We start from the raw sequence: 72,089 nt of genomic DNA on the forward strand, positions 1-72,089 counted from the left end.
CACAGGACCACATTTTGTATTGTAAACTTGGGAAACTGAAAATGTTAACTTACATGTGAGTACATGACCACGTTTGTAAATAAAACACAAGATTTAAATTTGTCTTTGCTTCCTAAACAATGACTGAAATATATAAATGATCACAGTCACTAAATAGTAGATAAAATTGGCCATTTCAATTAACTTGAAACTTTGTGCTTTTTTTTCTGTTGTATCTGAATAAACGTTCTAGACACACCTAGAGTTTTTCTCTAATTATGATATTTTCTTGGGATATATTTTAACAAATATAACTAGTGGATCAAACAATAAGGCATGTGAAGGCATTTAATAAATACTTAATAAATACTAACTTACTAACTTGCTTTCCAAAAGTCTCTGTTAATACCGTATATAGCTACTAGGAAAATATAAGAGTCTCGTGTTGTCTTTCTGGCCATAAAGTGGGTATGGTGTGTGTATGTGTGTGAGTGTGTGTGTGTGTCTGTGTGTATCTGTAAATCTAGTTAATCTGAGGGACAAAAATGGTATGTCATTTAAAATTGCATTCCTTAGACTATTAACGAGTTGAAAATGTTTGCGTTGTTTATGGGATCTTAATATTCTTTAGTTTTGCAATTATTCCTACCATTGCTTGTTTCTCACTTGGGACAAAATGTTTTCCTTTTTCTTTTTTAAAGTTTATTTTGAGAGAGAGAGAACACAAGTGAGGGAAGGGCAGAGAGAGAGGGAGAGAGAATCCCAAGCACACTCTGTGCTCTTAGCACAGAGCCCCACACCTGGAACTCACGAACTCACCGCAATTCATGACCTCACCGAAATCCAGAGTTAGATGCTTAACTGACTGAGCCACCTATGCACCTTGACAAGATGTTTTTTGTATTCATTTGTATGACTTTAAATAGTAAAGTCCTTCCTAATATGCCTGTGGTATAGATGGAAATGTTTTTCTAAATACGGATTGTACCCAAGTTTTATCGCAAACAACAAAGAATTAGATTGTGGTGTACTGTGTTGTAACACAAACATGAAGTTGAGTTGAAGGTACAAGACGTGTTGAGTTTCATTTGTTTCTGTAAATCAAGTGAAGCAAGTCGTGAAAAGTTTTCTCTAAAGTTTAAAATTATGGCACACACGAAGAGATTTTTAATCCTCACATATTTTAATTTTTTTAAGTTAAACTTTATTTTTATATCTTTATTTTTTTTTTTAATTTTTGCTTTTGAGAGAGAGAGAGACAGAGAGACAGAGAGAGAGAGACAGAGACAGAGCCTGAGCAGGGGAGGGGCAGAGAGAGAGGGAGACACAGAATCTGAAGCAGGCCACAGGCTTTGAGCTGTCAGCACAGAACCTGACATGGGGCTCAAACTCATGAACTGTGAGATCATGACCTGAGCCAAAGTTGGAGGCTTAATCAATTGAGCCACCCAGGCGCCCGGATATATCTTTATTTTTTTTAAGTAGGCTGCATGCCCAACATGGGGCTTGAACCCCAAGATCAAGAGTTGCATGCTATATTAATGGAGCCAGCCAGGCTCCCCTCCTCACATATTTTTATTTGTTTATTTATTTTTTACAGTTTGTTTATTTTTGAGAGACAGAGAAACAGAGCACAAGTGGGGAGGGACAGAGAGAGAGGGAGACACAGAATCCGAAGCAGGCTCCAGGCTCCGAGTTGTTAGCACAGAGTCCGATGCGGGACTCGAACCCATGAACCATGAGAGCATGACCTGAGCCGAAGTTGGACCCTCATCCGACTGAGCCACCCAGGCACCCGTGTATTTTTAGATTGTATGTATTGAATCCCTGTTTTTTAAAGATGGGAAAATTAGTACCTACCTCATTTTTGGTGTTTCTTTTCCTCTGTCAATTATGATTTCTGTTACTTGTTTTATATCATGTAGGTTCATAGCACATTTTATTTTGTAACCATAGTTTTCAGTCATCTAGTATTAATTTTGTATTTAAGTGAATTCATTTTTATCAAAATTCTTTTTATTTTATCATAGCTTCTTCATCTTTGATCACCTATTCTTACTGAACGAAGTTTTTGTCTTCAAGGAGCTTTTCAAAAAAAGCCATGAAGCCTATATTTTCTGAACTGCTGCATGTTTGAGATAGTGTGACCTTCTTTTCTAGTTAAAGACAAAGTTAGGTGAGTATAAGATTTTTGTGTTGAATTTTCTTTTCCTGTGACCTTCCTACATATGACTACATAGTTTTATGGCCTTGACTAATGACTTGGATAAGTCTTGCACACAATTTTCTTTTTCGCTTCTTTTTTTAGGGGTGGGGTCATAAACACAATGTGATTTATATATATAAGAGAATATTATTCAGCAATTTAAAAATGAATGAATTACTCATACATGCCATAATACGGTTGAAGTTTCAAAATATCCTAAGTGAAGGAAACCCATCTCAAAATGCCACATATTGTATGAATCCATTAAAAAAAAAAAAAGAATGAATAGAATGAGATATTGCTTGCAAAGGAGTGAGAGGTGGAGACAGGGAGCAGAGACAGGATTTTGCTTTCTTTTTTAAACAAACATCGTCTTCTTCTTCTTCTTCTTCTTCTTCTTCTTCTTCTTCTTCTTCCTTCTTCTTTCTCAGTGGCACCCTTTTTAAATCTTCAGGTAGAAATCTCTCTCTCTCTCTCTCTCTCTTCATCTTTATTGAGGTAATGTTGACAAATAAAGTATACATATTTAAAGCGTACAACGTGTGATTTGGTATAGGTGTACCCTGTGAAATGATTACCACCTTAAATTAATCAACACATCCATCACCTCACATAGGTACATTTTGTGTATGTGTATGGTGAGAATACTTAAGATTTACTCTCTTAGCAAATCAAATATAGAATATAGTTCTCTTAGGTATAGCCACCTTGCTATACAGTAGATGCTCAGAACTTACTTATCTCTCTTTTTTTTGAGAGAGAGAGAGGGGGGGTGGAGAGGAGCAGAGGGAGAGAGAGAGAATCCCAAGCAGGCTCCACACTCAGCGGCTTGACGAATGCAGGGCTCAATCTCCCCCACAAAATCATGACATGAGCCAAAATCAAGAGTCGGACATTTAACTGACTGAGCCACCCAGGTGCCCCTACTACATGAGTATTTTAAGCATCGCTTTTAACAATTTCACCAAATATGTGTTGCTGTTGATTATTCTGTTAATTTTATTATATGACACAGTTACACAGTAAATGCTTTCATCAGATGATTAAATTTTATTTAGTTTTCTGAATTATTTCTTTCCGTTACATATATTTTCACTTCTATTTGCCTTGCTCCTTGCTTTCTTTCTTTCTTTTTTTTTTTTTTTTAGGAAAGCTTTTTTTGTTAAACTTCTCTTTTGTCTTCCTTTTAATCATTTGAAATCTCCTTGATACCTTCCTTTTGTGTGATTTTTCTCAGTTTTGAAATCTAAGATAGATCTTCATTGTCTTTTCTGACTTTTTTTCCTTTCCTTCATGTTGCAATTTCTAATGGGTGTTTCATCTTTAAAATGAGTGGAATTTTCTTTTTTTCGTTTATCTTCTTCAATTTATTTAGCCTTTCTTTATGATCTATTATTTCCTAGATGATAAGTTACCATAAATTTTTTCAGACTCTGGAGACTATCTTAATTGTGTGTTTCTTGGGAGGTGAGTATTTCCACTTCTACTGCATTGCCAACTGCCTTGCCTTTTCTTATTTCTCTCTCTCTCCCTTCCCATCATGCTTCAGTTTCTTTGGTGTGGGAAGAGGCAGTAACATTATCAGTCTATAAGACTAAGCTACACATTATTTTCTGGTCATCACTAATTTTTGATGGGGGAAAGTCTAGTCATGCAAGTTTTTGCTGACATACTGCAGACAAGGATGAGGGCAACTTTCTGCTTTATTTGGGCTTTATTCCCCCTCTAAAAAATATATTATCTTTCTGGAGGTCATGTCTTCTCTTAGTGTTAGACATTTCAAAGGTCTACAGTGGTTCTCAGCGAATCCTCTTAAGTCACAGACGTCACATAGTGATCTCACCTTAGTCACCATCTTCCTCACTTAACCAATGGCCATTTTATTTACCTTGGAGGCCAGGCCATTGAAAAAGGAGGATGTGATCATATCTCTTCTTCACCTCCTCCACTCATTTCTTTTTGTGGTTTAAATCTGGATCTGGATAGTTATATCTCTACTTCTTTGGGCTGCCCCATACCTATTTCTTTCTATTCTTTTTTTTTTTAATGTTTACTTATTTTTGAGAGAGAGAGAGAGAGAGAGCACATGAGAATGAGAATGAGCATGAGTGGGGGAGGCACAGAGAGAGAGGGAGACACAGAATCCGAAACAGGCTCCAGGCTCTGAGCTGTCAGCACAGAGCCCGACATGGGATGCAAACTCGTGAACCAAAGATCATGACCTGAGCTGAAGTTGGACCCTCAACTGACTGAGCCACCCAGGTGCCCCTCCTTTCTATTCTTGAAATCAAAGTTTTGTTAGATAGATTTCAGGACTATAACATTTACTTTCACAAAGATGTTTGTTTTTCTTGAGGCACATGAAAGCTTGTGTCAGTTTTTGGCATTGTACTTCTTTGTGATTCAAACTTCACTCTAATTGGGATGTACTCTATAAATATGATTTGAGTTTATGACAGTTACTTTTTATCATTTAATTAATCCAGAAATTTCTTTTCTACTTTTTTCTGTCCTTTCAGTTTTTAGAGACATAGAATAAAACTATCATTGATCAAAACTCCATCAGCTTTAACTAGAAATTTTCAAGTATTTTCTTAACTAACCTAATATGGCTATCTTATTTTTATAACTTAAAAATGATAAAAATGATTTTAAAATTAAAAAAGTCATATTCTAATCACTACTTATGACTTGAGGCTTATTTATGGGATAAATCATTGTTCCAGTTTATTGAAATTTAGATAAAACTTAATTTATGATTACAGCTTGAAATCTGGGAAATAAACAGAATTAAATTCCCAAGGTTTACTGAACTTTGTGAAAAGTTTCCAAAGCTCATTAGAAATGTTACAGAGAATTATTTTTGAATAAAGACTGGAAAGGCATTCTATAAATGTCTGCGTAAAAGGGTAACAAGGGTAATTAATTAAGATTTTTCTTCATTAAAAATAGAATAAAATCGCAATGGAAAGTTATGACAAGAATAACTAAAATATTTTCACCTAGTAGATCATTGTTTGGGAAATTATTTTCCACTGAAAAGGTGGTTAGAAATAGAATAAAGAACTGCCATAAGAACACTTCTCTTTCACTTGGTTGTAGTGGTATTAAATCATTTCTATTCCAATGCAAATTACGTCTTGCAAAACTTGAATGGATGTATCCTTCCTTCATGCAGTTCTTAACATAGTAGCTATTTTTATTTTATTATTATTTTTTACAATCCCAATCTAGGCAGAGAATAACACAAAGAGCTTCTTTTGCTCTCAATATTTAGGAGTAAATTTGGAAGCCAAATTAGTTATACATTTTTCGGTGATTTTCTCTCCAAAAAGCAGTTTATTCACACACATGCTCTGAAAAACAGTGACCTGTCGAGTAATGCCATTTCTCCATACTCCAGTCCATTGAGATGAGAGTTTTCTCAGGAGAGAACATCGTTGCTAGTAGACTTAATATTGGCAGAAAGAGCATGAGAGACACATGTTTGGGGGTCATCGGAAGAAAGTATTTTCCTGTCTCTGCTGGGAGAACAGAAAGTATGAGCATCAGAAAGTGAGCACGTCTTCTTTTCTTTTGCTGCTGCCTGAACATTTGCGGTTGTGAGATTGTAAAGGTTTGGAGAGGCGGTGTATGCTCTGTCCTTCTTGGGCTCTTTTTCTTTTCTTTTCTTTTTTTAAGGAAACTAGTAAGTCAACTCAGGAAGGAATCTGTCAAGATATGAAAAAAGGATGAAATTGATTGATTCTGAGGAAAACGAATTAGATGCATTATTTGCACTTCAACGTATTCCATGAAATGAGACTACATCTGTTTCTGAACACCCCTTAAGGGGCGCCTGGGTGGCACAGTCGGTTAAGCGTCCGACTTCAGCTCAGGTCACGATCTCGCGGTCCGGGAGTTCGAGCCCCGCGTCAGGCTCTGGGCTGATGGCTCAGAGCCTGGAGCCTGTTTCCGATTCTGTGTCTCCTTCTCTCTCTGCCCCTCCCCCGTTCATGCTCTGTCTCTCTCTGTCCCAAAAATAAATAAACGTTGAAAAAAAAAAAAACAACTAAACACCCCTTAAACTGCAAAGCATTTGAAGGTCGGAAGAATGAAACTAGTAACCGAATAGGTGATAGACACATCTAGAAATTGGCCTTTCAGAGGGCTCTAAACAAAGCCAAAGGGTGGCTACTTAGAAGAATTTCATACTGTTTTTACAAACTTCATTGTGTGCTATTCTGAAATGAAAAACATTTTTTATCAACTAAAAATCACTGAGTATCACATAAGTGACATCATATATGGATGACGGGTTCTCATCAATACAATAAAATATGATCAACACAAGCAGTGAAATACATATACGTTCTTTTATTTTTAATTCTGAACATACTTTAAAACCTTGTATTGCCTCTAAATTATACTGACTAATATTTTACTATAGTGATAAGGTTAAATCAGGATTCCTATCTTCCAGAATGTTAGTTAAATGAAACATTTAATGTGTAAGCATACAGAATTAAATGTTGACTCTAGTCTTAACAAACATTGATTTAATAGCCTTATTTTAGAGATGTGGAAACTGAGACCCAGATATGATACTTTCTCATTCTCCTATCAACCAGACTTCTGTGTTACTCACTATGTTGTATTGTCTTTTGTGACAATCCATCGATGTGGGAATGGTATTGGAGATAATTGGTTAAAAGGATGAAGGAAAACAAGACTTTACTGAATTAGTTAATGGACATGAACACATTTTTTTAAATGTTTATTTATTTATTTTGAAAGAGAGACCAAAAGCTCGAGCAATGGGGAAGGGGGGGTGGGAGGGGCAGAGAGAGAGGGAAAGAAAATCCCAAGCAGACTCCGCACAATCAGCATGGAGCCCAGCTTGGGGCTCAAACTCACAAACTGTGAGAAATTAACCTGAGCCAAAATCAAGAGTCAGACGCTTATCCAACTGAGCCACCCAGGTGCCCCTAAATATTGGGAATCTTAATCTTTATCACCCTATCTGTTGATTAAAGGAAGTTTTCGGGGAGAGGATAGGGAAGAGTTCTGTGTCCTTCAGATCTCACCCCTAAGTGACTACTTATTAAAAAATTAAAATAAAAGTATAATCAATATTTCCCAATCAATATTTCAGGTAGAGTATTTTCTTACTCAGTGACATGTGAGAAAAGGTAATAGATTATTGTACTAATTCAGAAAAACAAACTGAAAAGACAGATTTGAAGACAGGGGAGCAAAGATGAGAAAATGAACTTTTTTTTTTTTTTGGAGCTTTCTAGATGCAAGTAATGTGGGCAAATAAGTTCAAGCTGTATGTCTTTAAGGCACAACGTTTTTGGTACAACATCCTCAGGGTCCAAGGTCCCAAAGATCACTAGGTTATTGAAAACTCCTCTGACTCAGGATCTGTTATCACAAACCCAGTGGAACAAGAAGAGAAACCTATGTGTACTAAGCATGTGCTTCGTGACCAATCACTATAGACTTTCACGTCTATTACCTCTTTTAATGCTGAAATGGCCCTGTGAAGGGGTATTTCCAAGCCCTTTTAGAAGCACACAAATTGTTTTTCAGAGAGGTTAAGTAGCTTGTCCAAGGTCACACAACTAGTAAGTACTGAGGTCAGGGTTTGAACATACATCTGTCTGACTCAGACTCTCTCACATCCTCTGTCTTACTGCACGATCTTTCTGCCTCCTTTGATCTCCTTAGGCTGCTTTCACACATTCAGGCACGTGTACAGGAGAGCAAACCAGGGGTTCCTCTGTCCATTAAGGTTTGGGGTCTGTTTGGGGTCGTGGGACCAGAGGAGAAAGAGTGTCTCAGGGCAATATTTTTCTATCTCAAACCCTCTGGTGTCTAAGGAAGTTGCTTTTCAGAATCATCCCATAGCTTCAAGGAATTCCAAAGAACTTGAGGACAGATGGTGTGAAATAGATAATGGGCTACCAAGTATGTGGTGTTTGGGTTCTCCCCTATCATAAGCTACACCTTATTGAAGACAGATTGTGAATGTATATAAATAATATATTCATAAGAGTATGTAGTTGAATTGTACGCCCCTCACAATTCCTGTGTTTCAGTCCTAACCCCCAATACCTCAGAATGTGCCTTTATTTGAAAAAGGGTCATTGCAGATGTAATGAATTAAATTAAGATGAGGTCATTAGGGTCAACCCTAATCCAGTATAACTGGGGTCCTTATAAAAAGGGGAAACTTGGCCATAGAGACAAGCACACAGAGAGAATGTCATACGAAGGCAAAGGTAAGGATGCTTCACTACGCCAAGGAATGCTAAAGATTGCCAGAAAACCTGTGTGTGTGTGTGTGTGTGTGTGTGTGTGTGGGTGTGTGATTTACATCTTTTTTCTGATCAGTTTTAGTTTCAACTGGAAAGTTTCAGATCGTCTGGGACACCATCTCATCCTACAGCCTGATTACTATAATACTTTTTACAATTCTCATGATAAGTGTTTCTTAACATTTTATCATCTTTCCTGGATCCCAGTGAAATAGTCAGCAAATACAATATGAATTAAGGCACCTTTTATAGTTTGGGCTATCATCAGGGTGTATACTGTATATTATAGTTGAGTGCTAAGAACTACAGCAAGAGTGAAAGTGAGCAAGTGGGCGGGGTGGGGGGGGGTGCTCTATGTGATCCAGAAAGAGGACACATCAGTTTTGTCACTGACCAGGTCAATGCTTCATGAAGAATAATGTGCTCTGTGTGAGCAGACACTTATTGCTTTCATCAGGAGAGAGACTGGCTTCCCTCTGGGTGCTGGAAATGATAAATAATCTTAGGGTAGGCTGTTTATTACACACTGGTACATTCACAAAGCACTTGGTCAACTCTTCTGGAACAACATAATTGGACCAGCTGTCCATTCTGGTCTTCAAAAGTTTTTTGACACAGGAGGGCATTCTGTTGGCAAAGTCATGAGTGATGCAGTTCGTATAACAGCCTAACATTCAGAATCGGACAGGGGGTCTCCTAAAGAATGTGGTCCTTTCGTACCTCAGTTTCTCAGATCCTCAAGTAGGAATTAGCAATCATATCATTGTGGAGTAGAAAGTTCTGACCCCTTTACAGACCCACAGGTGGGCATCAGATGGAAGTCTGGGCTTCCTCATATTATGTCCAAAATATTTTCTTTATGTGTATGTGTACATTTTAATAGTGAGACTCCATAGCTTTCAATGGAATCTCCAAAGGTTCTATGCCCTTTTTGCCCCCACAAAGAAATAACACATAGGCAAGTAAAATTGAATTCTCCAAACATGTGAACCATTGGCCTTATTTTTCTTTTTGCTAATGGGCATCACAGACGAGGTGCAAAAGATACATTTTTGTCAACACCATTTAAAAAAAATATTTATTTATTTATTTTGAGAGAGAGAAAGAGAGAGTAGCATGAGTGGGGTGAGGGGCAGAGAGAGAGGAGAAAGAGAATCTCAAGTAGGCTCCATACTGACAATGGGGCTGGATCTCATGAGCTGTGAGATCATGACCTGAGCTGAAATCAAGGTTGGACGTTTAACTGACTGCGACAGCCAGGCACCCCATTAACACCATTTTGAAAAGCACTAGAGATCCCAGGTGTTGTGTGTACAATGTGCTATCCTAGGAGGGAAAACTGTTCCTTGTTACAGAAATAGGATAGCATCCATAAGTGGCAGGACCATGCAGTGAGTGTGCTACTATTCTGGCCAAACGACGTTAATCACTAAGTTCATCAAGAATCCAAATCTGTTACAAGTTGTCGTGTGTAAATTCAACTTTGTTCATGCCTATATCCCAGAACTTCTGTATCTAACAGAAAGTAGACGTGATTCTCAGCCATTGTCATTAGGTACCTACAAATCAGTGTCTTGTTGGAATCCATCTAGGTTTTACACTGGGAGCTGGATTTGCAATTGTTAATATAACTACCCACAGTTGACTAGAGTCATCAAAACTGTGAGTATTTTTTCTTTTTCTTTCTTATTTGCCCATTCTACATTGACTTGTTTTATTATTGATTGTTGAGGTTCTTTACATATTCTGAATATAAGCCTCTTATCAGATATGAATTTCAAAATATGTGTTGCATTCTGTGCTTTGTCCTTTTTTTAAATTTAATTTATTTTTTTTAATTTACATCCAAGTCAGTTAGCATATAGTGCAACAATGATTTCAGGAGTAGATTCCTTAATGCCCCTTACCCATTTAGCCCATCCCCCCTCCCACACCCCCTCCAGTAACCCTCTGTTTGTTCTCCATATTGAAGAGTCTCTTATGTTCTGTTCCCCTCCCTGTTTTTATATGATTTTTGCTTCACTTCCCATATATTCATCTGTTTTGCATCTTAAAGTCCTCATATGAGTGAAGTTATATGATACTTGCCTTTCTCTGACTGACCGATTTTACTTAGCATAATACCCTCTAGTTCCATCCACATAGTTGCAAATGGCAAGATTTCATTCTTTTTGATTGATGAGTAATATTCCATTGTATATATATACCACATCTTCTTTATCCATTCATCCATCGATGGACATTTGGGCTCTTTCCATACTTTAGCTATTGTTGATAGTGCTGTTAGAAACATTGGGGTGCATGTGTCCCTTCGAAACAGCACACCTGTATCCCTGGATAAATACCTAGTAGTGCAGTTGCCGGGTCGTAGAATAGTTCTATTTTTAATTTTTTGAGGAACCTCCATACTGTTTTCCAGAGTGGCTGCACCAGTTTGCATTCCCACCAGCAGTGCAAAAGAGATCCTCTTTCTCCACATCCTCGCCAACATCTGTTGTTGCCTGAGTTGTTAATGTTAGCCATTCTGACAGGTGTAGGGTGGTATCTCATTGTGGTTTTGATTTGTATTTCCCTGATGATGAGAGTGATGTTGAGCATTTTTTCATGTGTCGGTTGGCCGTCTGGATGTCTTCCTTGGAGAAGTGTCTACTCATGTCTTTTGCCCATTTCTTCACTGGATTATTTGTTTTTTAGGTGTTGAGTTTGATATTATTTGTTTTTTAGGTGTTGAGTTTGATAAGTTCTTTATAGATTTTGGATACTAAACCTTTATCTGGTATGTCACTTGCATGTATCTTCTCCCATTCTGTCAGTTGCCTTTTAGTTTTGCTGATTGTTTCCCTTAAAACTGTGAGTATTCTTTGAAAAAATACGAGACAAAAACATTTTGGGGTAACTATCTTATCTTATTGATAACAGACCCTGAGATACAGGGTCAAAATTGTTTACTAAAGTTTTTGTTTGTTTGTTTTGTTTGTTTGTTTGAAGTTGCTAAGGAAAGGACCAAATATAACTCCTTCAGAGTGGAGTTAGATTTTGTCCAGCTTGGGGGAAAAGGGTCAAGTTAGACTTTGGTATGATCCAGCCTAACACTTCTATGAATATTTTATGTTGACACCTCTTTTGAGTTAGTTCGGGTGTTTTAAGAATTAAAAAAAAGACGTATTTGAAAACATGAATAAAATTCAACACAAATGAAAACTGGAGAAAGTCTTATTTTCAGAAATGGCAAAGAAAGGGATTAATATCCTAAATATATAATTACCTCAAGAGTAAATATGAAAAATTTTACCACACTTAAGTGTGCAATAAGACAGTTCACAAAAGAATAAATACAGTTGAATAATAAATATATGGAAAAATTAATTTTACTAAAAATTAAAGAAATTCAAAATAGTTACTTCAATGCCATGATATTTAAAAGTTAAAGGTAGTAATACTAAGTATTGCAAAAGATTTGGAGAAATGGTGCTCTCATAAGTGGCATCAATGGGTAATCTGTCAATAAATCATAAAAGCTTTAAAATGTATGTACCTTTTGAGGAAGAAATTACATTCACAAAAATGTAACCTAAGGAACTGATTAGGAACTTAGTGAAAAAGATATTCTTTACAATAATATTTATAATAACAAATAGTTACAAATCTCTTCAATCTCCAAACATGAGGATTGTTTAGTTGTGATATTATCAAATAATAGAATATTATTATTTTAGAGATTTTTAAAATAAAGAATATTATTATTTAAAAGACTTTAAAGATTTAAATGTGGGATTACATTTATAGCATACGCAGATGTTTTTGCTATTTCGAGAAATAGAAAACAGATGTAAATATAAAATATGATCATGTTTTTCCACAAATACGTCTCTCTTTGTATCTATCTACAAAATGGGGAAAAATCTCAAAGGGTATATACCAAATGTTAACAGTGGCTATTTCAAAATAGCAGAAATATGAGTTATATCTATATTCAGTTTTTCTTCTGTGTGTTCAATTTTTTCTATAATGAGCATCCATTGTTTGTAAAACAGAAGTAAAAATGAATTTTAGGAATACTGTGTGTATTTTCTTTCATTCTTTTAACATTGACAAACTATTTAGAGAAGTACTGGGTACTACCATTTAAGTATATTTATGTTGAAGAGAAGAAATACTGAGGTGTTTTCTGATCCTCAACACCATGGAAAGAGAGTTTGATCATTTATAATCAAGCAGAATATATAAGTCAAATTGCAGGAATTTTGTTGAGTAATATGAACATTAAATAAAACTTACTCAGCAAATTGGGAATAACAAAGGAGCCAATCTGAGAAAGTCAGATTTTCTGAGTGCTTCTGGAAGGTGATTTAATGTATATCAGGCTAGTTTCATCAAATAGAAAAGTGTTTTATGGCATATTGTTCCCCCTTTCAGATTAGATTTCTCCCTTACTCGTCATCTTATCCATTGTTATGTGACCAGTTGAACCCTTATATGAAGTGACTAGGCACAGAATTACTACTGTAGCCAAGAAGCAGACAGGACAAAAGTTTTACTTAACCATAGCAACAAGATAAAAACCTCTTCTAATTGTCATAAATTTAAAACCTGCTGCAGAATTTGCAAGGTTGGTATTAGCTGACCTTTAAATAGTTCCATGTAGACTTACCTGAAGTCTGTTGGAAATATTTTCTTCATAGCAGCCACGTAGCTTTGAAGGGGAAGAAAGGCTTTGATCAATAAGAAGCTTGACAAGTATGGTTTTAAAGGATCCTGACTACTCCAAGGTGTTCAAAGAAAGGTTATTTAGAGTAATCCCAATCCTGCCAAAATTTCAGAGGGTCTCAGGAAAGAATAGCTGTCCAAAAAAGCTTCTTTTCTTGTTTGCCCCTCACCTGATATATTGAAGCAAGATTCTATATGCAGACTGCCGGAGAGTTCTAGGGTTTCCACATCTTACTCTTGGAAACAAATAATAAATTAAGCCTGTGTGGAAGACAGAAATAAGAAAAGGCCTGATAATACCTTACTCAGCTTTTAATCAGTAAAACTAGGATTTTTTCAATAGACAGATAAAATCCTCCCTTAGAAATTTCTATGAAACACTTACTGGATGTCAGGTGTTTGGTTTTTTTTTTTTTTTTTTTTTCTGTTTATTCTCCATGCCATTAAAATTCAGCAAAAGTTATTTGACAAAACCATAATTATATTAAAGTAAGTTAATATTTTAAACCAACATTTACTATAGTCTTATAACAACTTTGTTTTAGAAAATAGAAAGGCAATAAAGATTATTCATCGTCTTCCTGTCCAGAGGTGATAACTTTCAATTTTGTATATATTCTAATCCGTATGTCCTTATATACATAAAACAGTTTTGAAAATTTGTATACTTCCTTGTAACTATATTTTCTAACTTTTAAATCAAAGCTATGAATATTTAAACATATCCTGAAATATTCTTTGAGAGAAAAAGAAAGCTACATAGTATTTCTTTTTTTTTTTTTTTTCAAACTTGTATTGAAAAACCAAGAGGATATGCTATGTCCTTTTTCAGAAGAGTCTCTTATACAAGTGGAGGCTATGGACACCACCTTGTCCCTAAGCTGAGGACGTTCTGTTCTCAAACTTGAGTTGCCCAGGATACATCATGGCTCAGACTTGGGTCAAACTGTTGGCACCAGTGTCCACTCAGGAGTGCTGGATGCCAATGATAAGGTAGGGGAGAAATTTTGTGGTGGACCCTTTGTCCTGAACAGCCTCAGACACCCCTTGGGCACCTTGATTTTTTCAGCTTCATTGAAATACCACTTATGGCTGCTGAGATGCTCATCCATGGCATCAAGAGAACCCGTACCACAATATTTCTTTAGCCGGAATCCATCGGAGAAGAAGTACTCAGCAGGGGCCTCGGTGGTGGCAGCCAGGAGAGAGCCCATCATGACTGTGGAAGACCCAAGGGCCAAGGCTTTGGCAGTATGGCCCACATTTTAGATTCTTCTATCAGCAATGACAGGAACACCAACACACCATGCATATTCTGACACCTTGTACATCGTCTTTGCTTGGGACCACCCACAGCCCAGAACTTACTGTGTGATGCATACGGAGCCACTGCCCATGCCCATCCACAGAGCATCTATGCCAGCATCAATGAGGTTCTTGGCCTGCATAGCCATGACCACATTGCCTCCAATAACTTGGAGACTGGCGTATTTCATGTACTTGATCATGTTGATCTGGAAGATGGAGTTTTCCTGAGAAGAGTCCAAATCCACTAAGTCCACAGCATCCTGGTTTAGCAAGCTCAGCTTATACTTGTCATCTTCGTGAGTGCCAGTGGCTGCTCCACATAGCTACTTTTTGGCATCTTTGGAGGCCAGTAGGTGATCCCAGTTCTTCTTCAGGTCTGTCTGGGCAATGATAGCTACAAGTTCACCATCTTCATTTACAATAGGTAACTTTCTCTTCTTGCTGTGCTGCAGAATTTTATTTGCTTCCTTCAGTGTGATGCCTGCAGGAGCTACCACCAAGTATTCCTTCTTCATCATGATCTCTTCCCAAAGCCAGTCACGTTCTTCCTCCTTGAGAAGATCACTGCCCACCAACAACTCCCCATCCAGCCCATGTGTTGGTGGTTGGGATACCAGAGAAGCCATGCTGGGCTTTGGCTTCAAACACATCCCACATTCTATCCTCAGGGCTGAGGTCACAGGGTCCATAATGAAACCCTGCTCGTCTTTCTTCACTTTCTGAAGTTTGTTGACTTGGAAATCAGGTGTACAATTGTGGTGGATGAAGCCAATACCACCTGTAAGGCCTATTGTTATGGCCGTGCTAGCCTCTGTGAGTGTGTTCATGGGTAAGGAAACCAGTAGGGTCTTCAGAGTGATTTTTTTTATTTTAAAGATTTTTTTAAATTTAATTTTATTTTTAAGTGAACTTTACACCCAATGTGGGGCTCAAACTCACAACCCCAAGATCAAGAGTTGTACACTCTACTGACAGAGCCAGCCATCCAGGTGCTCCCAGAATGAGGTTTTTGATCAGAGCAGAAGTCCTGCCTACCTGGTCTGCAGTGAAGTCAGTGTACCCAGCAAGAAGGAGAAAGTCCTTGTGGGTGAGGCCATCGCCACAGTTGAACAGCTGCTGTTCCGTGAGCCCACTGTCTGGGACGTAAGATGTGCCCTGCTAATCGGGTAGTGGGCCACGGCCAGTGTGCAGCAAAGCCATGTGTGTCTGAGGACCTGGCTGCAGGGCGGTGTTTCTTAATTTATGCAAATTCTCAATTCTACAAATATGTGAAGGAGAAATCAGTGACGTAGACAGTATGAGATACAGTGGTTAGTAAGACAGAGTCTCTGATCTCAGTCAGCTTGTATTCTAGTAGTGAAAGGGCCACAGAGGAGTAAACAGAAATGAAGATGCCTACCACGAGGCACTGTAAGAAGAGAGAAAATCCATGTTCACGGAGTGTCAAGGGATGAGAAAGCGCCTCTGATTTGGAGGGTCCTGAGGGGGTGATGTAATGGTCAGTATGATGACAGAATGCTTCTTACACATGTTGTTATGGTCAAGTTCAAATGAGTTAACACCTATTAACTGCCTGGAATAGTGCCTATCATGTACCAAGTGCTCCTAAGGCTCCAATATTATTAGTTCTGTTGTTATTGTCAATCCTGTAATTATGTGACAACTGAAAGAAACCACTGGCTACAATGCCATTTCTTTGAACTCTCTTCCAACTTCAACCCCAAATTCAACAGGCCATGCTTTTCTGTAGCAAATGGGCCTCAAGAAACTCAGCTACTGTGTCCATTGACATCAAGAAGTCAAGTTGGCTGTCATCCATTAGGCACCGGTTAACATTTCGCCTCCAATTTTCATTTGCCTAAAATGATCCAAGGAGCCATAAACTTGAAGAGAGTATTTAATTACTTCAATAAAATAGGCCCATGGTCCTCCATGCTGGTTTAATAACTGCATTTTCATGCTTTTAGAATCACATACAATATGCATTTTAAACCAGTGACACTTATTTCCTTTTATTATTGTTCCCACTCTGTTAATATGTGTTTATCTTATTTCAGTCTCTGTAGCCTTGAAACAAGTACTTATTAATCAGAAGCCATTTAAATGCTGATATGCCATGTTCTGTATTAAGGAAACTAAAAGAGCACCAAGCAGGAAAGTACACATAGGTGCTTCCCCTCTTAATTAAAAGCTGCTTTGTACATATAACTCCTTTCCTGGCATTTTATGTGGAGGTATTCAAATTAGTTTCAATGAGGATAGGGTAATTATAAACATAACTAAAGCTTCATAAGGGTCCTATTTTAGGGACTTGACTCAGTGATAGATGACAAGTGAATATATCATGGCTGGGTGACCACTAATGGACTCCTGCAAATTTGTAGAATGAAATCTCTGTGTTTCTCAGGATTTGGAGTGCTAAGGACCCCAAGCACAATCACAACCTTGGAAAACGTCTCCAGGCCATTGTCTTGATTGGCTTTCAGACTTCCTGCAGGCTTTGATGTGCATCTTGGAGATGCACTGTTCATGATCCAACATAAATTCTAAAAACTGCAGTAGATCATGAAGTTAGTGGTAGGGGAAAGGAGCTTCCTGAAGGGGCTGAAACCATCCCCTACCAAGACAAAAATGCAGGAAACAGACCGACAAGAGCTTTTAAATAGTAATGTAAGTTGCCCTGATCTCTAGATAACACATTTGTTTGACAATAAAAATCCTGGCTACAAGAGGAGTCTAGTCATTCTACCATAAGACCCCCTGGGCCAAATACTTCCATTTCCTTAGCTAGTCTCTTTCATAGCGTATCCCAAAAGGTGTGCTTCTAGAGAGCACCCTAGGAGGCAGACCCTGCATAAGTCTTAGAAGTAGCTTCAGGTAGGGACGCTTGGGTGGCTCAGTTGGTTGGGCATCCGACTTCGACTCAGGTCATGATCTCGTGGTTCGTGGGTTCAAGCCCCACATTGGGCTCTGTGCTGACAGCTCAGAGCCTGGAACCTGCTTCAGATTCTGTGTCTCCTCTCTCTCTCTCTGCACCTCCTCTGCTTGTCCTCTGTCTCTCTCTCAAGAATAAATAAACATTAAAAAAAAAGTAGCTTCAGTAAATCCATCCCTTACACACACACACACACACACACACACACACACACACACACACAGAACATGAGCACAAGCTGTGAGCATCTTGCTAGGTTCTTTGCTGGGCTGAAGCAAATTGGGATGGTAGTGGGCAGCTTAGAGGGAGTGTGAGCATGCCAAGAATTCCTACAGCATCCTAATACAAATTGTTAGGATTTGTTAAAACAGTAGGAGAAGGAAGAATAGACATCTTCTGGTAGAGCTTTCTATTTTAAAAAGCAATTCAGACAGGAAAGGTCACCTGTTCTAAGATGCACAATATCAGTGCCTGAAATGGAAGTTGGACTCAGTTTTCCTCATTTTTTGGTCCTGTATATTTCCATCATATTAGGCTGATTAAAAAACAAATATTACTCGAAGTAGATTCCCCTGAAAATAGCTTTCTTCACTTCTCAATAACTGTCCTCACAGTAAAGACCCTCCCTAATGAGAAAGGAACTATAAAAACTTGCAATAAAAATGGACTAGACGGGGCACCTGGGTGGCTCAGTTGGTTAAGCGTCTGACTTTGGCTCAGGTCATGATCTTGCGGTCCGTGAGTTCAAGCCCCGCGTCGGGCTCTGTGCAGACAGAGCCTGGAGCCTGTTTCAGATTCTGTGTCTCCCTCTCTCTCTACCCCTTCCCTGCTCATGCTCTCTCTCTCTCTGTCTCAGAAATAAATAAACGTTAAAAAAATTTTTTAAAAAAACGGACTAGATAAAATGGGAGTACCAGGATCTACTTTAGGAAAATCAGATGCCCATTCTTTATGAGGTCTATGAAGAAGGTACATTTCACTGAACGGAGATGGTGTTCACGGTCAGACCCTTAATGGGGGACCAATAAACAATGCACAACAATGCTGCCTTTGCCTCTTTCTTACTGTAAAAATTTCCTTTGTGCCCATACTAATAGAAATTAAATGTTATATTACCAAATCCAAAAGTAAACAAGGGCTTAGAAAGAATTTTCTTCTATCAGTAAGGGGTCAATGATTGTACTCCATTTCTGGCTGATATACTCAGCAAATACTCCAACCATCATACCTTTGGTATGGTTTAAACATTGATTGTTTTTAAATTTTTTTTCAACGTTTATTTATTTTTGGGACAGAGAGAGACAGAGCATGAACGGGGGAGGGGCAGAGAGAGAGGGAGACACAGAATCGGAAACAGGCTCCAGGCTCTGAGCCATCAGCCCAGAGCCTGACGCGGGGCTCGAACTCACGGACCGCGAGATCGTGACCTGGCTGAAGTCGGACGCCTAACCAACTGCGCCACCCAGGCGCCCCCATTGATTGTTTTTAAAGATAGTTCAAGAGGGGCACCTGGGTGGCTGAATTGGTTAAGTATCCGACTTCAGCTCAGGTCATGATCTCACGGTCTATGAGCTTAAGCCCCGCGTCAGGCTCTGAGCTGTCAGCACAGCTTCGATTCTGCTTCGATTTCTGTGTCTGCTTTGGATTCTGTGTCTCCCTCTCTGCCTGCCCCTCCCCTGCCCGCACTTTCTCTCAAAATAAATAAGCCTTAAAAAAAAGATAATTCAAGAAATTCAACAAAATTCAATGCCAAGACATCAAGTAAATCAGTTGCTAGTGAGCCCCATAAATAAGGAATACTCAAAAGAGTCTGGTTTGTTTTCTAGACCTTACACCTGTTTAAATATCATGTTTGTTCCCCAGATTTAGAGAGTGTATTATGGTGCTAGGCCCACCAAGATAGCTTAACTACCTAAAAAAATTCAGCAGCATGGATTTGAGGTCATGAACATTAAAATAGCAGGAAGTAGCTTTCTATAAAGTTCAGAATCATAGCAACAAATTTTTCTTTCACATCTTATCAAGTCCCAGGCACCTGCCCATGAAATTGGCAGCAGAAAGATTTTCTGTGCTGCAAATTACAGGTTTCTCGTCATCTTGCCAACTTGCTTTGTCTCCACAACCTGGCAAAATGTGGCTATTGGCAGGAAAATGAATATTTGAAAATGATTACAGCATATAGAGATTTTTTGTTCTATAATGTCTAATTGAGTAATATAAATACTGTTTTAGCACTAGGGGTATATTTGCTTTCTACTTTAGAATAGATGACATGCTCTGTAATTTGAGCCCTTGGGCACTAGTCCCTCAAAGAAAGCATTAGAACAAGGTCCTCAATGAACATTATCTGTAACAAGGATAATTTATCAAAATATTAATGACATCTGTACTTTGGAATTCCATGGTCATAGCCTTCCCTCCAGCTAACCTGAGACATCCCACTGCCTGCTGCTGTAGAGGAATTGGACAGAAAACCAGAATTTTCTAAATATCTTGACCATTTATAAAACCAGATTTTCCATCAAGTGTAAAGAAAGTACCCCGCCATCTATGGCAGCTGTGCCATTGGCTTGTTGCCTACGGTAAGAGAATACAGCAAATAGGAAATCAGAAAGCCAAATCCAGTTATTCTGGTTTGAAAGGTTTATTAAAGAATGAAAGGCTGTAGGGGAGTAAGATGGGGAGTGGGAAATATAAGCAGCCCAAAGAGACACCAGGGTGTTAGATGAAGGAAACATCCGAAACAGGGGGCTGTTTTTTAAAACTCATGTTAGGGATTCCAGAAGATAACAGTCTCATAAGTGGTCATCAAGCCACATCCAGATGAAGTTAAAAGCAGTGAAACTGAAGCTTTCCTGAGCTTGGCTTAGCTCTCCTGTGGCCAGTGCTTCTCAAAGGATGACAGCAGCAGCAGCATCACCTGGGAACGTGTTAGAGATGCAAATTCTTGGACCTCACCCTAGACCTGCTGCGTCAGGAACTCTGAGGGTGGGGCCCAGAAGCCTCTGTTCTGACAAGTCCTCCAGAAATTTCTTGAGGACCACCATCCTATGGCCTGATTGGAGGGTCAGGATTTCCACAGGTCCCCCAAGGCAGACAGTGAAGCTGAAGTCAAGTGTCTCTGCCTTAGGGCCTACCCAGCTGAGAGTCAAGGGACCTGTAGTGTAGAGCACGTAGGCCAAGGGCTGGATGGAGAATGCGCAGGTGTTCAGAGACCTTTGTGACACCAATTAGAACAGAACCTAGACCCAGCTGAGAGAGATCAACGCACCTACTTTAGGTGCAAATAGCAATAGGTCGGACATCACACAAGCTACCAGACAAAGGGCATCTCCTCAGAAAGATACCTGAACTACAATGCAAGAGCTGCTCCACTCTCCCAACTGTAAAGTCCCACTGGGGACACCTCTGTGACACACCCATGTCACTCCCCAGATACACAAAGACCATCTTGGAAAAAGGCAATGGAATGGTGAGGAAAGGCAAAAGTATATGGCCATCTTGTCTGAAAAGACAGTCTTTCCAAAAAGACCGTTTAGAATGTTCAGAGACCTGATTAAGTGTCCAACTTAGAAGGACCGGATGTTTATACTGCAAGGAAACTGTTGAATCGTAAAAATCTGTGACTTCATTAATTGGCAGGTCTGAGTTGTTCCCATTTCTCTGGGGAATAGGGCTTATAAGGAAGCTTGGGCCAGTGTTAGAGAATAAGTAAACTGTATGCCTGAAAGCAAGATGCATAAATTTGTAACTATGCTATGCACCTTTGCAGCCTTGTAGTACAATGCTTGGTTTTTGGTACTCAGAATGTTTTCTGGAAATCAAAATATTTCAGTATAGAAAGGACAGAATGAAATAATTTTAAAAAGGGATCTTACAATTGTGAGGACTGCTCGTGACATTTTTATAGTTTGCCCTTGGCAAATTCTCCTCCATCCTCCCTCTCTTCTAGATAAACCATCAAGCAGCTTTGCCAACAGAAGCCTGACTCAGAGCCCTCAGGTGGAGGGAGTTTGGCAACATTAGAATGGTGGGCAGATTGGGAAGGGTCAGGTAGGAATTCCCTATTTGGAGACTCAATTAAGCAGAATGAATACGATGGGCCTAAAATAAATGAATATACAATAAAACAATGGGCAAGAAAACAATAGATTTCTTTGTTACTGGGATTAGTTAGAATGCACTGGGTTTTTCAGTTACTTCAATGTCAAGAGCGTGATCTTGGAAAATCACACCAATGTACCTTAACTGAAAAGTATTAAAAGCTCTTTAGAAATGTTTCCAGGCAGTATGTTTAAATATTTATGAACAATTTCTATAAATGACTGCTGGCCAGTTATAATAATTAGGTGTATTCAGATGATACAATAATCTTCCCTCCTCTTGAAAATGTGCTGACTTTGTAATACTTACCCTGAAATGGCCTCTGCTCAGTGTGCTGACCTGTTTTTTTTTTTTTTTTTTTTTTTTTTTTTTTTTCTTCTTCTTCTTCTTTCTGGAAAGATTGGGTTTTGTTTTTAAATTAAAAAAAATTTTTTAGTTGAAGTATAACTCGTACATATATTAAATTCACAAATTTAAATGCGTAGCTCAGTAAACATATGTGCACGCCCATCTGAACTCCACCCAGGTTGAGATATTTCTAGGCCTCCAGGAGGTCCTTTGTCCTCTTCTAAGGGAATAACTCCACCCTATGCCACCTATTGTTCTGATTTCTATTACAGTTGATGACTTTTTTCTTTTTCTGAACTGAGGTAAATGGAATCAAATAGTAGTGATGTTTTCATGACTGGGTTCCTTCACACTCAAAATTATGTCTTTATGATTCATCTACATTGTTTCATTTGACACCAGCCTATCTTTTTTCCTTGCCGTGTGGTATCCCACTGTAGAAGTATACCATCATTTTCTTTTGATGGACATTGGGTCATTCCTAGTTAACTCTTATTAATGAAACTTCCATGAGCATTCTTGTATAGTTCTTTCAATGAACCTAAGCATCTGTTTCTCTTGGGAATAGACCCAGGAGTGAAGCTACTGGGTCAAAGGATATAGGTTTATTTAGCTTTAGTGGCCATTGCCAGATATTAAAAATGATCATACCAATTTATGTTCTTATACAAAAGGCTGGCTTTAAAAAAATTTTTTTTAACATTTATTTGTTTTTGAGAGGCACAGAGAGATAGAACACAGCAGGGGAGGAGCAGAGAGAGGGAGACACAGGCTCCAGGCTCTGAGTCTCCAAAGCAGGCTCCAGGCTCTGAGCTGTCAGCACAGAACCTGACACAGGGCTCGAACTCACGGACCGTGAGATCATGACCTGAGCTGAAGTCAGCCACTCAGCCGACTGAGCCACCCAGGCACCCCTAAAAGGCTGGCATTTTAAATGAGAGAACATACATTGTATTTCAAGAGGCCTTTCTTAACACTGGCTTCCATGGGATGGTCTGTCTGTAGTTACTTACGCAGGGCATAAGTGCTCTAGAGAGGAAAGAGCACTTCTCACTTGTCTGATTCATTTTCAAATTCAATTTTATACACACACACACACACACACACACACACACACACACACACATCAAGGAAAGGTGGTGGCTCATACAGGAAGCAATTTAGTATATAAGGCAAACTTACTTCTCAGAGCTCCCTTAACCCTATATAATACTTTTCTCTTTGAACCTTTATTTTTTTTCATATTGAAAAGTATATATGGAAAATGGGGGAGGCTATGCATGTGTTGGGGTGAGAGGTATATGGAAAATCCCTATACCTTCCCCTCAATTTAGCTGTGAACCTAAAAAAAAACAAAAAAAAAAAACAAAACAAAAAAAACCCATATGGACTCACTGCAGAAAATTCAGAAAACACGGGAAAATGCACACGAGAGGATAAAGACCCATACTCTGACGGACTTTTCTCATTATATGCTTCCAGAACCTATTTACACATGGGAGAGTTCTAGCTGTATGAAAATCATTTCTTTGCAAAGGTTTTGCAACTTGTGTTTCTGTTTTTTGTTTGCTTATTTTGGATTATTTAACTGTATTCATAGACATCTTCATGCATCAATAATTATAAATATGCATCATGTTTAATGGCAGCAGGGAATTTTATTGTACATAAATGCCCTAGTTGATTTAACCATTCCCCTATTGGTGGGTGTTTATATTCATGCTTTCTCTTTTAAAAACAATGATGCAGTAAGCATCTTTATGTACATATCTTGTGCACATGTTAAATTATTTTCCTTAGGATAAATTCCCAGAGTTTAATTTATAAGTTAAAAGTGATTCATATCTTCAATTTTGATATAGATTAACAAAATGCCTTCCCAAATGCTGTGTCAAGATACATCTCTAGCAGCATATGAGTGCAATTCCCAAACTCCCAAATAGCAGGCTGCAGCATTCTTTTTTTTTTTTTTAAGTTTATTTATTTTTGAAAGAGAGAGGAGGGAGGGGCAGAGAGGCAGAGGAAGAGAGAGAATCCCAAGTAGGCTCTGTGCTGTCAGCACAGAGCCCCATATGGCCTCGAACCCACAAACGATGAGATCATGACCTGATCCAAAATCAAGAATCCTATGCTTAACCAACTGAGCCACTTAGGTGCCCCTGCAGCATTCTTTTTAATCACAATTTTATTGGCCTTAAATAATGCCCATTTTTATTAATATTTACTTAACTACAAACAAAACTTAACATAGTTCCATAATTCTTTTTTTAAAGAATTTTTTTAAGTTTATTTATTTATTTTGAGAGAGAGAGACAGAGAGCGTGAGCAGGACATGGGGATAGAGAGAGGGAGAGAGAGAGAATTCCAAGCAGGTTCTGTGCTGTCAGCATGGAGTCTAATGCGGGTCTCAAACCCACCAACTGTGAGATCATGACCTGAGCCAAAACCAAGAGTCGGATGCTTAATGGACTGAGCCACCCAGGTGCCCTACAATAGTTCCATAATTCTGTTCACCACTTGAAGCTGTCCCTTTGTAAATTATTTGTTTGTTTCATTAGTCCATATTAATTTTGCTATGTAAAAATTCAATTAACATGTCTGCCACATTTGTTTTAAATACTTTCCTTTTTATTTTTAGCAAGTTGGTATTTTCATTATTCAGGTCTTTATATTCTTTCATCAAATGTTGGATTTTTTTCACATATTCTTCACAATTCTTATTATACTCAATCCTAATATATTTTGCATCATTGCTGCTAATTTGAATTGAATTATTTTGTTGATTGTTATTACTTTATTCATTATGGTATACATTAATTATTTATTAAAATATTGATTATTAATATATATGAAAGCTATTGGTATTAATATTTCTGTTGTTAGCACTCTCCCTAATAGTTATTTTTAATTCACATACATATTCCAGTTGATTCTCTTGGTTTTTTCAGCCAGGTAATCAAGTTGTATGCAAATTACGATAATTTTCTTAGTTTTGATATTTATAGCTTTTGTTTCTTCTAATGGAACAATGGGACACCTCTACAGTGTTAGAAAATCACAGTGAAAAAGGAAATCTCTGCCTTTTTAACTTAACTTATTTCACTAATCTTAATGCTGGCATTAGATTTATGATGCTTTTCTAAAAAAATCATATTAGGAGTATCTTATTTCTTCTGATTTTATAAAAAAACCTTTTTGTCAGAAATAGGCAATAACTTTTATCAAAAACGTATAAACATGTCTTGAGATGGTCATATGAGTCTTCAAGTAAGTGGTAAGGTGATTTGTATTAATAAGACTGAATTGCCCTTGCATTCAAAGTGTAAACTCTACTTTGTCATGGAGCATTTTTCTTTTTATATACACTGGGATTGATTTGCTACTGTTTGGTTGAATATTTTAGACTTTATAAGTAAGATTATAGGTCTATATAGTTTGTTTTGTTTTGTTTTTTTTGCTTGGTAATCCTCTTAGGTTTTTCAATTGGAGTTATGCTAGCTTGGTAAATTAAATATGGTAGCATCCATTCTTTTCTTTATTCTGTGAAGTATTTTCAATGGCAAATGCCATTTCGATTTTCTCCCAAAATACCTATATTATAGATTTTTATATGCCAGGTACTGTGCTGGATATTGGAGATATATGCATAAGTAATAAAAATATGATGGCTTTTTGAGAACACATTATAGTGGAATATGTTCCTTGAAAGTTTGAAAGAATTAGCCTGACTGCATTTTGGGGGAGTGGAGGAGAGCACATGCAGCTTTTGGCCAATTTTCTTATTTCTTCCATTTTGTTGGATATATTCCAGTTTTCCTTTGGCATCCATATTTTCTTGGAAAATTATTCCTCTCAAGGAGAGTTTGGCATTTTCCTTTACTAGATTAGTCTTCTCCATCTATGGTTATATCTCAGCTCCTAATTTGTATGTTTTCAGCTTTGTCTCTTTTTCTTACCTTTGAATTCAAGTGATGTTAGTGTATGTGTGGGTGTATAATATAATATAAAGCAAGGAACAAATTATCCTCCTATCACCACATAGTCTGTTTTGTCACATTATCAAGAATTTGCCAACTCTGCAAGGGAATACATTGAAGATAATGTGTTTTCTAAAGATCTCTGTGCTGAGGGACCTTGGGCAAAGAACTCAGTTCTTGAGAAGAATGTGAATTTCTTAAGACCAAGAGCCACATTTCTGGAATCTGCCCCAGGACCTGGGACAGTGACTCTTATGTGGCAGGCTTTCAATAACAATTTGTTGAATTGAGTTCTCTGCCGAAGGACAAAGAGCTTGTTGAGATGATTTCTTGAGGTACATTACAGGTTTAGAAGCTATAATATTAGAACAATTACAGTGATGAGAAAGAAAGTACTGTTAAAGAGTTAAAGACATCATGGAAATATATAGACCAGGTGGGTTTTCCTTCTTATGAATCATCCAGCAACATTATCACTCACTCTTAAATTGATCACTTACTAACTACATTGTTGGAAAAATATTGAATTCTTTTATTCTGAATGTTATAAAGCCAATTCTTTTAGCCCTCACTTTATAAGGGAAAAATGAAAGAGTTTAACCATGTGACCACAAAAAAATAAGTTGTTTCATGCTCACTTTTAAATTAATGAATTTTGTGGTGTACTTTTTTGTTAGCTGGTTTTTCTAAAACCCGGCCTACAGTGGGTATACAGGAGGTAATTCACATGATTTTGAAAAAGAGATAAAGGAAAAAAGATCTTACACTTCAATACATTCACAGTTCCCTATTAAGTATTAACTTGAGAGTGAACTTGACAAGTTATGAAAGTAAAACATATCTCTGTATTATTTTCTCTTACCAACACACTGATCCGTGGCTGTCTTAGTGTTTTTGTTTTCCCTTGTGGAACATTTTCTTCCACAAGAAGGTTTTATTTCCAAGAGGAATGCTTAGTGGCTTTATTTTAGAATTTTCATTTACTTTAGCCACAAATGGTAAATATTTTCTTCCACAATCACCCACAGTGATAACTGTGTATCATCAACACTAGATTTGGGGCAAGCTGGGCCACATCTAATTCTCAGGTAAACAGTCTCTCACTGAAAATTCTGTGGAGATATAATTATATTGAAAAACTAAGTACTATTATATTCTTGTAAGGAGTACTGGTCATATTAGATAATATTTCTTTTTTTAATGTTTATTTCTTTTTTTAGTGTTTATTTACTTTTGAAGGAGAGAGAGAGAGACAGAGTGTGAGTGGGGGAGGTGCAGAGAGAGAGGGAGACACAGAATCCGAAGCAGGCTCCAGGCTCCGAGTTGTCAGCACAGAGCCCAATGCGGGGCTCGAACCCACAAACCACAAGATCATGACCTGAGCTGAAGTCAGACGCTCAACCGACTGAGCCACCCAGGCGTCCGTTAATGTTTATTTTTGACAGAGAGAGAGAGAGAGAGAGAGAGAGAGAGAGAGAGCAGGGGAAGGGCAGAGAGAGAGAGGGAGACAAATAATCTGAAGCAGGCTCCAGGCTATGAGCTGTCAGCACAGAGCCCGATGCAGGGCTTGAACCCACGAGTTAGGTAATATTCCCTAAGCCTATAGATTTTTGAAGGATCTTACTGATTTGCTATATAGGCAAGTTTGAAAAACAATATCATCCAATTTAAACTTACTGTACTCTCATTTAATTTTTAAAATTATTGTTCTTTTGATGAATTCTGTTAATAGAGACTGTCACAGTGAAAGGACTTCTGCTTTAGACCCAAGCCCACTTTACCTTTTAAGATGGCAGGGTGATTGGTGAGCAACCTACTATTGTTTTCATCTAGATATTTCTCTCTCTGAAACTAAGTCAGTTTTCCCTTTGAAATAAAATAAATGCCTATGATTATCTACATGTCTTAGTTTGATTAAACACAATAAAGTCATTCCGCAGAACCTTTTCTAAAGTCCCTTCTGGCAAACGGGGATAAAGAAGAGCATACACTGACTGAGCTCCAGGCAAAAGTGATCATAATGTTACAGGGGAAAGGAGATCATGACTTGAGGTAAGGAACTCATTTGTGATAGCCAACCCATTACCTCACGTCTAATAGGATGGATTCCCAAATGGATTTTTTTTTTTTACAGTGAAAACCCACTTCAGTTCTCAGTATCCCATCCTGAAAAGAAAGGGAGAGGAATGTAATACCTAAGGTTTCTTCCAATTCAGACAGACAGTCGGTGATGCATTAATTTGTTGTTGTTGTTGTTGTTGTTTGAATGCTCATAACTGGTGTTCTTAGTTGGAGTTATTGGGGAAAGAAAGGTAAACTGTAGCCTGAATGACAAGGATATTTGAGGCAAAGAGTACGAGGTTGATGGTGCAGTAGATATGTATCATCCTTCAGCGAGGTTTTGGGCTCTTGATGGGAAGAAATATTTATGGATGGCAGTAAACTGAAGAAGCATAAATCAGAAAGAGCTAGTGGACTCCTGATTGTCATTATGTGGAGAAGCACGAAAGGCACTTTAAGTCTGAGGTCTTCCACTCGCTTTCTTTAAATGACAATGCTCTCTGATAGACTTCAGTGATTTTCCTGAATACTGGGGCAAGCAGAATTGTTCATGTGGAATATTATCGCAGAAACCTTCGTCTGAAGCCCCGAGGCTTCCCCCTTTTCCAACTAATCCCCGTTATGACAGCACTTTGGCATGAAAGTGAGTTTTCCATTTCGCTGCTTGCTAAATTGAAGCTATTTGATAAATGGCATGCGTGCCACACAATGGTGTATACCAACGCTGTGATGTTTGACAGAGAGCAGTTTCAAAGCTTTTGCTTTTGCATTTCATACACTTACAATCCAAGTTACCTTGGGAAGTGGCTGGGGTGTCACAGCATATGCACACCAACACAAGCTTGAGTGTACATGTCAGATGGGAAAGACGCCTAAGTTCGTATTCTAGTTGCAGACAAAACGAGACAAAGAGGACCCCAATTGTGGATTCATCCGCCACGTGATATCAAACTTCACCATGCACTTCGAATTTGGAAATTTTATCAGAAATTAATCTTGCATGCTTTTCAAAAATAGGACGGGTTTTAAGCATCACCCTGACACCTTTTGTAAAATAACGACGGTGTGTATGATAGACAGTTTATACTTTGATCTTGCTTGACTGTTATCTTTCAAAAAATGTAGCTGTTGAAGATCATCAGCTTTGAAAAACGCTGTCAAATTATGTGAGTTTCCACGTTGTGCAATCACATCGTTTTCTTACATTTTTGGTGTATCACTTGTCAAATTTAACCTTCCCTAGTACCTTAGTAAGAGAAAAATACCTAGTTAACTCTTGAAAAAAATTATATTAGATAAAAGATGATGGAAACCCATAAGTAACGGCTAATTGTCAGTCTTGGTCGCCAAGTCCGTAACATTGTGTTCATGGGATTTTGCTCGCAAATTGAAAGCGACTGTATCATGTTTTCTTTTCTGTGACTCTTTCCCGATTCAAACAATAAAGAGAACACCAAAAAAGAAAAAAAATGTTGTGAGGTTAACAGGAAATGCACACACACACACACACACACACACACACACACACCCCAATTCAGGAATTTGTGGGAACTCCATGTTAAAGTAAAGAATCATTCTTTGTGTTCCAGACACAAAATAAGGTAATTTCTTCTGCTGTGTGAATTCTGAGAACACTATTGAATTGGTGGGAAACAGGAAAGCTACTGACCATGATGGAGAACATTAGGAAGGCCTCTACACCTCTGACATTTTTCTCATCCAATGTGGAAGAGATCTCATGTTGTGAAAAGGAAAGTGCGTGGACCCTGAGGCAAAATGCATCTGGGCCCAAAACTACCTCTGCCACTCGAGGGCTGTGTCCTCCCGACTAAACTGCTTTGAGTTTCCTGAACTTCCATTTCCTCCTGTGTAAAATTGCCAAGCATCTACCCAGTAGATGGAGTTGCTAAGATTAAAACTGATAAGATGTAAATGTTGTGCCAGATTTACCGAGTCCTCAGTAAATATGATTCCTTTTCTGTATTTTCCAACTACTACTTATAGAAATTCTGCCGACAGAAGTTTTGAAGCCCTGAAAGGTACCTGAAGTCTTCCATTATCAAAAGCTCCTGAAAGGGACAAGGAGTTAACCATGAAGAAACTTATTCTTCCTTTTTGGCAGCATGATAGCTGATACTTAAATGGGTGGTTTCATGGCAGGAATGAAACCAAGATAACCCTAGCAGCATCTATGGGCCATTTGTTAATAATTTTTCATTATTAAAAAGATACATGTTGGGGTACCTGGGTGGCTCTGTTGGTTAAGCGTCTGACTCCGGCCTAGGCCATGATCTTGCTGTTCCTGAGTTTGAGCCCCGCATCGGGCTCTGTGCTGACAGCTCACAGCCTGGAGCCTGCTTTGGATTCTGTGTCTCCCCCTCTGTCCGCCCCTCCCCCACTCACCCTCTGTCCCTCTCTCTCCAAAATAAATAAACACTAAAAAAAGATACGTGTTAATTTTAGGAAAAGATATCAAAGTAGAAAGAATTTTGTTTTTCACTTCAGTTTCATGGTCCACAGACCCACTCCGGCACTTTCTTTATCATGCCATTGGTTTGGTATCTCTTCATTTACATTTTTTTCCTGGGAATTATTTATCATTTTTGGAAGTGAGCTCCAAATAAAAATAAGATTATTCCCCCTTGGCATACAAGACTTGGGCTCGAATATAAATGTTGTGTGAATAATAGAATGTTAAACCATTGCTCTCCTGAGCTTTGTTTATACTTTGGTTTTCTGCTTATAAAAGATATGAAACTATTGAACAGTTAGACATATTTATCATTAACCTAAGTGTTGGTCCTGCCAGTCACCGAGTATTATCAATAATCAGACTGCAGTGTTGCAGAAAGCCAGCACTGCTACCATAAAAGGACCTGTAACTCTTTACAAAGTGGCCTTTAAGGGGCACCTGGGTGGCTCAGTTGGTTAAGCATCCATCTTCGACTGAGGTCATGATCTCGCAGCTCGTGAGTTCAAGCCCCTCGTCGGGCTCTGTGCTGACAGCTCAGAGCCTGGAGCCTGCTTCAGATTCTGTGTCTTCGTCTCTCTCTCTCTGTCCCTCCCCAGCTTGGGCTCTGTCTCTCTCTCTCTCTCAAAAATAAATAAACATTAAATTTTTTTTTAAGTGGCCTTTAAGTACAGTTTATAGAGAGTTTACAAGGTGGTTATAGTGTTCCATCAAACCTCAAGTTAAATTTTGGAAAGAAGTTCTAAAATTGTTAATGTCATCCAGGATTGAGTAATTTTCAGTTTGAATCTTGTTGACTTAGCCTAACCAGCATAAACAATACCATAATTAAACAATAACTCTTTGCATAGTGATTTTGGGGAAATCTATGGATTGCAGATAAATTCCTTCCTGGTCCCTCCCTATGGAACCAAAACGAAAGAGGGAGCAATATGAGTTATATCTTCAGTGGGTTTTTGTTCCTTTTACAGAACAGCTGCACCTGTGTGATTTTGAAAAACTGTCCATTCTCATATGGACCATAGCATTTCTTACTCGTCTCTTCACATTTTTATTAATAACATTTGGTTTTTACGTATACGTGCAATTTTTATAGCTCGTTTACTTTCTCTGATGGAAAAGCAGTGTGTGCTCATTGTAGATTATGTGGAAAATACAGATTATGCAGATTTTAAGGAGGTAATCTCAGCACCAGATGTAACAGCTATCATTATGTTAAAATGTTTCCGTTCCTGGGGCGCCTGGGTGGCGCAGTCGGTTAAGCGTCCGACTTCAGCCAGGTCACGATCTCGCGGTCCGTGAGTTCCAGCCCCGCGTCAGGCTCTGGGCTGATGGCTCGGAGCCTGGAGCCTGTTTCCGATTCTGTGTCTCCCTCTCTCTCTGCCCCTCCCCCGTTCATGCTCTGTCTCTCTCTGTCCCAAAAATAAATAAAAACGTTGAAAAAAAAATTTTAAATGTTTCCGTTCCTACATTTTCTGCTTTTAGCTTTTGTTCCCATTTGTTTTTACATAGTTGAGTTTATATTAATATACAGCCATATAATAAGCTATTGTCACTTTGTCCTTGAACACCGATATTTCTCCATCTATTGAAAATGCCTTGAAAACATTATTTTCATTGATGCATATCATAGTATATACATGTATTTAAACATGCTTTTTAAAAAATATTAGACTATTTATTCCATTCCTTATCGTCCTATTTTTTTTTAACATTGTAAGTAGTATGGCAATAAGCATATGTGCATAAACCTTTTTCCTGAGTTTCAGATTTCTCCCATTTTAATATATTTCTCACAATTACTCAGCTAATGAGCATAGGTATTTTAAGATACATTGGATTATACTTGGTCACTCTCCTGTGAGCATTTTGCAGCCACCTTTTTTTTTTTTTATTGCCTGGCTGTTTTTGAGACCGGTGGTGTTCCTCTACCCCTTCCTCCAGTAAAGCATCTTTGAATGGATTCAGTGACTTCACCGTCAGTTTTCTTGGTTTTTCAATAAAGGGCTAGTGAAGTTCGGAAAGAGCAGGAGGCACATTTGGACATGATATACCCAGAATAGAGAGAGAAAAATTAAACATTAAAAAAAAAAAGGTAAATGAAGTTTTTGATTTCTCACTTAAAAACAGCACCTCATTTGAATCATAAGATAGAATTTTCTAATACTCCAAGGGAATTTTGGTAGTAGGAAAAAACACATTTAGCTTTTTTTTTTAAAGTTTATGTATTTATTTTGAAAGAAAGCAGGGGAGGGCAGAGAGAGAGGGAGAAAGAATCTCAAACAGGTTCCTCACTGTCAATGCAGAGCCTGATGTGGGGCCAGAACTCACAAACCATGAGATGATGGTTTCGACCTGAGCCGAAGTCAACACTTAACCAACTGAGCCACCCAGGCACCCCACCCCGCCACACACAAAAAAACCACCATGCTTCAAAGGTCCTTTTAGAGCTCTTTTTCATTCCCTCCCCCAGAATCAGATGTGTTTTTGCTTTCATGTTTCTACTTGTGGCCCGAGTTTGTTCATTTTCGTTGCTGTATAGTATTCTATTCTATGAATATACCACAGCTTATTTATCCATTCTATTATTGGTGGACTTTGGAGTTATTAGGAATTGTGCTGCTACGAACATTTTTGTGTATGTCTTTTGGTGAACATATATATATATGTATATGTATATATGTATGTATATGGGGGGAAGCATATACATTGAAGTCTAACTATTGGATCTTAAGAGATGCATAAATTTGGCTTGAGTAGCTACTTCCAAACACTTGGCAAAGAAGTTGTACCAGTTGTATACATTTCTGCCAACAGTGTGTGAAAGTTTCAGTTGTTCTGCATATTCACCAGCCTCTGCTGTTTACCTGTCTTGTAATTTTACCCATCCTGTTGGGTATGTTATGATATTGTACTGTGATTTTATTTTATTTTTTAATTTTTAAATGTGTGTTTATTTTTGAGAAGAGAGAGAGAGACAGATATGAGCAGGGGAAGGGCAGAGAGACAGGGAGACACAGAATCCGAAGCAGGCTCCAGGCTCTGACCTGTGAGCCCAGAGCCCTACGCGGGGCTTGAACTCACGAAACATAGATCATGACCTGAGCAGAAGTTGGATGCTGAACCAACTGAGCCACCCAGGCACCCCAATATTGTACCGCAATTTTAACTTGTACTTTCTTAGTGATCAACGAAATGTTTCACCATTACATATATTTACTGGATGCTTGGAAATCTTTTGTAATACGGCTATTGACATCTTTTGATTTTTTTTTTTTAGGTATTTAACATTTTCTTACTGATTTGTTGAGGCTTTTTATATACTCCAGAAACAAGTCTTCTTTTGGATATATGTATTGCAGGTATCTTACCTCATGCTGTGTATTGTTCTTCTATATTCATCATGGTGTCATTTGATAAATAGAAGTTCATCATTTTAATATTGCAACAATTACCAATTTTCCTTCATAGTTAATACTTTTTGTGTCTTAAGAGACCTTTGCTCACCCCAAGTTCATAAATACATTCTTCTGTGTTTCCTTTTAACAGTTTGTTGTCTCACTTTTTATATTAAGATCTTTGATACATGTGGATTTTTAAAGTGATGTGAAGTAGGGGTCCAATTTATTTGTTGCCTGTGATATCTAATTGACCCAGTGCTCCTCACTGCACTTCACTATCACCTTTTTCATTTACCAACTGACCATATGTATGGCAGACCTGAGGTGTAGATGAGCACTCTGGCCACAAGGTAGAAGATAGAGTGGGAGAGGGAACAAGAATGGAAATTGGGACACCAGCGAGGTGGTTTCGATAATAGTATAGGTAAAGGGGCGCCTGGGTGGCTTAGTCTGTTGAGTGTCTGACTCTTGATATTAGCTCAAGTCATGATCTCACAGTTCGTGAGTTCAAGCCCCGTGCGGGGCTCTGTGCTAACAGTGCAGAGTCTGCTTGGGATTCTCTCTCTCCCTCTCTTCTGCCCCTCCCCCAACTCTCTCTCTCTCTCTTTCTCAGAATAAATAAGTAAACTTTAAAAACAATAGTACAGGTAAAAAATGGTGGCGGCTTGAGTGAGGAAGATAGCAACAGGGATGCCAAGGAATAGGTTAATTTGACATATGTTTTCAAAGTTGATATATAAGTATCAAATGTAGAGTGACACAGAGGGAGGCGTGTGAAAAGGATGGCAATAAAAAATGACTTTCATGTTTCTGGCTGAAACTTCAAGCCAATGATAATGCCATTCATTGAAATGAAAGAAAAGGTTGATTTGCGAGATTTTACAATGATTTTTCAAGAAATGATATCTTCCAGACTAGAGGGTTCTGGCACCGCACCAGTACTTGATAAAATTATGACCCTTTCATACGAACCTAAATAAACTCAAGAGAGCATTGAAATGGTTAAATCAAGAACTATTAAACTTATCATTTGTTTTCAAGAATGGTAAAAAAAAAAAAAGAAAGACAAAAATTGTTATTATTTGGAAGTAGAAGCCACTTTGTGTACTCGATGGGGATACAATGAGCAAAGACTTCAGACCAAGGACAAACATCAGCTACAGCACAGCTCCGACTCACAAATTCTTTGCGTGTTCAGAAAGCACAGTTCAAAGTCTCTTGGAGTGATGTAATTGCAAACTGAAGCGTATCCTTCTTCTTCTATGTCAACTGAACCCTGGAGAACTACTCTCCCAAAGTACCCTGCTGCATGTCTCAAGGTCTGCTTTTACATCCATGCTTGAACCAGGGATTATTACAGCAATTCGTTTCCCAGGGGTGTTCTGTGAGGTGAAAAGAACACTTAGAAATGGTAGGCTGAGAGTAATAATAATATTAATAATTGATGCGTCTGCCGTTCATTTAATCTTTGAATCCCACAGCTGAGTTGTCATATCGTATTATCTAAATTTCAAACAGACAACCTTCACACTGATTAGCACATCAAGGTAAAGATGGAACTTGGAAAAAGCTGAGGGGGTTGATTATTCAGTGCCGTGTTCTACAGCAGAACTTCACAGGCCGGCTGAGATTGGGTTCCAGGTGTTCAGATTGGGTTTCCAGCAGCTTTGGGACAGCCAGGTATGGCTTTTCAGGCCGATTATCTCACATCCTGAGATGCGGGGTGGAGCAGTGTCTAATGGCAGACCCCACGGTTCTGCAGCACTGAGCGTTAGTGACCTTCTGGCACCTGCTGCTTTGCCGTCACGTACAGATGCCCTCGAGGAGATGTCCCGCCAATAGCAAGGCACGCTGCTCTCCAGGGACAAGAGGTCTGTGGTGTGGTTGAATGAGTTCTTCTTTCAGGCGTTCAGGGAGAGCAGGAGGCATTCCAAAACCAGGGGGTCTGGAGCAAGTGGGGGGGGATGAGCAGAAAAGCCTGGATGAGGGATTCTGATGGGCTCCCTGGATCTCTGTCGTTGATTCTTCTGTCAGTTTGTTTTGAGGAATGCGCTTAGTGCAGTCCAAGCTAGCTGCCAAGTGACTGCCTTAATAATGTGTGCATTTAGAACGTCATCATCTTCATATACTTGATAAAAAAGTTTTGATCAGAGGCTAAAACCATTTGCATCATCACAACAAAATGACATTACATTTCGTAATGAAAGAAAATGGGGTGTTTGATTGTTTCAATATACTGTCAACTGTTGTCAACTTTGAATGGTTGAAAATATTTTAATTTTCCTATCATTTATGCAAACAGGTTTTGTCTTCAATGTAAACTCAAGAGTTTAAGGAGATTATCAATAGGAAATATTGATAAAAATTGCATATTATTCATTTTTGTCATAAAATTTGATGGGAAAACTATGTTCATACATGCTGTTATGAGTGAGTTATGTCCCTTAAGAATATATGTTGAAGAGTGGACCCAAGGAACTGGGGCAGTCGCTGTGGCCACCAACCGTGGCTACCAGCTCAGATGACTATCCTTGCCTTCACGGAGTAAGCCACAGCTCCCAGAGTGCTACCGGGGTGCATCTCCAGCCTATGAGCCTTTAGTCATCCCAGTATCAGTCCTTGTCATGATTAAAATGTGAGCAAAGATAAGGTTTGGCTCTCTGTTCCAAGGATTTTTGAGAATTGATAAATACTCATTTGTCTAGGCTTCGGGCAATCATAATAAATGTCCACCTAAACACCCCCCTTCTGGGAAAAAGAGCCACACGTGGAACATTGAATCTATGCAACAGGGAGGTGATTCAACATGGGGAAAGCTCTTAGCCTGCTTTTGATTTGACATCAAGAGTAAATGGTCAGTGTCCTGGGAACTGGAGTTAGGTGGGGGAATTCTTTTCACTTTGTCCCTTCACTTTTTCTTCAGTTATAATATTCCAGGGCTTATTCACTCATTAATCGAGCAATTAACAGTTATTTTATGTTATCACCTACTTCCAAGGTTTTCTTCTATTTCCTGATCTCAGAGGGAGTCTTCTTTTCTGTCACTTGGACGTTCTTCCGATGTGTCAGTTCATGGCTCACCTCCTCTATCAGGTTTTCTTGTTCCTGTTCCCAACCCACAGAAGGCCCGTGGAACAAAACCAAATGGAAGCTACTTGCAATTCCATTACTGAGCAGACAGGTCCTACTGCATAACAATATTGTCCAAATGGCCCTGGCTACTGCTCTCCACCATCTTTGCTTCCGGCTCTCTCATTGGCCCCCTCCCACCAAAGCTGCTCTGGACTGTCCTGATGCCCAAGCCACTAGATACTTTTTCCTCAGCCTTTAAATATTAGGCGGATGTTCCAATAGAAGGCTTTTAATGTTACTTTTGAAGTTCTGAGTTTCTGAGAAAACTTACAGTTAGTGGCCCTATTTCACGTAGAAGACAAAACCCAGCCAGCATAATTTGCTCCATCTTTCCTTTTCGTTATCCCATCCTGGATTCACCTATCTCTGCATCCCTCCTCTTAGCTCACCCAGACACTGGGAAGAGGAAGATTAGCTCTTTCACTTTTGTAAAACGAATCCTTCTGGTGATCTGAATTGCACCCCATCCCACCTCCTCAAGGATCAGGCCTTGACTCAACTCATTCTTTTCTAGCACCTTCTCTCTGTGTGGCCCCTGCCCATTTGCCTTCAATCACCTACAGTTCTCCCCCACATAAGAAACACACATTCCTTGTCTTGGAATGCAAACTCTGAACATATATACCCTGTTTGCTTGTTGCTTTCCCACTTGGCTCACCCACCCACGACCATCATTGCAGAAACTACTTGTTAGAAGGACACCAGAATCACCTTCTAGTCAAATCCAATAATGTCTTGTTTCTTCTTGTTCCTCATTTTCCATGATCTATTGGATTTGACAGACTTTCGTTGATATTGTAGTAAGTAAAGCAGATGTTAATAGTCCTTGGATAATTTGAACAGGAAAAAAAAAAATAACAGATGAAACATGAGAAGTATCCTCCCATGGACTTTAGTAGGTTAATTAACTACCCTGACTACTCTTGGCATATATGAAAGGCCAGGTAGGCAATCAGTGTTCTACTATTTGCAGCAATGTGGGATTATGCTCTTGTTTTTGGAAGAGGGAGCTAATATTTGTATTGTTGTATCAAATTGGGTACCCTACCACAGCACCCTAATGTCATAGAGGGTGACGTCAACATTGTTCATTTCCTTCTTAAAACCTCTGCTCCCTAGTTACTGAGACTCTAGGTCTCCAACCACCTCTCTGGCAGTTTCTCTTGTGTGTGGTCATGTCTCTGACCCTTTTAGTTTGCCATTGAGTTTGGCTTCATGCTTGAAGGCCCTCCAGCTCTCATGTGCAGAAAGAATTGACCAGCAGTTTAGGTCACCATAAAGTCTGGAATTCCAAGAAAATAAATCATTGGCATTGGGAGTGTCCAAGGAAGAGACACTGGCACTGTATTTTCTTTAGCTAGATGCCTGCTGCGTTGCAGGACCTGTAGGCCCACATCAGTGTTGCTATCAAACCGAGAGCTGGGAAACATGAAGAGCCTTATAGAACAAAATGACAAAATACATGTTTTCTATCACTCATCCTCCCGAAAGTCCCGCTGAAATAATAAAAGAAATATAAAACTATAAATCAGTCATTAGTAGCACTAAAAAATAAGAAAGAGACTCTCAACAGATTCAAACCCTCAGAGTATTTTTCCTTCAGCTCAAAGCCATAATATAGATTCTCCATGTAAAAAGAGAGATCTACCTGTGGAGAGAGCCAGGGAAATTTGAAAAAGCAAAGCCCGAGCTTTGCCCCCAGGTAACTTCTAGCTCTATGACAAAATAGAACCTTCCCACCCTGAAGGAAGACTGGCTTCTTCTCACTTTCTCCACCGCTACCACCCTGGTCAAAGTCAACTTCCTCCCTGGTCTGAATTTGCAGTTACCTCCTAATCAGTGTCCCACTTCAATTCATGTTCTTCTAAATTCTGTTCTCCACAGAGCAGCCAGTGATTCTATTACACCATGAATCAAGTCACGTCACGCATTTGCTCAAAACCTCACACAGAGTAGATTCCAAAGGTGTGAATCCACAGTGACCCCCAAGACCATGTGCAATCTCATGCCGAACCAGCCGATGGACCGTGTGGTTTTTGACAGAGGGAAAATAGCCATCCCCTCCGAGCGTTGGTGGAGGTGAAGAGAAGGCAGAGATTGGAGGACTGACGAGTAGGATTAAAATAATCGAGTCTAGACTATAAATTGGATTGGGAGAAAGCACACAGGGGTAGTGAGCTGAAGGGATATGGAGTTGCTGGAAATGATGACATGAGTCTGGATGATACCCTGCAGCCCTGATGAAGTGAGTGGTGAGCGGTGGGGAAAAGGTAGCTCTGAGCAGAGGTGGCTGGCGTCACGGCAGGAGGAAGTCAGAGTGGGAGGGGCTCAGGCTTGTCCAAGGGCATGGAGGAGTAAGGGTCTGGAAGCATCACTGTGGAAGAGGAGGGGAGCGGCCCCGACTCCAGTATGACTGACACATGAATTTGGAAAGGGGATTCAAAGGAGAAGCATCAAAAGGAAGCCGTGTCTTCAGGGCTTATCCTACTTCCTTGAAAGTAAGGCATTGGAGGGGCTTTTTGAGAAGTGATTGAAGAAACAGAGGATGTTTTTGTGGAACATTAACTATAGAACATGAGATAAAGGACTCTGGAAAGACAGATATATTAAGTGAAAAAACAAGTTTTGGAAAAGTGTATATGATGCCACACTATTTTATGTAAATATAAATATATGCCAAACCCTGTATCAAAATGTGGAAGGATGCAAACACCAAAGCCTTTCAATGGATTTCAGGAAGTTTTCACGGTCAACAGTATGTATTTCTGTATTGGTTTTACTCATAGCAGCTATCATGTATTAAACTTTGTGATCAGAGTAAACAACAGAATTAACAACAATAACAACAAAACTTGCCTGAGCAAATCAGTTAAATATGATCGTGCCTCTAACAAGGGCAGGAATGTCATAGAATTGTCACAGAGTTTTACGGAGCAGGTGCTAAGAGAGTTATATTTCTAGGGGCACGCTTGTGTTGTGACTTAAATGTTTGTGATCAAGTTATTCCGTGGGAGTAGGTAGAGTTCAAAGCAGTGATTTTTTTTTTTTTTATTTTGAGAGAGAGAGATAGAGAGAAAGAGAGAGAGAATGAGAATGAGTGGGGGAGAGGCAGAGAGAGAGAGAGGGAGAGAGAGAATTCCAAGCAGGCTCTGAGCTGTTAGCACAGAGCCCAATGCTGGGCTCAATCCTATGAGCCATGAGATCATGACCGGAGCTGAAATTAAGAAGGGTGATGACATCAGTGAACTTTCTGGAATGTCAATTTATCAGTTAAATTACGGTGTTCTGTAATTAGAGAGTTCTGGACTCAAATCTTGGCTGCCTCTCTTACTAGCTTCGTGACTATGGATGTCACTTAACTTTTCTGAGCTACAGTTTCCTCATCTGTAAGATGGAGTTAGTAACACACATCTATAGATTTGTCTTAAGAATTGAATAAGGGTGTAAGTTCCCAGTGCAATGCCTGGTTTAGAGCTAGTCCCCAAAAATTGAGCCTGTTATTAGCTCTCCGTACATGAATTAAATCTGAAAATATCTTCTATATGTCAATTCTTTGTAAATTGTGTTACATATGCAAAAATTTGACAAAAGTAGAAAAATAAAGCCACAATATGCAAAAAGTTTGTCAAAAAAAATCATCGATCCACCTCACTGATCTCTATTCCCTGAAATTAAAAAGATATGAAGCTTTACCAAAACATTATGAAATTTGATAAATGTTATTGCAAATACTAATGTTGGTATTTACTAAAAGAAACTTTACCTCTTTATAACTTTTCTTGAACACATACTCCGTGTCATAAAATTTCTTTCTCAAGAATTTCAAAATGAAACAAGAAGCATTTTCAAACGTCTCATTTCTACTCAAGAGATTTTCCTCAAAACTAGAGGTCATAATTTATTGTTTATGATCTGAGAGAAACTAGGAATATTTCAGAACTTTCAGGGCTAGAAGAATGAAATTATGCCCTGAAATCTTCAAATATTTCAAAGGTGGAAACTTGCTCTGCAGATGAGGAAACAAATTCTGAAGAAAATATATCATGACGATTTAGGCAGACCATTTTTCTACTTCCCCATAAGAATGCACACGGTTCTTTATTACTGAACAGTACTGAATATCACTGCATTTAAATTTATGCTTTCAAAAGAATGGTCATAGCAAAATTCAGTTTTGGAATTACTGCTGCAATGGAAAAAGCTATTACACAAAGGAAATATTTTACAGAGAGACAACCCAAATATAAACCCAAAACTGCAATTTTACATGGATGATGTAAAACTCTTATTTTTTAAAAAAGCCACTTTTATTTTTCATCCTTTAAAACTTTTTAAAAATGTTTATTTATCTATTTTTGAGAGAGAGAGAGAGAGAGAAAGATAGAGAATCCCAAGCAGGCTCCACACCGTCAGCACAGAGCCTGACACAGAGCTTGAACTCATGAACGCTGAGATCATGACCTGAGCCAAAATCAAGAGTCAGATGCTTAATGACTCAGCCACCCAGGCCCACCCCCCTGCCTTTTTTTTTTTTTTTTTTTGGTGATCATCTCTAGTATTTACTGGTTCTTTTTCAATATGGTTTTGGGCAAAAACAAACAACTTATAGCTGTCTGTTGATATTACTTTGACTTGGCCAATCACTACATCAAGCATAAAGTGCTAATTTCTTTTTCTATGCCACCTGTTTCTTAAACAATGTCATAGGGAAGGACAGACATAGATTTTATGCCCTTATCTGTTGAGCAGAAATTTGCCGAAAATATTCATGGAAACTGGATATTTTGTCACATTAGTTAAAAAAAAATAAAGGGGGAGATAAATATGAGGCAAAAACAAGATAAACATTAATAGTCTATTATAGAAGCTCCTTGCCTTCTAGAGTTATCTTACATAGCAAAAAGGTTTTCTCTTGATTTTCAGTTAAAATCAGTTGATATTGCCTGAACGCTGTACTGGCTCCAAGGCTCAGCAAAAAAAAGTTCAGTGATTAATTAGTAATGTCTGTCACTGGTACAGATGACAAAGTGGAAACACGTGTGTGGAGACAGATTCGCCCAGAGATTCTCAAAGCGTGGTCTCTGGTGCAGCAACAACACCTGGAGATTTGCTAGAAATATAAATTATCAAGTCCTGCCCACTCATACTGAACCAGCAACTGTGGGGGGTGGGGCCCAGCAATCTTTTTATAAGCCCTCCAGGCAACTTAAATTTATAAGCTAGGGTTGAAAACCTCTGTGTTGGAATAATGTCAGTCATCAAACTACCTGAATTTATAGAACAATTCTAAACAGCAATTGCTTGTGTGTTTCTTAGTGGATGTTCCTCATTTTATTTGCCATTAAAAAAATTTCATTTCAGGGGCGCCTGGGTGGTTCAGTCGGTTGTGCCTTCAACTCTTGATTATGGCTCAGGTCATGATCCCAGGGTCATGGGATCGAGCCCTGCATTGGTCTCTGTAGAGTGTAGAGCCTACTTGGGATTCTCTCTCTCTCTCTCTCTCTCTCTCTCTCTGTTCCTCCCCAGCTCACATGCATGCTCTCCGTCTCACTCTTTCTCTAAAATTAACAAACAATTCATTTTATTGCCTTTCACTTTCCCCATGCCATCTTATTACTTAAATTCTAGTTTTTTTAAGTATTTTTTTAGTTTATTTATTTATTTTGAGAGATACAGAGACAGTGTGAGTGGGGTGGGGGGCAGAGAGAGAATCCCAAGGAGGCTCTGTGCACAGAGCCTGACTCCGGGCTTGAACACACAAAACCGTGAGACCATGACCTGAGCCAAAGCCAAGAGTCAGATACTTAATGGACTGAGCCACCCATGCACCCCACTTAAATTTTGATCTAAGGCAATTTTAGAATAGAATATATTATGCTAGAATTTGACAACGGTGCCCTGGAGAAGTGTGCTATTTTAGGCTGATAGATGTACTTTGTAATAAATTCCAAACAAAGGATAGTTTGCAAAAAAGAAATGTTATTGGAAACTACAGAAACTACCAGGAGTCAGGGGATTATAAAAACAAAGGAAGATCCTGAGATTAGAAGTGAATCAGTAGGAAAGGGTTTCAAAGCAAACCCAGAAAGCAGTTCTGGGTTTTCTGGGTTACATCACTTGGTTATCTATTACCACATAACGCAGTCCCCCAAACTTAAGTACCTTAAGCAGCAACTGTTTTGCATGCTCATGATTCTGTGGGCAGAAATTGGGACAGAGCACAGCAGGAATGGTTTATCCTTGTTCCGCGTGATATATGCTGGGGTTGGAATATCGAGTATTGTTCCCTGATACATATAACTGGACCCCCAGCCAAGACAGCTTGGCAAGCTGGGACCTCTCCAAGTATCATGATCTCTAGCAGGGGTGAGGGCCACCAAGCGGGAGAAGACAAAACTGCTACTTACAGAACAGGACCCAAAGTGGGTCCAGTAGCAATCTCCCTATATTCTATTCCAGTTCAAGGGGTGAAAGAAATTAACTTCATATTCGGATGAGGGAAGTGAAAAAGAATGTACTGCCATCTTTAATCCAGTACGCCAACGGTTAAATTGTGTCTTCTGAAAGATCTTAGTATTTTGAAAAAAGAAAGTAGAACTTATTTTACAGAAATTGTTTTATTGCCATATTTCAGGCAATCTATACAGTGAAACGTCAAGGATAATATAATTGGGTCTTTCTCATCTTCAAAGTCCCATGACCTAGTCCTGTGTCTGGCCCAATGTCAGAATTTAATAAATGGATGTTGAGAGAGTGAATACATTTTGTAAATAAGGTGTAACAGTGTAGGCTAGGTTATATTGTTGTAACAACCCTAAATCTTACATCCCAGTCTGTCTTGGGTGTGTTAAAGCTCTGCTCTACGTTGTCACCATTCTGGAACCCAGACTGAAGAGACATATACTCTTTGGGCATGGTGGGTTGTGTGGAAGAGGGAAAAGAGAATATGGTAGAAACTCTATGGCTCCTCACACTTCAACTGGAAATGGCATGCGTCTCTACTGCTCACGTTTCTTTGGCCAAGGCAATTCAGTGACTATGCTTGGCATCAATAAAGCATCTTCCACAGGGAGAAACCATGAATATTTCGAGTAATTACTTAAGCCCCCATGAAAAAGATGTCTGTGGTAATAGTACATTATTACTGATTTTGTCTTTTCATTTTTTTTATAAAACTTTTCCATGTTCATTTATTTTTGAGAGACAGAGACATCGCACGAGTTGGGGAGGGGCAGAGAGAGAGGGAGACGTAGAATCCGAAACAGGCTCCAGGCTCCGAGCCATCAGCACAGAGCCCGACGCAAGGCTCAGACTCATGAGTTGCAAGATCATGACCTGAGCCGAAGTCGGACGCTCAGCCAACTGAGCCACCCGGGCACCCCTCTTTTTATTTCCTGAACAATCACAAGATTGCAGAAGTGGTGTCTTTTATGAGGGTTATTCGCATATAGTTTTCATATGGTATTATTCCAGATGCTCTTTCAAAAGAATTAACTAAGCGTGGTTCCTTCCTTGAGAAAGGAACATGTAACCCCCGCAGAACAAGTCTGTTGAGCGAGGTGTCTGGAACAGAGCACCAAGTTGCTAAATTCTTCCTGAAGGAACTCTTCAATCTTTTTGTTGAAGTGCATAGAAAATAGAAAATATGTATTACGTCCAATTCAGTAATGCGGCTGGCATTGACAGCTGCTTCCCGAAACTCAACTGGTTTGAGGGGACGGACAGGTCTGCAACTGGACTATAAACAAGTTGGTTTTATTTTCCAGTTGGCTTTGTGCAGTTCTGGCTTCTAGGATTTCCAGCTTAGCTATGAATGAAGCCCACGGAAGCCCTGAAGAAATATCCCCCATGCCAGTCAGTGGCTTCGGAAGGAGTGGGGACTGCTGAGGCACGTCGCACGCAATTACCTGAACTTTGCTGAGGCATACCGTGCTCCGTTTTTAAATCCGTGAAGTAAGCCACTATTTGGGGATTTATCTACATGCAGTATTTCTCACCTACACGTTTGAAAAAGAGTCGGACTGGCTTCAAAAAATATTTTCAAAGGATTAGATAGCAATGCTTCGGGTAACCCGGAAACGGGGGATATCATTAGTAAATTCCATTCCTTGCAAGAGCGATTTACATTCTTTTTCATTTTCTGCCTTTGGCCCAAAAGGCCACAACGCCCAGAAAGGAAATAGTCTCTCTAATTGCAGATGCCTGTGCCCATCACTTGGCTGCCTGTGTTGCTCTCAAAGGTGGGGGGGAAGCAGTTCTGCCAGCCAGGGAAGCGATTATGGCTCTGAAGTTGGTTGGCAGGTTAGTTTACAGATTAACATTTTGTGGATGCATATTTATGGTCTAGAATCCCAAGTACTTACTTTATAATAGGATGTGTGAGAGAGAGATGATAAAGTGGCATGACCCGGCACATCATCCCCATGGCAACTGTATCACAAAGAAAAGTTACCGCCAGTGCAAAGGCAAGATGCTTTTCTCCTTGATGCAAAATATTGCCTTCGAAATCTGTAAACTGGGAAGGGGCTCAGAAGAGCTATTTCTCCCTCCAGCTCTTTGTCTTGGTAGCTTTCTTTTCTCTTTTCTTCTTACCTTCTCACCCTCTCTCCGCTTAGCCAAGGAAAAGGGGCGTCTCTTTTTCTAAGTTTTCTCATCATTCCTGAACGTAAATCGGCATGAACACACAATTTTTAATGAAGCGGTTTGTCAGAGAGCAAGAAGGCCACCTCAGAACCCTGCAGATATCCTAAATGTTTTGGGTTTTTGTTTCCTCCTTGGTGTCCTGCTCCTCCAAATAATGTGCTCTGACTAAACACACAGAGGTGTTTACCTAACAGTTCACATTTGTCATTTGTCCAGGCAAATTGTTTGGAGTCCTAGAGGGGGAAGCTACCATTCATATTGATGAACACATATGATGTGGTCCATCGCATGTACCCAGAATGTGGATGGACGAGCCTGATGTTATGATTAACAGGTGTTGTTTCCCCTCCCCAGTACGAAAGACAAATTTCTTGTCCCCTGGATAACATTGCAAATGATTTCTATGTGGAGAGAGTGCCAGTTTCCCTAAATCAAAGGCCAGGAGTTTCCCCTAAACTTGACCTAACTCTTCCATTAAGTACTGAATGGTTATTTCACTTCTATGTGCTTGAAAGTACCCCCTAATTTCAGATGATGCTTTAAATCTGTGACCTTTTCCTGTATTGGAGGAGGGGAGAAGGCAAAGTTCCTTTGCTATTGTAACTGTATAAATGCAATTATATATGCAACTGTATGCGTATATAGGCACTTATGTCAGTATTTGTTGATGATGACCACCAGAAATCTGCTCTTTTCTCTTTGATAAATGCACACTAACAATCAGACAATAATAATGAATTTGCAACATCGCCAAGCACTAAATATTAGGCCAGAAATGGCAGATCAGTGGTACGTCTGTTTGCACATCTCTGAATTCATCATGGACATTGCTAGCCAGTTTATCGTTTTCTCTTACTGAGTACAGACATAGCCTCAGAGTTCTTAATTCAGCCCCCCAACCAGCCACTGCCAATTGATTAGAGCTGACCTGAAGCACGTAGCATTGACTTGTAAAATCTATTTCCTATTCCTAAATAAGGTAATGCATTAACTTAAAAAAGGCAGCATAGCATTAAAGCAAATGCCTGTCAAAAATGGAACCCAGCTGACACAAATTCAGTTGCATAAACGAAGTCCAAGCCTTTATTACTAGATACAAATTCAGCAATGAATAGAGATGATTCCCACAAGACATGGAAACAGTGTAAATATACATCAATGGATGATTGGATAGATGTAGTGCGATGTACAATGGAGTATTATTTGGCCGTAAAAAAAGAAAGAGATCTTTCCATTTGCAACAACGAGGATAAACCGTGAGAACATTCTGTAAGTGAGATAAGTCAGACAGGGAAAGACAAAAGGCTGAATGATTTGACTCATAGGTAAAATCGAAAAAGGCCAAACTCCTAGAAATGGAGAATTGATTGGAAGTTGCCAAGGGCCGCGGTGTGGTTGGGGGGAGGATGAGAAGATGTTGGTCTAAGGGTACAAACTTCCAGTTATAAGAGGAATAAGCTCTGGGGATCTAAGATACGGTATGGCAAACAGAGTTCCCAATACTGTCTTGTATACTTGAAAATTGGCAAGAGAGGAGATCTTTACTGTTCTCCCCATAACAACAACAAAATGGTAATTACGTGAGGTGAAGGATGTGCTAAGTGGTAATTATTCCACGACATATACATGTAGCAAATAATCTCACACTGTGTGAGTTTAAGGTATACAGTGTGATATATCAATTGTGTCTCAATAAAGTTGGAGGGGGCGCCTGGGTGGCGCAGTCGGTTAAGCGTCCAACTTCAGCCAGGTCACGATCTTGCGGTCCGTGAGTTCGAGCCCCGCGTCGGGCTCTGGGCTGATGGCTCAGAGACTGGAGCCTGTTTCTGATTCTGTGTCTCTCTGTCTCTCTCTGCCCCTCCCCCGTCATGCTCTGTCTCTCTCTGTCCCAAAAATAAATAAACATTGAAAAAAAATTAAAAAAAAAAAATAAAGTTGGAGGAGAAAAGAAAGGTGAGGGTACTGATTGGGAAGAAATGGGATCCTGAAAATTAGAATAGGAGCATGTAGGAAGATCTTTACAAAGCTTGGGATCTTCAACCCCCAAATTATGCTGAGTCTTTTTAGGCAGCAGAAGTATCCCTTCCATCTTATCTGAGGAACTCAACCCTCCTTTGTCTGAAGAATCTATAATGGCCTCTCCTTGTAAGGCACTCCTTCTCCTTCTCAAGAGCCACTCTCATGACCCTCTTTGCTTTCAGACATACAATTAGATTTATGTCCCAGAAGAACGAGGTACAAAGGATGAGATACAGAAAGTTACCTGTGAGGAAGTCAATATACACCTAAGAACTACAGGGTTTTTAAAATCAAGATAGACATAAACCTGGAGAATGTTTGTAGGAATGGGATTATAGTGGAAGGGATATAAAATTGAATCAGGCTCAATTTATTATTATGGGCCCACTAAGCAAAGATTCTGGGTTCATTATTTGGGCTCAAAAGGCTAGGGATGGCTCTAACATTTTGGGGGAGTGATTCTCTAAAATGTGGAGCCAGTGGTGGTCTGTGCTAAATAAAGTTAGAATGCCAGAACTGCTTTGGTATGCTGTAGGGGAAAATATCCAAAGACAAGGTAATTGGAATGTGAGCGTGGATACGTCTTGTAAGATCTGATCACTCATTTTTGGAGGGCCTGGATGATATGATTTTCTCACGTGACTGTGAGGAATAAATTTGTGAGCATTCCTTGAAAAGTTCTTTGGTGACTCTTCTCTGTAGGTCATAAATTATGGTAGGAACCACTCTATTTAACCAGAATCCCTAAATGCAATGGGAATTATGGGATCCTGGGATGTCAAGGGTAAAGTAAAGGCACTAATCACTAAGGACAAGGTGGGTGTGGTTATCATAATGGTAGTAATGTAGTAGCCAAAGTACTACAATGGTAATGGTAGCCAAAGTAGTAAACAGAATATTCTGACTCACAGATCCCTATGTGGTTGGCCAGCTGATTGTGATGTTCCTAGTAAAGAAATTGATGGGGGGGGGGGGGCACCCGGGTGGCTCAGTCAGTGGAGTGTCCAACTTTGGCTCAGGTCACGATCTCACGGTGAGTTCAAGCCCCGCATCCAGCTCTGTGCTGACAGCTCAGAGCCTGGAGCCTGCTTTGGATTCTGTCTCCCTCTCTCTCTGCCCCTCCTCCGCTCATGCTCTGTTCTGTCTCTCAAAAATGAATAAACATTAAAAAAATTTTTTTAAAAGAAAAGAGATGGGACAGCTCAAAAGGGTAGGGTCGTAAGAACATTCTATTATATGCAGAATTTTGAGCAGTGTGTCCAGCTTTTATTCATCTTGCTTGGGAGGAGAAATGGCCAGATGTATCAGTCTGTATCAATTCATAGGCTGTGGCTAATGGGTTGGCTCACTGGCCAGGGACTTAGAAGGAACACAATTAGAAAGTTGGTCCCAAGGAAGTCTGAGGAAGAGATATACGGATAGGCTGTGGAGGGAGGCATAGGACATGAAGATATTTGTGTATAATTTGAATGCTTCTGAAAGGGTCACCTCAGCAGAGGAGAATATTAATAATCAAGTGGAGAAGATGACCCATTCTATGGACACCAGTCAGCCCTTCCCCCCCAGCAACCTCTGTCATTGTCCAACGGGTTCATGAGCAAAGTCGCCCTGGTGGAAGAAATGCATGCTGTGTATAGGCTCAGCCACATAGGCTAATCATAGTCAACTTTATAAGTCCCTCAGTATTTAAATTGCAGAATACCCAAAGAAAATGAGACTGAACGTCACCTAACACTTTGCATTTTCTTCCCGGAGAATGGTTTGCAGGATTTTAGCTGTTTGCAGAACATTTGTATCAAGTCTGGCAGACATGTGTTTATTGTCTTTACTTAGGGATTTAAGCAGGGTCTAAGAACACATGGGGGCACCGGGGTGGCTCAGTCGGTTAGGCGATCGACTTTGGCTCAGGTCATGATCTCGCGGTTTGTGAGTTCGAGCCCCGCGTCGGGCTCTGTGCTGACAGCCCAGAGCCCGGAGCCTGCTTCAGATTCGGTGTCCCCACTCTCTCTACCCCTCCCCTGCTCACACTTTGTGTTGCTCTGTCTCCCAATAGTAAATAAACGTTAAAAAAAAAAAAAAAGAACACGAGTGTAGGTGCCAAATTGCTAAGGGGGATAGCTTAGCACCGTGATAGCTTTTTCCACATGTAAACTTGCAAAGGTGATAGTTTCCAACGATTCAACTGAATTATTATTTAGATGTCACTCTGAAGAGATTACGCAAATGAAACTAGAGACCCTAATCAGTCGGCTGCAAGTAAGGGAGATGATCCTGGATGATCTTGGTAGCCCTTCAAAGTTACACCGAGGCTTCCTGGGAGAAAGAGAATGAGAGCAGAGACACAAATAGAGAGACACCTGTGGATATTTGGCTCATGCCTTTGGGTTGCAGTCTGGCTGTGAACTTCTTTTCCTGAATGCCTGCATCAGAGTAGTTTGGACTTTCAGACTTCCTTAGCCAGTCCCCACGATGGCATAAACCAATTCCTTGTAAGAAGTAAATATTAAAAATACACATATACGTGGGGCCTCCCCTCTACTTACAAGATGGCATGCCATCTGATTCACGAATCATTTAATAAAGCCAATTAGATTATATACATGATAATCATGTATATACGTGTGTGTGTGTGTGTGTGTGTATCCTACCAGTTCTTCTTCTCTGGTTAAATCCTGACCGACACGGGTGCTTTGCAGAGTCCCAATTCTGGCATCACAGAGCAGCATTCAGAAGAGTAGGTCTGAAGCAAAGAGACAATATGGTAATAACCAGCCCATGGAGCTTTACTCAAGAGGGGCAGATAGTCGCTCTATGACCAGAAATGAGAACGGGCGTGGAGGTGTGTGTGTGTGCAGGGCTTCCCCCCGTCAAGAGTCTGGAGGAGAAAGGCCCATCTGGGCGGCTGAAACAGAAGTCCCTCAGCCCAGCCTTCGAGCAGCTGCAGAAGTGACTGAGGGAGGCTGGCCTGGGAGAGAGCGTGCTCCATGGCCAAAAGGCCATGGGGTGGGCAGCTGATCAACAGCAGGCCAGCATTTCCAGGACGGAAATTAGCATCACCCAGGGGAGCAGAGAGACTTTTTTCTCTGTCCTTGTTCAGAGAGAGCCGTACAGAGATAGCCCTGTGCTGGAGGGATGGGCTCCTTGGCCTTGCAGAGTCCCCCAGGGCAAGCGGTGCCCCACGACCTCTTACTTCTGTCTGGCATGCTGCTGCTGCTGCTGCTGGCAGGGATGGGACGTGTGGTGACAGCCTCTAGGTCAGCTTTCACGGCCAAAGCTCTTCATAAAAGTAGCTCATCCGAGTCCCAGCCTTACTGGCAGCAACCCTGCAAGAAGAACCATCCCAAAGTAGCACAGGAAACCCGGGTGAAAAAGAAAGAAGTAGGGGAATATTCTGGGATGGCACCATGACTCTAGTATATTCCAGGACTCCCAGAATTATCATAGTCTTATCTGGTTAACCTTGGTATTTTATAAAAAACAAAACACAAAACCAAAACAAAACAACGAAGAGTCTCCACTGCAGTACCTACAAAGCACAGACAGGTAATGCAGGTGCAGAGAGTAGATCAGGTGTGGCCTCTGACACTCCAGGAGACAGGTGGTCCCTCGGAAGGAGCCAACTTCACACAGCTCTCGTTTCCTGATGCCAACGGGGAGCTTGGCCCACTGTTCCCAATCTTCTGGGTTCTTTTAGAGAAGCCAAAAAAAAAAAAATCCAGATTTTGATGAGACATCTTCCAAGTTTTCAATGTACAGCAATTTTTTTCAAGCACTATGTAGGTCAAAGAAAATACATCTGTGTCCTCCTGTTTGCAACTCAGCTCTAATCGTTAGTGAAATTGGAGATAAAGTAGGATTAGCTTAATCTCATTTCCTTTCCTTTCCTTCTCCTCTTCCCCAAGGCTTGTGCCCTCCGAGCCTGTGTGCTATGTAATCCGTTGGTACTTTGTTTCTCTATCTAAGAGCACTGACTAGCCACCTCAAACCATATTACCAAGTAATTGAAAGGAGAAATAGTCCTTCTCAATTTAACAGCTGTGAAAACTCAGACAAGAAACCACACCGGCTAACAGTGAGACCTGGCACGCTGGTTTAAAAGGAGCTAGTGATAAATTCAAATGGAACTTGAAGGTTTACCAAGTATTTCTTGTCTATTTTTTGTGGCTTGTGTTTTGTTCTCAGCCGTATGGTCTGTCCCCCAACAACACCCAGCATCGTGCGGATTGAAATCAACTGTTAAGGGATGCACTCAGACAACTCCTGAAAGCAATTACCTGAAAGTGCTTATTTTGATGTGGCTTCACTGAACGCTAATTAGCAGCCGGTTTACTGAGGGTAGCTGTCCGTTCTCTCTTTTGTCTATGCAACGTGCTGGCTAACCTCCACGTTACCAACTTTATCCTCTATGCAGTTAGCACCTTCCCAGATTCTTTCTGCAACTGGATCCTGAATCTATCTGTGGGTTGTAGTGATGCCAAAGGAAAAAAATTAAAGGAATTTTAAGTGGGACCCTCTCAGAGTAGTTGAGTAACAGTTAAGTTACCTGTTATGGGGTTTAGGGCAGGTCATCACCAAATATGCCACTTTGGCATATTGATTATTTTGAATTAAAGTTAATTAAGAAACCACAGATGCAAGGATACACTGACTTTCCTTTGTCCCCCTGAAAACAGGAAATACATTTTCCATGGGAAAGGTACCTTCCCTGTACCAGGAGAAAGATCCCCACCACCAGAGATCAGGAATTTTAGGGATGAGAAGGCTGCATAAACAAAACTTTACTTTTTCACTAATTTATTACCTTAAGCCCAAACCTCTTTCACAAATTTGTTGTTTCTTCATCTAAAAGGTATAAAAGCTGCCTTCTTGGGTCATTTCTTTGAGTCTCGTGTCTCTATGAGTTCCTGTAATACGAGATGAAATTTATTTTCCTCCTGTCAATCTGTCTCACGCCAATTTAATTATTAGACCATCCAAAGAACCTGAAAGGGAAGAAAGGAAAAGTTCTCCACTTGCACACCTGCTTCCAAAATATTCTTCTCTCCCAGCATGAATTTGAATATTGGCAGATGTTTGGAGGGGATAAGCTATTTCAGACCAAGGAGCATACAGAATAAATTTACCTCAGGAAATGCTGGCAATAGAGAATAGGAGTTCAAAATGGATTTTCTAAAATGCACGGTGAATGAAAATGTCTTGTTTTGGTTTTGTGTCTGAATGTTTCCCCACAACTGAAATTGAACACAAAGGATTTTAAAAAGAAATCTGAACACTTCTCTGTGGGAGATTTTAAAAATGGATCCTTGGCTTTTAGTAAGGAGGAATTAAACACACAGTGCAAGGCTAAAGGTGCAAATTTTACAAGGTAATGAAATTCAGATCCAAGGAGATGAAGTCAAGAAAATGATATCCTCTTTCACCTTTACTAATGCATGAATACCTTGATTATAAGTATCAGTAAATATTTTTCATGAATTATTTTCAAATTATGTTTCTAAGGATATTGATACTAATAACATTTATAAAATACGACAAGCATTAGGCTTGTCACGAAGGCAAAATAAAACAAAAAAAGAAGATAATGTATCCAGCTAATTCACACAGAAACCATACTCTTCAGGGAAAGAGAGATTTGGGATCTTCAGAAACTTCTGAGTAGTTATGGATCCCATGTACCAGATATTAGCTGTTTGTTTTTTGTTTTTTTTTTTTCACTTTGTCTTTCTGTTTCAGATTATGTTCAGAGGCTGTCCAAACAGGCTATGTTCAAACACAATATCCAGATCATCTGCTGGTTTTCACAAGTTGCTTGGCCAGCAGAATGGGACCCGCTGCCTCTGCTTTTGGAGATCAGCGTCCACACATCTGCAATGCACCACAGCCGGTCCCTTATTATACTTTCAGTATTCTGAGTGGTTCCCATTGGAGTCCCCGGTGAAGCTCAGGCTGCTTAAGACATAAGTAAATGAGAAGCAGCATGAATTTTCTTCGTGGGGTTGGGAAAGTCAGAAAATTTGAAGCTTGTTCTCTTTCTGTCCACTAATTCACTATACTGCTTTTATTCTTGAATATCTGTCTTTCTGAACCTGTGGGGGAGGTTTAGCATGGATCACCTTATGGAGAATAAAGCACCTTGTGTACACAGTCAAAAGCTGCACTGTCTGTGCTCCCCAGAGCCTGGGTCTGGACCTCCTCAGCCCCTTGTTCCTTCATGATACCCAGAAGGGGCAAGTGAGGGCCTGCCCAGCAAGAGCACAAACAAGGCGGTAAACAGGTGTTGGAGGGAGCCATGCATGGGGCATTGCTTCCTGCTTCCTTCCTCCTCGCTTCAGAAACCAACAACACAGGAAAGCAGTGAGCCCCAGCCTGAGCCTGAAGAAGCCCAGCAGCTCTACATTTTGTTCTTCTGGATCCTAGGCTATCCTGTTGGAGGGAGAATGACCATGTGGAGGAGAATCAAGGCACCTTGTTAACAGCTAAGACCAAAGCCAAGGCATGTGAGTGAGGCCATCTTGGCTCTACTAACCTCAGTGATGCCCGGTCAGCATCTGTGTTTTAAGCATCCTGAGGTTAACTGAGAGGAACCTTCTCCTCTAAGCTCTGAGCCCCTTCTAAAACCACAGAATCATAAGCAACAAAATGATGTTGTCTTGGGCAACTGAGTTTGGAATGATTTGTTATCAGCAGAAGCTGACACATGAAGATAATGGCATTTTCCCAAATTACTAAGGCCTTTTAAAAATCAAACCGAATAGTAAATATTAGAAGCCCCTTTAAACTTATAAGTGGTTTAAGCTGAAGAGAATTAGTAGTAGTATAACTAATACTTTATATTACACTAGTTTAAGATGTCAAGAATTTGTATATAAAATACTGGCACCCTGAACAGTACTGAGGGCAGGGAAGGATAAGGAAACAAGGAGATGAGGTGCATGCTTTAATAATTATAATAGTAGCTATTATTTTTTGACTCTATATTAAGTGACAGGCACTGTGCTGGTCAATTCACAAGGCCCCAGGGAGGTCCACTACAGTGACCCCATTTTACAATGAGAAAACTGACTCTAGAGTGAGTGCAACACTGAGCTTCGTGCAACAAATAAACGGATGAGTCAGAATTCTCCAGTTATCTGAAGCTAAAGCTCTTTTCAATGTTGAACGTTGACCATGTTTTTCTGCAACTCCTTCACAAGTGCTTAGTGACACAGCCTCAATTCTGTCGAATCCTTTTGGAAAACGCTACTGAAAGGCCAGATTCAAGGCACGAGGAAAGAGACTCCATTTCTTGGAGGAAAGACTGGTGTGTGTGTGTGTGTGTGTGTGTGTGTGTGTGTACAGGGATGGGTGGAACCATTGGCGGTTATCTCTACAAGACAATCTTATACCCTATTTTACACAGGAGGAGACTGAGGCCAAAAGAAGTTGGGCCACTTGTTTAATGTCACATAGTCAGTATAAAGCAGAGCTAGAATGAAGATCCAGCTGTGAAAGTCCAAGTTCAAGTGGTAGATAATTGTACAGATATTTTGCAGTCAAAGAGAACAGTCCATCCTGAATAGCCCAGCTGGGGAGGGATTTAGACACTTAGAGAGATCTGCCATATTTTATTGGTTGACAGTGTTGGAAGGGAAAGTGACAGCATTGCCCCTCAACAGTGGGCAGTGTTGCAGTGTTTAAAAGATGACAACATACAGGATTTGGAATAGTAGGTCATGACCCCTGACTCCTGGATTCTGAACAGCACAGCGGCGTGGAAAAGCTCCATCATTGCCAATGTCATTCCAGGGAAGGATTCCATTTAAATAATGTATGTTCTGGCTCCCAGGAATGGACAGTAGTGTTTTATTCATCTATATTTAGAATGGGAATTGTTTCTCAAGGTTTTACACTGTGTTATAATTATTCTATGTGCTGAAAAGAAAATAAGCTTAAAATGTGCTGGGATACAGAATAATATGAGTTCACAGAATATTAGTTTTGTCATCAAGCAGCATTACTCAAATTCTTTATATTACTTTATTTCAAACAGACCAATTATTCCCACTGAAAAAGCAAGTGACCAGAGGAATAAGAGAGGGGGGTCCTTAGCTTTATGGTCAGGAGATTTCAACAGCAGCCAGATGATCCAGGCCAAAGAGATACAGTAGCCAAAGAGATTTTGAGTGGGCACCACAGAATAATCGAGAAGTCATTCTGAGTGCTGGTATTACGACTACCCTGTCACATATGTCAGTATTAGCCAGTGGGCCATCCCAGGATGCCACCATGGTCACTTCGTTTGAAATTAGGCCTAGGACACCGTGTGGACATAACAGAAAAGCCCAGTTCCTTCAACTTTAGAAAATTATACTTCCTCTCCTCCCAAATCCCTCCTGGTTACACAGTTATGCTTCTAAAACAGAAGTATGGTTAAATCAGCTGCATATGGGCGAAAGAGCTGCTGTTGCTTTCTTTGGCTCACAACCCCCAGCCACCAAGCTAGGATACTCAGGTGTGTCCTATATGAGTGGGTGTCACTAAAGGTGGGTGGAGGGTCAGGGATCCTCTCCCAGCCAGCCGGGGCTGCTGCTGCGTTTCTACCGAACCAGCTCATGGAAGGGAAGGTCATGATGTAAGATTGGATTTCAGGACGTCATCGAATGAACAGGAAAGCTCAGCTGACCACTGTAGCTCAGTGTGTGATAGGGACCAGTCTTACAGTACTTTTTCCTTGGCTCCCATCAATAAAAGTAGAGACTGACCATTTGTGTAGAAAAGTTCCATTCTCTGTTCCCTCTGCACACTGATATCAACTAAAAGAAAGCTCCCCGTGTCTTCCTTTAGTCTCTCAACTCTACCCACAGAATGCTTCTGTACTCTAACGTGTGGGATTTTTTTTTCCCATACCCAATTCTCTAATTCTCTACAGACACCAGCTGGGTCCTACTATTCAAGTCTGATGCTATCCACCTGGAGTTAATGTCAGATCCTGCAGGTTAAGGTTGAGGGCTCAGTCCTACGAGACTGTCTTGCCCCCACACATAGACACCAATCTTAGGTAGTGGGTCCACAGGTTACCCACAATTTCCATCTGGCTTGACTACAAATCAGGAGTTTCCACAGTCTCTTCCTCACTTTCATTATTTTGCCAGAGTGGCTCCAGAACTGGGGAAAACAGTTTACTGACTAGATTACTGGCTTATTATAAAAAGATACAACTCAGGAACATTCAGGTGTTAGAGATGCCAAAAGAAAGATATGTGGGAAAGGGTGTGGGCTACGTGCTTTCTCCAACTTCGCCACCCTCCCAACCCTTTCTCATCTTCACCAACTAGGAAGCACCAAACCCCTTTGAGTAGGAGTTTTTGGAGGATTCATCACATAGGCCTCGTTGATTATACCACTGGGTGTTGGTGATTGAGCCCCGTCTCTAGCCCTTCTCCCTGAGCCTGGAGGTCTGGAGCGCAGGTTTGAGGGTAAAGGGATGGTGTATGGAGGGTAAGGGTTGAAAGTTCCAACCCTCTAATTACTTGGTTGGTTCCCCTGGTAACCTAGCCCCCAGGGTTACCTGAGGTTGAACCAGGAGCCCTCAGCCATCAATCATCTCATTTGTATACAAAAAGAGACTTATCACCCTGAAAATCCCAAGGGTTTTAGGAGCCCTGTGCCAGGAAAGGTGGGGTGCAGAGAACAACTATTTATTTCTAATTAGCAATCCTCTCAATAGTGCATCAACTCTAAAGCTGCCCCATCAAAAGCTGGGGCTTAACTTCCGTGTGGATTAATTACTCCTCAGATTGTTCCATTAAATGAAGGGTATGCCCACTTGCCCAACTGCCTTACTTTTCCTTTGGAAATAGGCTGATAACTACAGCTTTCCACAACTTAACATTTGTCCATAAACAGGGACAGTGTCTCTTAATGCTTAATGCTAAATTGCTATTCTAAAATCTTGGATATTTTCAGCTATATAGTACTCACTTCCTATTTTTGCCCCCAAGGTCAATGATTGTGTAAGGAACCCTGTACACACACTTCAAACCAACCGTACCCAGAAGTGTGTCCCCGAGGCCCTGAGATCAGGGCCAGGTGCTGTGTCCTAGTGGTCAATCTCAGCCTAGGACAGGGCATCGATGGCTCGGCGTCGTCATGTGTGGAGTTTTTAGAGGCTGGCCCAGAAGGCAGCTTCCTCAGGGAGGAAACATATCCTCCTAACAAAGCTCCCCTTTATTGAACATTTTCTAGGAGCCATTCTGCCATGCACTTTGCATACGTAATTTTAGTTCATCTTTACAACTTCAGAGAATGGTGCCATCCCCATTGAACAAAGACACTGAAGCTTACTGAGTCTAAGACACTTATTTTCCGTCAAAAAGCTAACAAGTAGAGGAACTGTGATTTAAATCCGGTTATGTCGAATCCCACAGCATTGAGCTGTATCATAACGATAATACAACAAAACAACAACAACAACAACAACAAAATGGATATTCAGTAGACCCCCCAAACCAGTGTTGAAAGAGCTGAGAATAGGAGGGAGAACCCATCATAGTCCCCCCCCACCCCATCCCCTCCCCCCCCAACCCTCACCTCCACCCCCCTTCCCTAAGAAGGCTTAGGGACACAGTTTGGGAGTTAATAAGTCTCAGCGGAACCCACTAGGGCAAAGCAACCCTCCCTGCCAGGAGAGGGCACAGGAGATGTGCGGACAGCTTCTTCTACTGAAGTCTAGATGTTCTCCATCTCCCTTAGAGCCCTGCCACAATTAATCTTTGCTTGAAGCCCCCAATCTTCAGTAACCATGAAAAGAATTCAATATATTCTCAGATCCCAGCATCCCACTTCAGCAACCATCAAAAGAAAAACAAAGTGGGAGTTTCTTGCACCATCATACATTTTTGTATTTATATGAATAAAACTTCATAAGATACACAAAACTTCTGAAAGTAGAGATCGTCGTTGCATTCTTGGAGAAGAGACACTTCACACGATAATTTTGATAAATAATATGTATTCAGCACTTCCATGTGAGGGACTGTGCTAAGTGCCTTAGATTATGTCATGTATTCCTTTGTAAACCCGATGGCGTTACGGCTCAGCCTGAGAAGCTGAAGTTTAGTGTTGGAGCTAAATCTGATGCTGTCACAGAACGCAAAAGGCTTTCCGCTTCGGGTGCATCAGCCAAGAGACCAGACCAAGTGTTTTGCTTTAAGCAAATGGCTTTTGATTACTCATGGCAAGTAAGGAGACAGGAAGATCATTCTCAGGGCTTTGAGAACCAACACAAACTTCAGGGTTGCTTTACACGGTCAGCCAGCAACCTTGTGGTCAGTTTTTCTTATAGTTGGAAGCAGCTGCCAGAACTTCACAAAACCTGTATAATCATTTAAGCATGACCTAAAAGACATTTGTTTTCCCCTGCGATTGCCCTGAAACTTTACAATTTTCTTTGTTCCCAGACATCTGCTCCCTTGAGTAACTTCGGTGGGCTTCCCAGGAACAGGGCAGTTCTCAAGGACTCCTTGTTTGAATTTCTCGATGTAGTCCTTGCTAACCTTATCCCTAACGAGCGATTCTAATAGTCATCTTTGTATTAGCACTTAAGCTATATTCCTAGTAATGACGTGTATCTCCCTTAGCCTTGGAAGTTGTTGTTTGTATGTTGCTGTATATGTCTATATTAATGGCTCTCAGATATAAGGCTTATCTAAATGTAATGTAGAAATGTAAGTTACTCACCCTCAAAGCATGGCCTGTTTAGGGGCCAAGGTCAGGCTATCCTAAAGTGTGCCACTTTGGCATATTGGCTATTTTAAATAAAAGTTACTTAAGAGACAGCTTGTGTAAGAAGGGTCTCAGACCCTCCTCTGTCCCCTAAGATCAAGGAATAAATCTCCCATGTGAAAGCCAACCTCCCTGTACTAGGAGGTAAAGAAACATCCATATTACCAGAGACAGGAAATTTAGAACCAAGGAGGCTATATAAACAACCCTGTCACTTTTTGCTACCACAGACCAAATTCTGTTTAGGATTGCTTACTAATTAAAACTCCCAAACACAAGTTTTCTTTGTCCTGTCAATTGTTCACAAGTTTATTGTCTCTTTATCTGAAAAGTATAAAAACTGCGTGCTTTGGTCATTTTTTTCTGTTTCAATTTCATTGTTGGGCCTCCTTGCACATATAATAAAACTTTTCTCCTGCTGTTTAATTTAATTCTTAGTCCAACTGGAAGGCCTTGAAGGGCAGAGGAAAAACTTTTCCTTCCCCTCACCTGGATACTTGTCCCTTACTGTATTTCCTTCCTTACCAATGGAACTTCGTGTGCCTATAAATCACATGGGTATTTTGTGAAAATGCAGATTCTGATTCAGCAGATCTGGGGTGCAGCCTGAGAGTCTGAATTTCTAATAAGCTCCCAAGTGCTGGCTTAGGGGTCATGTTGCAAGGATCCATGTAGGATCTCTACTAAATCCATGTAGCAAGGATCTCAGGTGTTGCGTCCCAGATTGAAACTCACAGTGTCGAATGAATTCTGGGTGTCCCCGAAGGCATCGCTGCCTTAGCTAGCTGGGCGGGTCCTGAGATGTTGTACCTCAGACCTCATCAAGACATGGAGGTGGGGCTGAGAAGGCAGCACTCTCTACAGGTACTTGTTCCCAGCTGAGGAAGGGGGGAGATGTAACTGTCCCCACTCTCCTGGGGCAGCTACAGGTTTGAGCTCACATTTTAGAATGTTTACATCAATCCCTGGCCCCGGGGGTTATTTATGTTCTAGTGAGCTGGTGATTAAGTGCTATCGTAAGATTAAGAGTTCACAGCTGCAAGGCTGGTATTGGTAAATAAAAAATGCCTTATTATTATTTTTAGCTTTCCTGGAGGCCAGATGGAGACCAGGTGCTTTACCTTAATGTGAGTGACAGCACAGTTCTGCTCAGTGAATGCTCAGCGAGGAATGACTGCCGGCTTGCCTCGCGTACACAACTGATGGGCTTTGTAAATTATCCTTGCACTGAATTTGTTTCACGTAAGTATCATTTTCCCAATGACTTTCACCATGACTTCGGATTAAATTTATATTGTTTTGTATTACTGAGTAATGAGCCTGAGCTTATTTTTACTCTTTTTGAGTAATTGAGCAAGCTGTCACCACCTTCCTTGAGAAAATATGTACTCAAGAGGATCAGCGACACAGCATTGCATACATGCAAGCACGCACCGAGCACAGAGCTCTTGGAGAGTTTCCTCACCTGCCAAATGGCAGATTCCTTCCACCTTTATGCATCTGTGATATTATGATTCTTGAGTAACGATTCCTAAACTTTCTTGTACCTAATTTACTTGGAGGTCCTGTTATGCAGATCCTGATTAGTAGGTCTGGGTTAAGACCCAAGATACTGCATTTCTAAGAAGCTTCCAGGTGATGACAGTGATGTTGGTGCATGAACCAAAGCTCTACTAAATAACTTTAATGCTCCTTCTCGCATCGAGGAGCTGATGGTTTCTTTATATAAGCAAAGATATATACACTTAGGAGGGTTTGTATTTAAAGAAACTTCAACGTACCTTTGAACATTATTTTTAAAAAATCTAACCATAAAGCATTTATCTACTTTTATGTATCAAGTTTACCACTGTGCACTTATTATTTTTGGCTAATTTTTTAAATTAAAAACTGACCATTCCAATTGCTGGAAAAGATGTGGACGAATAGGAGCTCTCGTTCAGTTTTGATGGTACAGCCATTTTGGGAGATAGTTTAGCAGTTTGTTATAACGCTAAACGTGATCTTACTGTATGACTCAGAAGTCACCCTCCTAAGTATTTGATAATTTGAAAACTCATACACATATTCAATGTGCATGCAGTGTTTATAGTAACTTTATAATGACTAGAAACTGGAAGCAACCAATGTGTTCTTCAATATGTGAATCTATAAAGAAACTCTGGTGTATCTTTACAATGGAAAACGATTCAACAATAAAAAGCAATGATCTATCTAAACCTCACAATGCATAGGTAATGTTAAACGTGTTACTAAGTTAAAGAAACCAGTCTGAAAAAAAGTGAAATACTATATTGTTATAATAATGTGACATTTTAGCAAAAGCAAAACTAAGACGAAGTAAACGTATCAGTAATTGCCAGGGTTCTGGGTGGGAAAAGAATTGCATATGTGAAGCACAAGGAAATTTTTTTAGGCAAATAAAACTGTTTATCATATTACAATTGTAGATACGTGCCACTATGCTTTTGCCAACATCCATAGAACTTTATGGCACAAAGAGTGAACATTGATATATGAAATAAGCGGTGATCATTTAGGAGGTTGAGGGAACCAATTATGGAATGCAGAAAGTTTACAGAAGAATCTGTATAAAGACGATGAGGGGAAAATGTGCTGAACTAAGTCACTCTGGAAATGAGTAGAGACGGTTAAGATTAAAGGCAAAGTGGACTGTATGTAAATGCCGTCCTCTCGTTAATGAAGTTGTTTCCCATGTCTGTACGGGCTAAAAATTACGAAACTGCTATACATGTATACTGGAACTGATGAAATAAATTAATATCAGCTTGTAGGAGCCAGGTTTCTCACTGTTGGAGTGGCAGTTTACAGATAAGCAAGGGAATAAGGTCAAAATGATCCAAGTAGTAATTAATTAGAGTTTCAGGCATCAGTATGAATTCATGTTTAGGTTAATGCAGATAGAGACATTTTCATATAGAAACATTTACAAATACACGTATACGCAGATTGGTATTTACAAATATACTTTCTTGCCTTGTCAGCTGAAAAGACCCGAAGCAACAAGACCAATGCCATTCACCAATAAAGGGAACCAGGTCTCCTTGGAAAATGGCTGATTCTAGGACCGAGACAGGTAATACACAACATGGCCTAGAAAATCCTGTAGTGCCAGCAAGCAAGGAAGTGCTAAGACAACAACAATAAAAACCTCCAACTATAGGGAGGTATGTCAAAGGGTCACAGGAGCCAACTGAAGGAAGTTTCAGTTGCCAAACCTGGAACAATTTGAGCAAATACATAAAGCTATATTTGATCATAATGTACAGTATAATATAAATATCCATGCTTTCATTAAACTTGCAAAATCAAGTATGGTCATTGTAGGGCTGACTTTGATAGACAATTTGCCCTCATATTGAACTCCTATCTTTACAGTCTCTATTCAGTAGGTATTGGTCCTCCAGAGACTGATGCCTGTTGAACATAGACTTGGCTAATCTGTTGGCCAATCACTCTAGAAGCTGGCTAAGCCAACGGTACTAAACTTCCTGGATGTGGGGGATAATTATGTGACAGGATGTAATTCAGTGGATCCTTGCTGTTATATGTTGCCATCAGTCTTGGGCAGGTGTTCTCACCGAAGCACAGGATACAGGATATTACGGCTCATCCTTTGAAAGTAAGGGTACATGATTATGTAAAACTAATATGCATGATTTCCCCCCAGCTCCCTATAACCCTTCCTTGCTTCTGTCTAGAAATGCCAATGCTTAAATGAGAAATTTAAACCAAGCAAATGAAACTCTTTGAGGGAAACATCCTTTTTCTTTATGGTGGTGCGCTGAGATCTCCTTAATGTAACAGCTTAAGGAATCAGAAATAGTAAATCAGATGTTTTTACCACCGCCGAGACATATTTTTTTTTTAACTCCCCATGAATCTCAAGCTAATTTACAAGCTTTGATTGGTTCCGACCTTAAATGAAGCTCAGGTAGGTCAGGTGAATAGTCTCACTGGTCCAATTTCCTTCCATTACATGCAGGCTACATCCTTCTATTTCGAAAGTGTGTTGATGATGCTTTGTCACTAATGACTGGCCTGTCTGGAGTCTCTGAGGACAACAATGGCTTTTAAAGGGGGTTGTAATTGTTAGACTGTGCCAGTGCTCCTTGTGATCTTGTGATCCTTATTGTGCACAGCAGTTACCTAATACCCTCAAGGCCCCTAGAGAATTAAACTAAAGCTTTCCGGTGCCATCTGGTATATAATATTTTTGAAAGGAAAAAAAATGAACAAAACCTCTGGTATGAAGCTGCAATGTAATTACAGTTTAACCTAAGGAAGGAAGAAGTAGGAGCGATAATTTAATCAATAACAAATACATAATAAATGTCTTTGTATACAAAACTCTGCCGGTGAAAGGGACATGTGGCTCTAGCAAAATAGAGTCTCTGACCTCAGTGAACTCACAATCTAGTGGGAAAAACAGATGCATAAAAGCAAACTATAACACAGTGAGGAAAGATGCTCAATTGTGTTTAGATGAAAGGGACTAGGGATAAAGCTAAAGAAGAGGGACTGATTCTTTTGGGATAAATAAAAGATGGAACAGAGAAAGTATTGCCAAGGAGATAATACTAAATTTGGTTCCGAAAGATGAGTAGAAATTTCCTGAAAGAAAAGACCAGGGAAGGATATTCTAGGCAGATAGAAGAGAAAAATCACAGATTTGGCACTGTAAATATGCTTATGTGTTGGGGGAGAGTTGGATAACACCATAGAGCAAGAGCAGTTCTAGTCAAAGTATAGTCCGTGGACCAACAACATCAGCATCGACATCTGGGAACTTAATAGAAATGCTTATCAGATCCTAATCCAGACTGCCTGGATGAAAATTTCTGGAAGTAGGACCCTGCATTCTGGGTTTTCCCCCACATCTCTGAGTGATTCTGACACAAGTTTGAGAAGTACTGAACTATAACACCAACTGATTTTGGAGACCAACTATAATAAAGGGAAGCAAGATAGATTGTAGGAGGGACCAGATCTTGATGAGTCATTGTCCTTAATTAAGCATAACTAAGGCAACTGAAAATATAGTGAATGGAATAAATGCTAGGTTTTACAAGAAAAACACGTTATCCCAAAATAAACATAATCTTGGGTTATGAGCATCGCAATGAGGTTCTAAGAACCAAGAACAAACTAGATGTGTCCACTTCCAAAGACCCGAACAGAGCAAGCCCAAGTTAAATATCAAGAGAGAGAGAAATTGTAAAGAGGACTGAATGTCCATCCTGAAAAATTGTGTGAAAGAGATGTGAGTTGAAATGAAAGTCCAGTTCACCTTTTCTTGGCCAAGTTCTTTCAAGTATCTCTTTCATTCAACATGTGTTGAACACCTACCATGTGCTAAGTATTTTGACACACACTGGGGACATAAGCCAAGTGAGACTCATCTCTCCCTCAGGCAGATTAGAATGTATTGCCTAATGGTCACTGCCATTTATGGAGTCCTTACAACGTGGTAATCACCATCTAACATTATAGAGAATCTTAACCTGTAAGCAACAATAAGTAACTTACACAAGTTTGTCTGCTTATAAAGCTCACGTTCCTTTTTTAATACCATATTATCTCTTTGCATAAAGTCAGAGGAAATTCATTGGTATTAGTAATGATACTGCTCAATGTATCTCCAGACTGAATAGATCAAAAGCATTGTACTATAAATAGGCCAAGGCCTTTGATGATGGACCCGCCATGTATTTCTGCCAGATTTTAAGTTCATCTTTGCCGCTTCTGGATTTGACTGTCTTATTTGTCTTCTTGTTTGGGTAGCTCGGTTGACCTTCTGCACCATTTTTGGTCTTGATGATTCCTGGGTTGCTCCCATGGTTATGAGTGGTATACTCTGCTCTTCTCTAAAACCTTATTTTGGCATCTTCAATTCCCATCCCCCTGCTTACTTCACCTCCCCCCAGATCATTGTGACGTTTAGACAATAGGTGGCCAAGTTTGAAAAATCAGACCGGAGGTCACAGGCAATCCAACAAATTCAAAGCGACCAAGTAGTCAGCACCACCATATTGGAAAAAATACTGGAGAATATGCTGCAAACCTAATTGTCAGAATTTGGCCAGTTTTGATTAGGTTCATTACATCACGATGGGACACGCTAAGAAAAGGCTTGGGTCTAGATTCGTCCACTGGCACGGGGCAGGTACTGGGGAGAAGAACCAGCGTCAGAATATGAGAGGCAGTCCCACTGAATGACAGAATGAAGCCATGAAGGGATAGGAGCACGTGGCAGGTGATGGGTCCAGCCGTGATAGGGAGTCCGACATGCAGTATTGGAGTGTCCCAAAAGAAAAGTCAGAATTCTAGGCATTCACTCAACGTCAGGGTCTGTGCAGTTGATTAAAATAAAAGAAGGAATCTGATCCTCAGTGAACAAAGTACGGAATGAGTTCTAAAGTATGGAATAGTTATGATGGCAGTGCTTAGTGCTAGGGGAACATGAAACCAGAACACATATCTAGAGGTAAGTGTTGAACATCACCAGGTGGACAACTGGGACCGAGGCCAATTTCCAGGTAGAAAGGCCATGAGCTAATATACAGAGATAGTCTGAACATTTGATGGGAACATTTGGCAGAAGTTGGAGATGTGCCCACTGATAGAGTCTCTAAGGTGCCTGGCATCTCTACCCTTGCATAACCATTTTTAATCACCTCTCTTTCCAAGAGGGAGACAGAGATGCTATAGAGAAAGGGCAACTGGAGCTGGTTAATAATGGTGCAAGAACAGGCAATTTGCCTCTCTCTAAATCTGCCATAGTTATTCATTCAGAAATGTATTTATTAGTATGTGCATGAACATACATATTTATTTGGAAAAAGATAGTATTTTAATCCACTTAATTGACTTTTTTCTAGTTCCCTATCTGTGTTAGGTGCAAGTCATGTGGGGTTAGTAACTTCCCTGGCCTCATTTAATCAATGTTTGCTCTTCTGAGCAAACATGCCTTGCCCCAGACCACACTGTAGGGATGACCTGGGATTGACATGGGAGTGAAGTTCTCTTGAATCTCTCAGTGCAGCCGGCTGAACGAGGCTGAGGAGGTGGCTCCAGTTAACATCACATGGAGCAGAAAAACCACCCAACTGGGACCTGCCTGAAATCCTGACCCACAAAGTTATGAAAAACAGTACATTGCTGTTTTAAGCCCCTAAGCTTTGGATTGATTTGCTACACAGTCCCCGCTCTACCCCATTAGTCTCAGTCAGAGTACACTCTTGCTTGGGGCCAGACAGAGGAGCCACCTTGTACAGTGTTGGGGAAAAAGCATTCTAGGAAGGACGAGTACAAATCTTGGCGGCAGAGCGAGGTTTGAAGTGTTCACAGAACTGGAGACCAGAGCACAAGGGGTGAGAAGAAGGTTGAGGTGAAGGGGGAGCAGGAAGCAGGAGTGGATCCCACAGGGCCTTGTAGACTGTGATAAAGGGTTTGGAGTTTCGTGTGTGAGCAGTTGGAAGTCATTGATTGGACTGTGTGTTAAAGATGAACTGGTTTATTTTAAACAGATCTTTCTGGCCACCGTGCGGTGAATGAGCAGTGGTGGGGCAGGCACAGAGGCTGACAGAGCACTTAGGAACCATTGCGGTGGACCAGGTAAGACATGATGGTTGGTTGAACTAAGATGCTGGCTGTGGTCTTGGAGAGAAGTGAACAGATTGGAGATACATTTTGACGGTAAAATGGTTAGAATTTAGTGATTGATTTGAGGAGGTCGTGAAAAAAATAAAGAATCAAGAATCACTCCTGAATTTGGGGTTTGAGCTACCAGGGAGTGCAATTTAATAAATGAAGCAAAGCAGGGTGGAAGGAGGCTTGGGGTGAGGACTGTAGGAAATTACCAAGGGCTCTGGTTTTAGTCATAATAAATTTCAAACAAGTATTGCAAAACCTGGCAGAATGTCAGGGAAGTGGTGAAAGGAAAGATTTGGACTGGATTCTTGGGATTGGATAAGATCTCTTGGGGGAGAGTATTGACAGGGTAATAGGGTGCTGGCTAAACCCTGAGACAAGTTGATTCAAAAAGGTTGAGGTGGCACAGAATAGTCTGCATAGAACAGTGGGAAGGGACAGCTTCTGAGGGAGAGGAAAATTAGGAGGCTAAATGTAGAGTATTTCAAGACAGAAGGAAGAATGGACTGTGTTGGGTGCTGCTGAGAATCATATAAGACGATGGAGAAGACGTTCATTTGATTTGGCAACATGGAGGATGTCCACACTATTGACAAGAACAGTTTCCTTAGACTGAGGGGGCAGAAGACAGATTTTATTTAACTCAAGAAATTGTGGTATGAAAGGAGAGAAAGGGACTGATGACTACGGAGAAAGGTGGGGTAAAGGAAGGGTATTGTGGTTGTTCCTGGTATTACATGTTTGTTTGTTTATCAAAGTAGTTACATTCTTATTTTGAAAAATTTAATAGTATTAATAAACTTAGCTTAAAAAAAACAAAAAACAACCCAGTAGTGCCCTGATCCCGCCCAAGAGGCAGCCAGTTTGAATTCTTTTGGTTGTATTTTCTCGTTGCCTTAAATTTCTAAATAATACATGTGTATTACTATTTCTCAATGTGTTGATACATTTTCTCTTGACCTAGTGCTATAAAAGATTTAAGTTTTTTTCTTTTCCTTTAATGACATATGTTAGAGCAGATGGAGGCAAACTTTTTCTGTTAAAGCACCATATATTTTAGGCTGTGTGGGTCACTTGGTCTCAGTTGGGACTGTTCAACTCTCCTGTTGTGCATGAAAGTGAACACAGCCAATACATAAATGAATGAGCATGGATGAGTTTCAAAAAATCTTTATTTACCAAAAGAGGTGAATGGGCCGGCGTCAGTTCACGGGCTAGAGTTTGCCAACTCCTCTTTAGAGTAGGACTGTATGCTTACAATACTGATCCAGGAGCAGGGAGGAGATGGATAATGCAGATCCTAACTAGGCTTCGAAACGTAAAGGCAACATACCGCTTCATATGATGTCAGAGCTCTCTCCAGTCTTCAAATATCCCCACATCTTTAGCACTGTGACAGGAGAACAGGAGCTCTCTGGTTTCCTCAAGATGAGTGCAAGATTAATGTAGACATTCCTGCCCCACTGGGCGTGGGGCTTAGTAACATACTGTATTTCCGTAGAACTAATTTCTCCATTTGACGAACGCAACAGGTGAACTCAGCTGTATATGTGGCTATGTTTGTAGACCCTGTCCTTCTCTCACCCAGGCTCAGAAATTAGAGTCGATCACATAGTTAATTAATGTCTGTAAAACCAAAAAGGACACAGGAAGTCCCTCAGGAAACCCTGGCTAAACAAAGATGATAAATCAGGTTCCCTGGACTCCCATCTATGAGCTATGATTATTTTCTAGAAATGGTTCTGGTTTCCCATGTCTCTTATACCCAGTGGTTCAAGAATAGGGTATTGGCCTTTACAAAATGAATAAGCTATGGGGCGCCTGGGTGGCGCAGTCGGTTAGGCGTCCGACTTCAGCCAGGTCACGATCTCGCGGTCCGTGAGTTCGAGCCCCGCGTCAGGCTCTGGGCTGATGGCTCAGAGCCTGGAGCCTGTTTCCGATTCTGTGTCTCCCTCTCTCTCTGCCCCTCCCCCGTTCATGCTCTGTCTCTCTCTGTCCCAAAAATAAATAAACGTTGAAAAAAAAATTAAAAAAAAAATGAATAAGCTGTAACGGCCTTAAATATAGTCACTGTTAAAAAATCCATGCTTCCTCTGAATGTGGTACTTTTGGTGGCCTTACTTGTTCCTTTTGCTATAACACAGCAGGGATATGATGGGAGCCCCACATCCCTGGGAGCTCCCATATCCCAGGGATATGATGGGAGCAGTGAAATTGATGGTTCAAGGCTAACTGGTACCAGTCAAATGTCCACTTTCCAAGCACGGGGGGGGGGGGGGGGGGGGTGGGAATCTGGCTTGCTGGTCGATATATTTTATGGTTTCATTTACAGAATGTACAAATATGCTTATTTAATTAAAAATGATCCAGGCTTAGCCAAAGAAAACATATTTTTTCCCCCGACTAAAATGTCCTCTTCCGATTCTCTAAAAATCAAGTGATAGTTTGTTTAAAAAACAGAGAACATCTGTTTTATTTCGAGATACTGTACTGTCAAATATAGAGCATAGGCCCTCATGCTGATTCATCTATGATATTTGTGTCTGCGATGGTGTGTGGAAACTTGAAAATTAATCTAATTAGTTAAATTTAACAAGTCCTTCCTGCTTGCTAACCTTTAAAGAAATTCCCATTTAAAAAACTTACTTATTTCAGTTCAAGTTAGTTAACATACAGTGTAGGATTGGTTTCAGGAGTAGAACCCAGTGATTCGTCACTTCCATATGACACCCAGTGCTCATCCCAACAAGTGCCCTCCTTAGTGCCCATCACCCTTTAACCCATCCCCCCACTCACCTCCCCTCTAGCAACCCTCAGTTTGTTCTCTATATTGAAGAGGCTCTTATGGTTTGTCTCCCTCTCCGTTTTTATCTTCTTTTTCCTTCCCTTTCCCTATGTTCATCTGTTGTGTTTCTTAAATTCCACAGGTGAATGAAATCACATGATATTTGTCTTTCTCTGATCGACTTATTTTGCTTAGCATAATATCCCCATTTTTTTTTTTTTAAGGAAAAGTCCCCATCCAGGGACTGGAAGAGTTGGTTGGATTTGGGATTTTCACATCAGCCAGCAACACATGTAGGCACAGATATCTGCAATATGACAACAGCCCTCTTTGTTGTAGTTATGGTGGTGAGAATGGCCGAAGTTACAAATTTAACTCGTACTGGTATTTATCCTGGATGCGCAGGGATTTTCTCGAAAGCAACAGTGCTTTGGGTCTCCAATTGATTGGTGGAGTTTCTGGGGATGAGGCTGATCATGGCATGATGAACTAACAGCAGAATTAAGTTAAACTGATGGGCACTGGAGCCCCATGGAGAAAAGACAGAAAAGGTGCTGAGAGCAGCCAGGCTGGCGTATTGTCCGAAGCACCCATGCATTAGAGCTATGTAGTTCTGGCTGTGGTGGGCATTTGTCCAAATGCTCACCTCAGAACAGCCAGCCCACTGCCTGCTCTGAACCAAGGAAACTGGCCCTTCAGAGAGAACATCAAGTTTACACAGCTCAGTGCTCTCAGCAAATGATGTTTTAATGGTGTTAAGATGGGGGAACGGATTTGGCCTAAAGCACCAATTACTTTCCATTAGACAGAAAGAACATCCCAGCAGTGGAATCTCCTAACCTCTGCGTTGCCCCCCAATCTCACTTCCTCAGTGCTCCTCACAACGTCTGGCCCCACGTATCGTCCATTCCCCCCCCTCTTAGATCTAGGTTTGCTGCTACTCCACAGCCAGCACTTTTGCACAGGCCAGTCATTGATTAGCTGCCACCCCAGTGGTGCTCTTCCTGTTCTCTGCACCTACTAGACATGTGGGTCCAGCAGCCGGAAGCAAGTTCTGTGAGGAATAGCCACACGTTCTGGCCATGGAAAGTCCAAGGAAGCCAGAGAGGGCACACGACCTGTCAAATACTTATCTGAGAGGGCCTGGAGATTCTCCGAGCACCGTCCTCCTTAAAGCATTAGGCAAAAGACACAAAAGACACAAAACCTCCAGAACTCCAATTTGTGAAGCCCTCCACTGTGTGTGAGGCACTGTTCTAAGTACTGACCCATTTGATTCTGTTGGATCTCTACCTAAGCATGAACATTACTGTTTCCTCATGTTCTAGATGAGGAAAGCTAGGATCAAAGAAATCAACTTGCTCAATGCCAAACGATCCTAGGTCACAAAGCTGGAATTTGAATCCTGGTTTTATTTATTCTACCATCCATGCTCGTAAGCATCAGTATGCCTTCTTCTCAAACCATTCTCACATTGCTCAAGATTTGCCAAGCATCGTAGGAAATTTGACACGCCCTGGCCTTTGCTTGGTGGGCCTTCTCTTAAAATCCTCCCTCTTAGGTCTATGTGCTGGTAACCTTCTCTTCTTTGCCACAGCCCTCCCTCCAATGTCAAGTGTGCCCTGATAGTATTTCAATCAGTCTGCACCAGTTTTATGCTTCTGCAACTGTATATCATCCCAATGTGCACAACTCTTCCACATCGTGACCTATATTTTTCCTCATGTTAGATCATACACTTCTTGAGGCCAGGGTCCATGCCTTCGTTCATCTTTGTACTCCTGGCAATGAACATGCACTTAGGTAGCAAAGTGCTAAATTAAATGAGCCCGTGTATAGTAAGATGTATCAGCACCCTTCCAGTTGTGTGGCAATCAGAGGGTCAAGCAAATGTTACATTCCCACTGGAGACGGACATGTTTTCACTTGGGGTTATTGACAAAGGCTCTGTGGAAAGTTTGACATTTGACGGTGGTTTTGGTGGCGAGAGGAGAGGAGTGGGAAGATTTTTCAAGTGGAATTGGCAGAGTGAGTAAATAGCTAGAAAATGTAAAACATTAGAGGGGTGCCTGGGTGGCTCAGTCGGTCGGGTATCCAACTCCGGCTCAGGTCATGATCTCATGGTTTGTGAGTTCTTCGAGCCCCGCATCGGGTTCTGTGCTGACAGCTCGGAGCCTGGAGTCTGCTTCCGATTCTGTGTCTCATTCTGTCTCTTCCCCTACCGCACTTGTGCTCAGTTTCTCTCTGTCTCTCAAAAATAAATAAATGTAAAAAG

The 72,089-nt window shown here is 40.3% G+C and overlaps 1 long non-coding RNA gene and 1 pseudogene across 1 annotated transcript; one reads left to right on the top strand and one right to left on the bottom strand.

The window, feature by feature from the left end:
- Positions 1 to 14,022: 14,022 nt before the first annotated feature.
- LOC123610416 lies at positions 14,023 to 43,845 on the bottom strand (annotated as a pseudogene).
- A 16,601-nt stretch (positions 43,846 to 60,446) lies between these two features.
- LOC123576197 lies at positions 60,447 to 62,689 on the top strand. Its single transcript, XR_006701216.1, has 2 exons — positions 60,447 to 60,566; positions 62,361 to 62,689. It is a non-coding gene; the product is annotated as an uncharacterized LOC123576197 (long non-coding RNA).
- Positions 62,690 to 72,089: the final 9,400 nt, after the last annotated feature.

Source organism: Leopardus geoffroyi, chromosome C2 (assembly GCF_018350155.1).
Source record: "Leopardus geoffroyi isolate Oge1 chromosome C2, O.geoffroyi_Oge1_pat1.0, whole genome shotgun sequence".
Taxonomy (NCBI): Eukaryota; Metazoa; Chordata; class Mammalia; order Carnivora; family Felidae; genus Leopardus; species Leopardus geoffroyi.